We start from the raw sequence: 72089 nt of genomic DNA, 5'->3' as shown, positions 1-72089 counted from the left end.
ATATTCACCAGTGAGGGTGATGGATATGGATCATGTTTATGATCAAGTTTATAACGAGTATAACTCGAGTTGGGGATGCGCGACAGAGGGACAGTCCAATGGTTAGCGACCAGGACTTGTCGGGTTGGCTCTATAACCGACAAGATGATATCATCGGCCACTAGGGACAGGCATTCATCATATGCATACTATGTGAATTGTTTGAGATTGCCTATTTGATTGCATATTACTTGCTAATTGTCTAAATGTCTTAACTGCTCCTATTTGAATATTCTTTGACTGATATAACTGTGTTTGCTATAATACACTCCTGCTGGTGGTTGGGAGGTTTGAAGGAATTGGAAAGGAAAGTATTAGTTAGACTGAAGAATCTTTAGTCAGACGCCCTTATATGGTTTAGCTTGTTTATAAGTTTTGATATTATCTGGAGGAAGTTCTAGGATTGCCTTTGGCTTTCCTCTATTATTATGTATTATATATGTGGAAGCTGTTACCATGCTGGGGACCTCTGGTTCTCACCCATGCGGATTTTGTGGTTTTCAGATGCAGGACGTGAGGTTTCCCGCTGAGGCATGCTGGAGACTTCTAGATTTGCGAAGATCCTTTGTTCTTGGGGTTATGTTTTGGTTTATATGTTTTGCTTAGATACTTTTATCTCCATTAAATAATACAAACTATGATGACTCCTCTTATGGGAGATTTTGGAGAATAGCTTTTATGTATTTGTGTCCCTTTGGGTTTCCTTTGGGGTTTTCCTTATTTTATCACATGTATATATTGCTATGCTCGGACCGGTTATCTTCGCAGCCGGATCTTGAGTCTTGATATTCCTGTTTTTGACACTCCTTTGTATATATATAATCTCGCGTTGGTTTATCCTTGTTCGTTACGTTAACGATCGGAATGTGCGCTCTTGAGTTGCGGTTTTTGTTTACCCCTTTTTCTACAAAGGCTCCTAGTTATAATCGATCATTCATACTACTATAAGTACTAAATTTTTATTTTAGAGGTCGTAATACCTTGCCATCTCTGAATTATGACTTAAGCATAAGACTCTGTATGGTAGGGTGTTACATTATGGTATCAGAGTAGTTCGTTCCTGTAGAGCCTGAGGGATGGACTGACTATGCTTCTGTGCATTCTCTGTGTGTGTGTTATGTGCTATTAGTATATCTGCTTGATATAATTGGCATAAACGTTCATGAGCATGCATTTGGGACTTTGAAGCACTAGACTTCCGATATTGAGACTGATCAACTTAATATCGATTGTTGGGTGTGTATAGGAACCAGATGGCGCCTCGTGGACGCGGTAGAGGTAGTGTGAGAGGTCGTACGAATGCTCGTGCATCGGAGAATAACCCTAATGACCCGGTGAACTTTATGGCTGCGTTGGAGAACATGGCTGCTGCTATGCAAGCCACTGCTGAGGCTCTTGGTCAACAGATGAACAACAATGGTAATGATGGAGGTGGAGTTCAAGGCCCGATGACACTAGCAAACTTTTTGAAAGTTAATCCGCCTAAGTTCAAGGGAACTACTAGCCCGACTGAGGCTGATACATGGTTTCAGGCTATAGAGCGAGCACTGCAAGCACAAGTGGTACCTGAAAGACAGCGTGTCGAGTTTGCCACTTATATGCTCACCGGTGAAGCGTCGCATTGGTGGCAAGGCATCCGACGTCTTCTGCAGTAGGGTGATGACTATATCACCTGGAATGTCTTTCAAGAAGAGTTCTATAAGAAGTACTTTCCGACTTCTGCCAGGACGGTTAAGGAACTTGAATTGTTACAGCTGAAGCAGGGTACTATGTCCATATCAGAGTATACTGACAAGTTTGAGGAGCTGTTCAGGTTCTCTCGTATGTGCCAAGGGACTCCGGTGGAATATGAGGAATGGAAGTGTGTTAAGTATGAAGGAGGACTCCGGAGTGATATCTTCAGTTCAGTAGGGCCAATGGAGATTAGGACTTTCTCCGAATTGGTGAACAAGTGTAGGGTTGCTGAAGAGTGTGTGAAAAGGGCAACCGCTGAGAAAGAGAGTCACAAAGGTTCATTTCCACAGAACCGAGGGAAGGGCTTTGCACCTAGAGGTCCGTCTTTCAAGAGGGGAAGCTCTTTCAGGAGGCCCAACAACAACAACAATTTCCAAGGGAAGAAGTTTGGGAAGCAACCTCAGAATGAACAAGCTTGTGCTAAGTGTGGAAGTCACCATCCGGGAGTACCATGCAAGGCCGGATGGGGTTTGTGCTACAATTGTGGAAAAGCGGGGCATAAGGCCGCCAGTTGTCCGGAGAGGCAGAAACAAGGTGCTGGGAAGGCACAACAGACTGGTCGGGTGTTCACCACTTCAGCTGTAGGAGCTGAGGGATCCGAGACACTTATTCGAGGTAACTGTGAAATGGCTGGTCAAACTTTAAATGCTTTATTTGATTCGGGAGCATCGCATTCATTTATTGCATTTGAGAAAGCCCACGAGTTAGGATTGAAGATCGTAACCTTAGGTTATGATCTAAGAGTGTACAATGCTACCCATGAAGCCACGGTAACTAGGCTAGGATGCCCGGAAGTTTCCTTTAGGTTCAAGCAGCGTGATTTTGTTCATAATTTAGTCTGCTTGCCGATGATCGGTCTTGATCTTATCTTGGGATTGGATTGGTTATCTAAGAACCATGTCTTGCTTGATTGTTCTACAAAGTTGGTGTACTTTATGCCGGAAGATACAGAAGGGCCGGTCGTGGTGAATAATTATTACTTGAACTCGATGATGGTGAACTGTTCTGGAATCGAATGTCAGGGTATCATGTTGTTAACCGCAGGCGTTTCGGGTGATGATCAAAGGTTGGAACAGATTCCGGTTGTGTGTGAGTTTCCGGAAGTGTTTCCCGATGATATTGATGAGTTTCCACCTAACCGAGAGGTTGAATTTGCTATTGAATTGGTACCCGGGGCGGGACCAATCTCAAGTGCTCCTTACAGGATGTCACCGTTAGAGATGAACGAGCTAAAGTCTCAGTTAGAGGATTTGTTGGGAAAGAATTTTATACGACCAAGTGTCTCTCCGTGGGGTGCTCCAGTGTTACTGGTAAAGAAGAAGGATGGGAGTATGCGGCTCTGTGTGGATTACAGGCAGTTGAACAAGGTTACAATAAAGAATAAGTACCCATTGCCGAGAATTGATGATCTCATGGATCAGTTGCAAGGAGCTGGAGTTTTCTCCAAGATCGATTTGCGATCCGGTTATCACCAGATAAGGGTGAGGGGTGAGGATATCCCTAAGACCGCTTTCAGGACTCGTTATGGTCATTACGAGTACACTGTAATGTCCTTTGGGTTGACGAACGCTCCTGCGGTATTCATGGATTACATGAATAGAGTTTTCCGTCCGTTTCTGGATAAATTCGTTGTTGTCTTCATTGATGACATACTAATTTATTCCAAGACTGAAGAAGAGCATGCGGAACACTTGAGGACCGTGTTGCAGATTCTAAAGGAGAAGAAACTTTATGCAAAACTGTCTAAGTGTGAATTTTGGAAGAGTGAGGTGAAGTTTTTGGGTCACGTGGTGAGTAAGAAGGGAATAGCCGTAGACCCAACTAAGGTGGAGGCTGTGATGGATTGGAAACAACCAACCACCGTAACAGAGATAAGGAGTTTTCTGGGTTTAGCTGGCTATTACCGAAGGTTTATCAAGGGCTTTTCACAGATAGCTTTGCCAATGACAAAGTTAACCCGAAAAGACACTCCGTTTGTTTGGACTCCTGAATGCGAGGAGAGCTTTTAGACATTGAAGAAAAAGTTGACTACTGCACCTGTGTTAGTGTTACCCGAGCCGAATGAGCCTTTTGAGGTGTATTGTGACGCCTCATTGAAGGGTCTAGGGTGCGTGCTGATGCAGCACCATAATGTGGTGGCGTATGCCTCACGACAGTTGAGACCTCATGAAGTTAATTACCCTACGCACGATTTGGAACTCGCTGCGGTTGTGTTTGCCTTGAAGGTGTGGAGGCATTATCTCTATGGGGTTAAGTTCCAAGTCTTCTCTGATCATAAGAGCTTGAAGTACCTCTTTGATCAGAAAGAGCTTAATATGAGGCAGAGGAGGTGGATGGAATTATTAAAGGATTACGACTTTGAGTTGCATTACCATCCGGGAAAGGCAAATGTAGTGGCGGATGCGTTAAGTCGGAAGTCATTATATGCGGCTTGGATGATGCTTCAAGAGGAGAAGTTGATCAAGGGATTCGAGAGTCTGAAAATTGGTACTCAAGAAGTATCCGGAACCTTGTGTTTGAGCCGATTAGAAATCTCAAGTGACTTTAAGTCCGAACTCCTAAAGGCTCATCAAAATGATGAAGCGTTATGGAAAGTGTTACCGGCCATTGAGCAAGGAAAACAGTGGAGAGTGTCGGAAGAAAAAGATGGGTTATGGAGATTCAAGGGTAGGATCATTGTGCCGGATGTTGGCACCTTGAGGCATGATATCTTAAAGGAGGCACACAAAAGTGGATTCTCCATTCACCCGGGAAGTACTAAGATGTACCATGATTTAAAGGCGATGTTTTGGTGGCCGTGTATGAAGAATGATGTGGCGGAATATGTTTCAAAGTGCTTAACTTGTCAAAAGGTAAAGATTGAACATCAAAGACCTTCCGGGATGTTGCAACCTTTAGAGATTCCGCAATGGAAGTGGGAAAGTATTGCAATGGACTTTGTGTCAGGATTGCCAAGGACTAGGGCTGGTTTTGATGCTATTTGGGTGATTGTGGACCGACTGACGAAGTCAGCTCACTTTTTACCCATTCGGATGACTTACACCCTTGAGGAGCTAGCACGGTTATACATAAAGGAGATTGTGAGACTTCATGGTGTACCTGCTACTATAATCTCTGATAGAGATCCTCGTTTCACTTCAAGGTTTTGGGGTGCATTTCAGAAGGCTTTTGGAACCCGATTAAGCTTGAGCACGGCTTACCATCCTCAAACAGATGGTCAATCTGAGAGGACGATCCAAACACTAGAGGATATGTTGAGAGCTTGTGTTTTGGACCAACCGGCGAGTTGGGATCGGTATATGCCATTGGTGGAGTTTGCATACAATAATAGTTATCATGCGAGCATCGGAATGGCTCCGTATGAGGCCTTGTATGGGAGGAAATGTCAATCTCCGCTATGTTGGTATGAAGCTGGAGAGAAAAGCTTGTTGGGGCCAGAAATGATAGCTGAGACTACTAAACAAGTCAAGAAAATCCGTGATAGGATGCTTACGGCGCAGAGTCGTCAAAAGAGTTACGCCGATCAAAGGCGAAAGCCCTTAGAATTTGAAGAAGGAGACCATGTTTTCCATAAGGCTACTCCGACTACAGGAGTAGGTAGGGTGATTAAGGCAAATAAGTTGAATCCTCGATACATTGGTCCATTTCAGATCCTAGAGAGGATTGGACCGGTGGCGTATCGGATGGCTCTACCACCTCATCTTTCGAACCTGCACGACGTGTTTCACGTGTCGCAGCTTCGGAAGTACACTCCTGATGCTAGCCATGTGTTAGAACCTGAGTCGGTTCAGTTAAGGGAAGATTTGACGCTTCTAGTGGCTCCAGTCAGAATTGATGATACTAGTATCAAACGGTTGCGTGGAAAAGAGGTATCTTTAGTGAAAGTGGCTTGGAGTCGAGGCGGTGTTGAGGAACACACTTGGGAACTTGAGTCGGAGATGCGAACGGATTATTCGCATTTGTTCTCAGGTAATTGCATTTGAATTTTGTGGGCAAAATTCCCAATTAGGTGGGTAGAATGTAAAACCCGGTTAATTAACGGCTAATTAACCCATAAATGAGAATTTATTCTAGAAAGCCTAAAATGTGATTTTTATGGCTAAATGTGATAGAGGAGACTGAGACGAGAATTTCGGTACCAATTTTATAGAATTCGGACCAAGATTGGACCGAACGGGCCAAACTGGGCCAACCGGACCCAAAGTGGGCCCTTGGCCCAACATAACTAAACCAAAACCCTAGTTTTCAGCACTCTCTCTCCTCATTTGTTACACACACACGCTGAAATTGAAGAGAGGGGAGGAAGAACTCTCTCTCAACTTCTTTCTCTCACTTGATCTTCAAACCACCATAACTTTTGATCTAGAGCTCCGATTGCCGCTCCGTTTGCGGCCACGCGTTCACCGCGGAGAGCTCTACAAAACCCATACAATTAATCTTGAGGTAAGCCACGTGTTTCTGTTCGAAATTCCAGCCCTTAATTTCGAGTTTCATGGGTAAAATGTTGAGATTTTGGGTTCTTTGATGTTATAGGACCCAACTCTCTTGAAGGAGAAGGTTAATCTTGTCTCCTTGGACCTTGGGTGTGGTAAGACTCTCAACCCTAGTGTAATTTGTGATTTTATGATGTTTGGGTTTTGAGATGTTGTGTATGGGTATGATGGTTGTGGCTTAGGTTGTGTATGTGTGGATATTGGAGCTTGATTGGCGACTTTGAAAAGCTTGGAAAAGGTTTGGTGGTGAAAAATCTGTTCTTGGAGGTGTTGAGGCCTTGAGAGCTTGTGGATAAGTGATTTGGAAGTGCTCCGGTGGAGCTTGGGAAATTCGGCTAAGGTATGGTTTCGGTTTCCCGTATCTAATATGTAATGTGGTAGGAAATACTTAGGCTAGAGGCCCTAAGTTAGGCATTGAATTGTTGATGTTGTTGAATGATTGAGATATATGATGTGGTCATATATATGATGATGATTATTGATGCCTTGGTGGTATGATGTATGAGAAATATGCATGTTGTGATATATGCTTGATGATTAGTTATGGTTGAATTGTGGGTTGAACCATGTTGATGGTGAGTATGATGTTGATTGTGTACAATAATGATTTATTGGAATTGGTGTTGTTGAGAATTGGCATGAGGAATAGTATATGATATGTCAATGTGTTTGAGTTTGAGCCACTTGGGTGAAGTGGGGTAAAATAATGAGATAGTGATTTTGGTAAATTGTGGTAAAGTGTCAATGTGTGAGTTGAGGAGGCTTGATGTTGAATTTGATATATTTGATTGATTTCAAAGAAAAGGGATGAAATTGGCATGTTTTGATTGATTTTTGAAAAGAGTTGAAAAATGGCTTGTTTTAAAAATGGCACTTGGTGGTTTTGTATGAAAATATGGTTTTTGGGCATACTTTGGCGGAACATAACTTGGACTACGGATCTCTGTTTTGTACCAAATCTGTTTAGAAATGAAATTGGATCCGGGATGTCCATGCCATTCGAAGAACGGGTGAAAAACGATTTAAAATGAGGAAGTTATGTCCGTTGGAAGATTGGGGTTTAAATCTGTGGATTCTGCAGTTTTTAACTTAGAAAAGTTTTAGCAGAATGACCCCTTGCGCGTGGGCGCACTTGGCGCGTACGCGCCGTTCTTCCGAAAAGTGCCATCCACGCGTGCGCGTGATGTGCGCGGGCGCGCCGATTGTGCTGCACCCAATGCCCAGCCATTTTCCAGAGAGTTATGCCAGAACTGTGCCAGTGTTGTGCCTGGGGCACGAGAACACCCGCGCGTACGCGTGGTTGACGCGTGCGCGTCGATTGGCAAATTTGTAATCCACGCGTTAGCGTGCATGACGCTTGCGCGTCGATGAGTTTTTGAGGCCATCCACGCGTGCGCGTGGAGTGCGCGTACGCGTGGCCCTGTTTTCATCCCAAAGTTGATTTTTGAGTTTTAAAAGCCAAATCTCATACTTCTAAGCCTCCGATCTCACCATTTATGTCTTAAATCATTATGACCTGCCTAGCTATTAAAAAGGGGCTAGTGAATGAGGTAACTTGCGAATGAAGCAAGGGAAAAATGAATGATCAATGAGGATCAAGATGATTATGTGAGATGCGGAGGATGGTGGTGGAAGTGCTTGTTATGCCATGGGCCGAAAGGCTATAATTGTTAATGAAACGGCTGGTTATGGATTTAACCGTGAGCCGGATGGCTGGTTATGGATTTAACCGTGAGCCGGAAAGGCTGTGTATGATATGAATATTGGCTGGTTCTGGACTGAACCGTGAGCCGGATGGCTGATATGGATGTTAATCCATGGATGAGAATTCATGCATGTTTATGCTGAATTATTGATAATTGAGATTTGCACTTCCACTATCAGAGGCACGAGATCCCTGGGAGAAAGCAGTGGCTAGCCACCACGTGCTCCAAGTGGAGGCTCAAGACTCTGTTGACCCTATGTCGTAAGTGTGGCCGGGCACTGTGAAAGACCCGGATGAGCTCGCCCCCGAAATATTCACCAGTGAGGGTGATGGATATGGATCATGTTTATGATCAAGTTTATAACGAGTATAACTCGAGTTGGGGATGCGCGACAGAGGGACAGTCCAATGGTTAGCGACCAGGACTTGTCGGGTTGGCTCTATAACCGACAAGATGATATCATCGGCCACTAGGGACAGGCATTCATCATATGCATACTATGTGAATTGTTTGAGATTGCCTATTTGATTGCATATTACTTGCTAATTGTCTAAATGTCTTAACTGCTCCTATTTGAATATTCTTTGACTGATATAACTGTGTTTGCTATAATATACTCCTGCTGGTGGTTGGGAGGTTTGAAGGAATTGGAAAGGGAAGTATTAGTTAGACTGAAGAATCTTTAGTCAGACGCCCTTATATGGTTTAGCTTGTTTATAAGTTTTGATATTATCTGGAGGAAGTTCTAGGATTGCCTTTGGCTTTCCTCTATTATTATGTATTATATATGTGGAAGCTGTTACCATGCTGGGGACCTCTGGTTCTCACCCATGCGGATTTTGTGGTTTTCAGATGCAGGACGTGAGGTTTCCCGCTGAGGCATGCTGGAGACTTCTAGATTTACGAAGATCCTTTGTTCTCGGGGTTATGTTTTGGTTTATATGTTTTGCTTAGATACTTTTATCTCCATTAAATAATACAAACTATGATGACTCCTCTTATGGGAGATTTTGGAGAATAGCTTTTATGTATTTGTGTCCCTTTGGGTTTCCTTTGGGGTTTTCCTTATTTTATCATATGTATATATTGCTATGCTCGGACCGGTTATCTTCGCAGCCGGATCTTGAGTCTTGATATTCCTGTTTTTGACACTCCTTTGTATATATATAATCTCGCGTTGGTTTATCCTTGTTCGTTACGTTAACGATCGGAGTGTGCGCTCTTGAGTTGCGGTTTTTGTTTACCCCTTTTTCTACAAAGGCTCCTAGTTATAATCGATCATTCATACTACTATAAGTACTAAATTTTTATTTTAGAGGTCGTAATACCTTGCCATCTCTGAATTATGACTTAAGCATAAGACTCTATATGGTAGGGTGTTACACTTCTTTGCTCGATAGCCATTGCTCGTCGTCGTTCGGGTGGCTCGCTGGATTCTGCTTCTGCTTCCATCATTCTTCTTCTTCTTCTTTCATTCTGCTTCTATTATATTTGTTGATTTTTTATTATTGTTATTTCTGGTTGATTCTGATTCTGGTTATTATATTGTTTCATTGTTATTGTTGTTGTTTTCTTCTATTTCTACTTGATTCCATTGTTGATTCATTGGTAATTTATTGTTGTTGTTGTTGTCTTGCTGCTGCTTCTGTTTGATTAATTGTTGTTGTTGCTTTTGGTTCTGTTTCTGTTTGTGCTTCTGCATAATTTTGGGGAAGAAGGGGAAGAAGAGGGGAGGGAGGGAGGGAGGGGTATTTTCGTCTGAAGGATGATTTTAAAACAAACTAAAATATTGGAGACCATTTTGTAGCAAAAAAAAAGTTAGGGACGATTCTAATTTTCGACCCCTACGTTGGGGACCAAAATTGAACTTAACCCTTACTTTTATGTCTTAAAAAAACTATATATAAAAAGAAAATAATTAATTTGTCTAATTTAATAAATAGTTATTTTACTAAAATGAAAGAAACTATTTTTTTAAAATTTTTTAAGAACTAATTAATATTATATATTGTTACACTACATTTAGTTATAAAAAATTTATTTATTTCTAATGCTTATATTAAAAATAAAAAAAATTAAATTAGTGAATCTTAATATATAATATAATAATAATATAGTAATTATTTTATATTATATATATATATATATATATATTTTGATGAATGTGATATATTTTTTATGTAAATAATCTTTTAAAAAAATCTAATAATTAATTTATTATCTTTTTTGTTTTAGTCCAGATTAAATATTTTTTATTGTTTCTGAAAAAAAATCTTTTGAGGAATTTAATAATATGTGATAAGGAACACCGAATAAATTATACAAAAACCAATTAAAACACAACATAAAAATATTTAAAAAAAATATTTTAGACATCTTTATCTAAATAACCTCTTTAATCAAATGTATTACTCCATATCCATCTCATTTAGTAACTAGTCTTTCATCATTCTTCACACTTCTAGAATGCGAATCATGAGGTTAATTCACGTTACAAAATATATTACCCCATTCTCGTCAATAATCGTCATACTTTGTATCTGGACTGCTCCCATATTCAGTCACGTTTATTTCTATATACTACTCTAACAATTTTATATAAATAATTCGGGTATAAAGAATTCTTTTCATAAAGTGTTGGTCTAAGGAGTGATTTTAAATCTTTTATATTTTGTTAGATGTTTAATATCGACCAAGAATATGGTGCCAATAACTTTAATAAATGTGAGATAATTATTAGTTACTTACTTAGGGTTGACTTAATTTAATATACTATATTAAAATTTAGCCTAATAATCTTAAAAAATTTGAGACAATAAAATTAAGATGGAAACTAAAGTATAACCAATTTTATGTTAAAAGTTCATAATTAAAAATTATTAGATAAAAATTTAATTAAATTAGTTAAATTATTTAATCGTTCTCAATTATTAATTTTATATTAAGTTAATTATACCTAAATTTTTACCTAAAATTAATTCTTATTATGATACCAGAAATTTAGTTATAGAGTGACGATAGTTTTTGCACGGAGAGGGGGAGGGGGGGGGGGGGCTAAATAATTAACATTTCCAACCTTAGTGAAAATAAATATATTCTTCCATGAAAAAATATAAAAAATGAAAATAAAATCTTTAAATTAAACGTGCATAATTTTATTTCCTAAATTCAAAGAATGGGACGATTTCCGTGTTGAAGGGTCATAAGTCATTATGCTTGGTGCTGGTCAATCACACACTCCTAGTGAGATTCACCCAATCCACCAAAAAACAAAAAAAAGAGAAAACTAGTTTGCTCCATAAGAGAGCTAGGGACTGTTTTGTCATTGTCAATCATATATAGCAGGAAAAATTTGCATGAAGGAAATAAAGTAAACAACTAAGAGCAGAGGGAGAAAGCAAGTGGCAAGTGGAACACCACACGTTATTTAATATTAGTAGTTTTTGTTTATTTTTATAGTTATTATTTTAATTTTTTTATCAGAAATTAGGCTTTATTTTAATGCATATATCTTTTTAAATTATAGGTAAACGGCCGAAATCCAGAATCAAATAATGTGACACTTTTAATAATATTGCATTCTCTATCTGTTATTATATATTTTTCCTTAAAAGAAAAATGTGAAATAAAGATGTTAGTTGTAGTACAAATTTCGAACCTTTTTGTCACATGAGATCCAATTATAGTCCTCATCAATAATTCCATCTATATATTCAAGACAATTAATAATATAAGTTGCGTTTGCTCGCATCGAAAAATGAAGAGAGAAAACATTGAACAACATTATTTATCGGAAAAAGAATTAAGATATGTGTTGCATTATTGGTTGTATAACATGTGGGGTGTAAAGTTTGCATCACAAAATCAACATTTGTGGTTGCTCCAATAATATGCAAAGGAGGATAACTATGATATTATTTTAGAATTGAATGGAATCAACTCAATTATATTTTATAATTATAAGCGTCTTCATATATAACGTGAAACTCTACTTTAGCATCTTCCATGTATTTCTTTTGTTTGTGCTGCATCTTGCATAATAAACCTCAATTGTTTATGTTAGAAAAACTACTCAACTTTAGATTAGCTTCCATTAACAGCTTTATTTTCATGTTTAACACGTGGAAGCTTGATTTCAAACCCTACACACATGACATGATGATTACCTTTCTCTTAGATTCTCTATCCTTTCATATCTTAAAATATTAGGAAATGAAAACTCGGTTTATTAGTAGACACTGTATTGTACTATGTTATGATCGATTTAATTTAGTTTATTTTTCAACTAAAGAAAATTTTTAAGTTGATAGAAACACAAATCAACTTAGGTATATACTATATTATATTCCACTTTTTCAACTAATGAAAAAATTACATTATATAGTACAGTTTCATCGATTTTTAGTAAATCAATGGTAGTTCGATTCAAGCGAAACCTACTCCTCTTTATAGGTATCAGTTCTTTTAAAAGTGCATCAAAGTGTTTTCTATTAGATAAGTTTTAGGAATAAAAAATTAATTAAACTTTATAAATTGAATAAGAAATAGAGAATAAAAAATCATTTGCATTGAAATTAAAAAGAAAGCAATCAAATGTCTTCGATTAGATCAAAGGACTTCAACATAAAAGATTTAAATGCAGAAGGATAAATTGAACAATGAAAATAAAAAACACTTGGAAAGTAAAATTGTTTGAAATGTTAAATTTACAGAAAAGTAAATTAAAAGAATAAAAAAATGGAAGGAACCCTATAGAAAAGTTACTCGATTGCAGACTCAGGAATTCACTGGGATGTGAGTGTGCTTGAGTATTTATCTGAGTAAAAGTTTCAACCCTTATTCCCTAATGCTTCCTAATATTTATAATCTATCTTTCATAACTGACGATTAATTACAATTAATTACGAAATTACAGCTTTGAATGCAATCCCTCTTGGTAACCGTTCCCGCCTTGATTATAGACGTTTCTCATGATTTCCTCGTGTGATAGAAGCCTCTAACTATTCCACTACCATAACTACTCGACTTACTAATCGAATGTCTTACTCGATTACTTACTTCGAATATCTTATTCGATTAGACCTATCCAATTAATGAGTCAATCGAAATCCAATCTGCGTTAATCACTTTCAACCCCACAGTTACGCGTGCATCTTCTCCAGAAATTGTCTCTGACTTATTTCAAATCAACTTACTTTCATCGAAAATATTTTTCAATCAACAAATTGCCCATTGGATTAATGTGTTCGCCTTCGATAACATTATTAGAAGATAAAACACTTAATCCAAAATTGAAAATGTCAGTTTTCAAATCAGTAATAGTTGTCATTTAAACTCCCCTTTAATACTGACCCACTCGACACGTCTCCCGAAACTTGCGCTTTCTCTCTCTACCACTTCATCTTCTTCACAAAGTTGCTTCTATTCGCATCCCTTCCACAGTAACGGCTACATTCGCATCCCTTCCACAGTAACGGCTACAGTAATATTTTAAACTCATAATTCTCACCTTTATTCAATTCTTCCGAAACTCATTATTCTTTGAATCCTTCTTACATCAAGAATTTCCTCACCAAATCCTCAACCTTTAGCCTTATTTTTCTGTATTCAACAATGGCTGGTTCCTCTTCTTATGCTGCCACCCAAGACAAAGGTAAAGGTCCCGCTGTAGCACCGCCATCTCCACCAGCCCTTCGCATTCTCAATCAAGTCAATGATGAAATTATTGACGATCCCCATTTACAAATTAATGATACCAGAATCTTAATCCCCTTCACAATCGGTGCAGATATGCACTGTTTTCTCGGACCGATTGAATTTCTTGAGAGAGTAAATAAGAAACTCTCTTTCTTCCCTAGTGCTGAAGGAGAAGATTTACTGATAAACCAAACTTTCAACATCTCCCATTTCATCAACCAGAAATCCTTTAGAAATAATCCAAAAATCAACCTCCGAGGATTCGATTTCATAGCTTGGTACAAACGCCTTGAACCCACAAAAAGTGCTGACTGGGGAGCTTTAGGAATATAGGAACTACTAAGGCTCTCTCATTTCTCGCTTACAACATACCCTTGGATGATTGGAGCCGTGACTTGTTTTTGGAACAGGACAACCAAAAACTTCCACCTACCTTGCGCAATGATCGGAATGTCTCTCCTCGATGTAGCTGCTATTACAGGACTCTTAATAAATTCTCCAGATTGTACCCCTAACATGCAACCCAAGCACCAGTATAATGTCGTCTTAACCAACTCCTACAATGACTTCATCGCCCATAACATGGGTGCAGAGAGTACGAAAATCACAGATGATGAACATGTAGCCTTCTTATTTTATTGGCTAAACGCAATCCTGTTCTATTCTCGAAGCATACAAATGTCATAGCTCTTCCTTCCCCTAGCTACTCTCCATCACGAAGGGAAAGTCCTCAACTTGGCCAAGCTTCTTCTAGGGCACATTTTTGAAGAGCTTGGTCAATTTGTTTGTGACCTTCGAGATAATAAAATAATCAGTACAGGAGGCCCTCTGTGGCTCCTTCAATTATGGCTCAATGCCGTTTTTAAAAATTTCATGACAAAACCTGGAGGTGGCGGTACTAACAAGCAACACATCGAAGGTTTTCGATTGTCTAATTACAAACCCAATTTTCTTAACACCCAATCAGACGAAGAAAGATTCTGGGCTGTTTTCTCTCTTTTTCATTCCTGCAAAGATTTTGACAATGATCAACTCAACTTCACTCCTTTTCTGCGTCGCAACTACGGCCCTGCCTGACTTGATCGTTTAATCTTTCCTAATACTAATGAAGAGAGTGAACTTGTAAATCGAAGTTGGGCGAACCTACTGGTTGTTCAAGTAATTTCGATTGTGTTGCCTTTACACAAAAAAGAAAAGTTCAAGATAATCCTATATGCTCCTCACTTAACAGCCAGACAACTGGGATTTTCTCAAGTTATCCCAACACCACAGCCTCAAAATGGTGATCCATTCTGCCACATTGCTCTAACATCTCAAGAAGATTTCAATGCTTGCCTCTTAAAAAGTCAACAACGCAGGGACCGTTTCAACTTCTTGATCTATGATCGCAGCTCATACATCACCAAATCCTGTTTCGAATGGTGGGCTGCTTACTATTCAAGGTACACCTGTACCTTAGAAGAAATTCAACAAACTACTGTTTGAACAGTCCCTGTCGCTGAGAGTTCCCCAAAAAGAACTCACAAAAGGAAAGATGACACCGCTCGACCTCCACCACATAAAAGTAGAAGGACTTCTACTAGAACCTCTCGAAAGGTATCTATTTTTATTCACAACTTTTCCCTTTAACTTGAAATGTTCTACAAATTATATTTTCTTGGCCATGTTCAATTTTGAACTTCTTACCAGTTACTGCTACCATCATCAAGTGAGAGTTCTGATAAAAGTGAGCCAACCAACAAGGATACTCTTGCTGCTTCCTCCCAATCGAAAGACACAGCCGATTCAAATCCTGGTTCTCAACTAATTCGGAAACCAAGATTTCCTCTTGTAACATTTAACATTTCTGTATGTGCCTTATTTAAATTGAAATGGATTTTAACTCATGACTATGTGCCTTTCATACTAGCCTATCACTGCTGCTCATTCAATTACATCTTCTGTGACACCTAACCAACAAATTCTGCAACAACATCATGATCAATAGCACTCTTTCCACCTAACCTGTCTTTCCACCTTCTCATGTAACACCAGTAGTCGATTTGACAAAAGACCCTCCACAGCATTCTCTAACTCAAACTCTCTTACTTGAATCAGTTTCACCTAACAACCAGGCTGCACTTTCTGCGGAGAACCAAGTGGCTCCAGATTCCAATTCTCCCTCCCGAATTGTCGAGACATCAAATTCAGATTCGTCTCGGTCCAGAGTCTTGGAAACCCCTCCAAAACTGCCCAGCTTTCCTCATCGAGTTGACCTTCAAACTCCTCCTAGACCAAAACCTGAAACATCGACTGCTTCCACCACTCCTACAAGTGCTACTTTGGCCAACTTGATCTCTGTTTTAAGCCAAGTTATTCAAGAAAATAAAGTACCTGTGCCAGTGCCCACGCTCTCAAGACCTGCTACATCAAGGCCTTCATTCGAGTTAAATGCTGACATTCGAGAGCAGCTTTGATAACTCATAAAGCTCTTGGATCATCCACCTACCACATGGGTTAATGACACAATTCTTAACCAACTCCTGGCTGATCTTTTGAATTCTTCCTTCAAACTTCCGGCTAACACACCAAATTCTGCCTCAATTCAAGGATTCAAACAACTTCTCAATGAGAGCATAGCATCTCAATTTCAACTCTAAGAAACTGAGACTGAAGAAACCAATATCAAAACTAATATAGAAAGTTATTTGGCAGCCAGTCCAAGCTTCCCGTGAAGAATTTGATATGAGAATCTCCCATGCTATTTCTGTTCAAGCTTTTCATGACCAAGAAGAAGCAAAACTTGAGGCGGAATTAGCTCAAATCAATGAAAAACTTGCCAAAGTACGACAGAATCGAGCTACTGTAGCCAAACCTCTGGTAGCCGCCCAACAAGAACGACAACACCTCATTCAAGAACTTGTTTCCATTGAGACCAAGCAGGAAGAATACGAAAAATAACTTGAGAAAGTCCAATTTGACAAATTCAAACAAATCGAGACACTTTCAATTCTAGAAAGCAAAAGGACAAAGCTACGCTTTGATTTAGCAAAACTAGTAGCACCTTGAATTTCTTTTCATTTCAAGTTTTACTTTATTTTGTAATGGTTTCCATATTTTCTGGACTTATGCATGTTGAACTTCTACTTTTTCCAACAATAGAAATGTTTCAAGTATTTTCCATTAATCGAGTTAATCACCTTTCTTGACTCGATATCCTTAATCCGATAGGCATTTCCAGAATACGTCGCTATTACTTGAAAAGGACCTTCCCAAACATGGGACCATTTGCCTAGAAGTCTCGATTTCTTTTCCATCGGTAAAATGACTTTTAAAAAACTCGCCTATCCTAAAAGATTTTCCTTTGATTCGACGATTATAACTTCGAGCAATACTTTCTTTTTGTCGAATCACATTATCGAGTGCCAGGATTCGTTCTGAGTCTAATTCATTTAACTCATCAAACATTGCATTCCAATAATCATCAACTGGCAAATCATTCTGTCTCGATACTCTCAAAGTATTCAAATTAATTTCTAATGGTAACACTGCATCATGGCCATACACCAATTTATAAGGTGAAGTTCCCGTTGAACCTCTTGGCAAATTTCGATAAGCCCATAACACCTGCCTTAAAGTTTCATGCCATGTTCGAGGCTTATTTCCAATATGCTTTTTAATCAAACTTATCAGAATCTTATTTGCTGCCTCTACTTGCCCATTAGCCTGCACATAATAAGAAGTTAAAGTAACCATATTAAAACTCCTCGAGGCCGCAAAATTTTTAATTCGCTGGCCAGTAAACATAGTTCCTTGATCAGTACTTAACGTCTGAGGAATTCCAAATCAATGGATAATATGTTCCTCGAAAAAGTCTATTCTTTCACTTTGACCAGCTTCTATTAGGGGAACTGCTTCAACCCATTTTGTAAAATAATCAATTGCTACTAAGATAAACTTGTGCTGTTTTGATGAAGGAGGGTGGATCAACCCAATCAAATCTAAAACCCAACCTCTAAACGGCCACGGCTTTATTATTGAATGCAATTCAGCCGCTGGGATCTGTTATATTGACCCATGTTTCTGACACTCTTGACATGCCTTTGCATAATCAATGCAATCTTTTATCATAGATGGCCAATACACATGATTATGATATAACACTTATTTCATCCTTTTCCCTACCTGATGGACACCACATATTCCATTATGGACTTCACCCAAGGCAATGTTCTGATCGTCTTGACCTAAACATCTCAAGAAACTCCCATCAATCCCTTTTTTATACAATTCATCAGCCATTAAGACAAAACTTATTGCTCGTAATTTTACCTTTCTATCAACTGCAACACTGGGATCTTTTACATAATGAGCAATAGGCTTTCTCCAATCATAATCTTCCTATTCATCTATACACAAAACTTCTCTTTTATTCGCTGGCACTAAAATTTGATGAATACTAGATAACTTCCTAATAGTTTCCGGACCAATCCGATACCTCGACACAATTTGGGCCAACTCATTAGCAATTTCATTATGAATTCTAGGGATATGCACCAAAGAAACTTTTTGAAAAGACGTTGACAACTCTTAAGCAGTTACTAAATATTTTTGTAATATCTCATTATTACACTTAAACTCCTTCGATAACTGCTTTAAAACCAACTGTGAATCCCCTAAAATTTGAACCTCTAAAGCTCCTTTGCTGATTAAAATTTCAAGACCCAAAATCAAAGCCTCATATTCAGCTATATTATTGGAACAAAGATACTTTAATTCAAACAAAAATTCTGATGGAATACCTTCTGGCGAAACAACAAGGATTCCAACCCTTGCACCATCTTTATGCTTCGATCCATCAAAATACAATTTTCAATAGTTGACTTTTACATCGATTATATTTGCCCCCTGGTCATGCAGGTTTTTCGAGTTATCCACAAGAAAATCTGCAATGACCTGTCCTTTGACAGCCTTTGCTGGGACATACTATAAATCGAATTCTGTCAACACCAGCATCCATTTCCCTAAACGTCCCCTTAACATAGGGAAACTCAACATGTATTTAATAAGATCAGTTTGTGCTATAACTTTCACTAATTTAGCCACCATATAACACTTTAATTTCATACAAGCATGATATAGAGACAAACACAATTTCTCGATCGGGGAATACCTCGTTTTGATATCAGTTAAAACTCGACTAAGGTAATAAACTGCCCGCTCATGCCCATTTTCATCATCTTGAGCTAACATACACCCTATAGTATTTTCAGATGCTGCAATATATAATTTTAAGGATTTAGATGGACGAATATTCGCCATAATCGGGGCTTTAGACAAATAAGTCTTAATCAAATCGAACGCCAATTGATGTTTCGTTGTCCATTGAAATTGTGAATCATTTTTCAGTTTCACTAGAGGTGCAAACACTCTAGTTCGATCTGAAAGATTCGAAATGAATCTTCGAAGATAATTTAGCTTACCCAAAAAGGTTTGTACCTCTTTTTTCGATTTGGGTTTAGACAACGTCAATATCGCATCTACTTTATTTTTGTCGATGGCAATCCCCTTTTTATGAACAACAAAACCCAAAAAATTTTCAGCCGATACACCAAAAGCAAATTTTAAAGGATTCATTTTCAATCATTTCTTTCTCATAGTAAGGAATACCTTCCTTAAATGATCCATGTGCTGACTCATCGAATCGATTTAACCATAACGTCATCGATATACACTTCCATAAATTTCACGATAAATTCATGAAAAATAGCATTCACTGCCCGCTGATATATTGTACCAGCATTTTCAAACCAAAAGGCATAACTACCCATTCATATGTACCTAATGCCCTAGGACAACGAAAGGCAGTTTTAGCCACATCATCTTCAGGAATGAAAATTTGGTTATATCCAGAATAACCGTCCATGAAACTAAGTATTTCATTTCCTGCTACAAAATCGATTAACATATCTGCGATTGGCATAAAAAATTCATCTTTGGGAGTAGCATTATTCAAATCTCGAAAATCAATGCATACTCTTAACTTCCAATTCTTCTTCATGACAGGGACAATATTCGACACCCACTCAACATAACGTGCGGTTCAAATAAATTTTGCTTTGATCAAGCGTTCTATCTCTTCTTTAATTTTTATATTAATTTCAAGAGCAAAACTTCTTGGAATCTGTTTCACAGGTCGAGCATTAGGCTTCAATGCTAATCGATGTTCCAATAATGAACGATCGAGACCAGGCATCTCATGATAATCCCAAGCAAAACAATCTTTAAACTCATGTAAAAGACTAAAGAGTTCAGTTTGAAAAGAATCAACAAGATCTTTACAAATATATGTAATTCAAACATGCAATCAGAAGTGAAATTAATAAAATCATCAGAAACAAAAGAAACTTGATCATTGATTAAACCATCATCACTTCTATTTTCTATACAATGAGCCTCTACTATTAAATCGGTAGTCCGGCTTGCATCATTATTTTCATTACAAGAAATAGGGAAATCATAACTAAATTCGACTGAAGACGCTGATTTGAACACATTACAACTAATAAGATTACTAACCCTATGTGATTCAACTTCATTAGAAGAATCAACTTTATTCTCTAGTAACTGAAAATTATTTAAATAATTACGTAATGTTACCAGATAGTCGAAAACTTCCTCAACCTGGTCCATAGAGTAGTTTCTCTAAGACCTTCAAGAAAGACAATCCCAACCAGTCAGCTCAAAACCCAATTCTGGTTAACATAATTTTACCGAAAGGCCTTCCGAAGTCAAGTAGCACCCTTCACAATTATAAGGATTCAGTGATTGATCAACATTTAAGGGCTTTAACTTACGGTTATATATCCTGAAATCAACATGCATTTGTTCGACATATAAATTCGAATCTGCTTTGACGATTTCAGGTTTACCCTCCTTAGTCCACAAAAGCACGCTCTGATGCACAGTAGAAGGTACGGCTTCCACACAGTTGATCCAATCTTGCCCCAACAAAGCATTGTAACTGGCCTTTGATGGGACTACCACAAACACAGAATGTCTTTCTGATGACCCAACCTTCACAGTCAAAGTGACCAGCCCTTTTGCTGGTGTAAAAGTCCCACCGAAATCAGTTACAGCAATATTTGTAGGAACCAAATTATCATGATGTTTTTCCATTTTTCCTAACATCCTCTCAGGCAGAAGACTAATTGCTGCCCCACCATCAATCAATACTTTGCTTATCTTAAACCCATTCAGAATGGCAATAATATGAAGTGGGCGTAAATGGGACATTTTCTTTTCAGTAGGCCGAGGAAAGTACCCTGGCTCATCTTCAATTCGGATAAAGGAGAAAGCCCCCTCATCTTCCTAATTATAGTCTTCATCTGGATTACTTTCACATTCCCCAAGGTATTCAGTCGGAATGATCGAAATCGTCCCTATCATGTCATCACCCCCTTCATCAAAATACTATTCATCAACATCGACATCTTTATTTTTATCAACTTCTGAAGACTGAGCTACTGCTTTGCCTTTATCCATCTTTGCAGGTGATGGAATCTCCTTGGGATAAGTCTCTCCATCAAAAGAAAAGACAATTCGAGAATGCACAGAAGGCGTTGCCCCCTTGCTTACCTCTTTACTTGTTTCTATCTGAAGTTTCTTACTCTGATTGAAACTCCTCCTTCCACCTCTTCCTCTCGGATAACCCCTGGCACGACCTGGATAATAGACATATTGATTTCGAGAAGGTGCTCGATGCCCCATTGTGGATTGCGTCGATACAGATGATCACGTCTCTGGAATTCTTGACAATTTCTAATCCACTGAACACCTATAGCCTGGGGTCGGCTTAAAGGTGTAGTCACACTTTGCTGAGGGGTCTTTGAGCTAGAACCCTCTATATGCCGAATCGGCTACCTTTGGCGTGCTTGCTCTTCTCTATGAGCCAGTTCTTTCTTCATCCTTTTCTTTTCAAAGATCGCTGCTGCTTCAGCATCAAAGACAACATTGCATCGTGGACACAGAGATACATCCCGATCTTTAATCTTTTGCTAAACCAAGAAATTCAGCAAACCATCCTCTGTTCTGGGGTATACAGCTCTCACTTGCGACTCAAAATCATCTAGAGCCACATCAAAATCATAAGACATGCCAACCATGTTCACCCCTAAGTAAGGTTTGACATAACTAGCATCAACCTCGAAGGGATCCACATCAACCTTCATCTCTTTCTTGCCATTGTCGAATTTCAACCACCCTTCCATTATTGCTTCTTGAATCAAGTCCCTGAAACGGACACAACTGTTACTCGAATGACTTGTTGCTTGGTGAAATTTACAATAAGACTTTCCTTTTAAATCTTTCATGGAAAGTAAAGTTCTACCCTCAGGCAGAATTAATTGTTTATCTTTAAGCAACACATCGAAAATATGATCAGATTTCAAAATATCAAAACTATACTTCTTTCCACTTTTTAGTTTTGAATCATTCGACTTTTCATTACTTGGTAGTTTCTTCAATAAAGAACAAACATATGGAGGACCTTTCTTAAGTTCAGCCAAATTGACTTCTGTTTCGAAGTCGAATTCCTCCTCTGAGGACTCCATGGTTACATAAGCAACCTTTTCTTTTCGAGTAAAAGATTTACTCTTTGACCTTTGCTCATTTCTATATTTTTCTTTCTTTTTTTTATAAGTTCGGTCTGTCGAACCTTTTCAGTCAAATGGGCCAAATAAGGAATATGCACATTGAGCAGTTTTCTTCGCACATAGAATCCTAACCCCATAGTTGCTATTTTCACTATCTCATTTTCGGGTAATGACACGTAACACCTACTTTTAGCGTTCTTAAAAAGTATCAGATAATCATCAATGGTCTCACCATCTTCACGTTTTAGGACCACTAGATCTGTAACTGCCACATTCATTTTCCCTCGATAAAATTGAGCGTGAAAAGCAGTTTCTAACTGATTCCATGTTGTAATCAAATTTGGTCTAAGATTTGAAAACCAAGTGAATGCATTCTTCGTTAATGTTGAAGGAAAAAATTTCATTTTCAAATTTTCATCATTCGCTAAGTTCCCAATCTCTACCAAATAACGAGCAACATATTCAGTAGTTGATTCACCGACTTCTCCAGCAAACTTTGTGACTATTTTTGGAATTTGTACCCCTCTTGGCACTTCGGCCATTTAAACCACTTGGGAAAAAGTAGACACAAAGTGTGGTTGATTCATAAAACCAACATTCAGACATACTCTATTGAGTACTTCCTCCACAACCCTAGTGACTTGATAACGTTCTCTGCCATGATTGGCAGGTAATCTGGCTAACACGTCATCGGCATTTTGACCTCAGGGAATTATATAAGGATTTTCTTGATTAAAAACATTATTTTCATTTTGGAAGACATTCCCTGCCCCTTCGTTATTTTCCCTGGCATTATGCCCTTCGCCCTCATCATAATCAACAATTCGAGCAATCCTCTCGACTTGTCTAGCAAGACACTCGAATTTTAATTCATGATCAGCCATCATAGGATTCAAGATCGTGGTCATTTGTTGGGTCAATAAATTGACTAAGTCATGATGATTCTCCTCCACTTGTTGTCGATATACTGCCATTGAATTAGCAGCATTCGAAGTGGAGCCCACATTATAATAACGAGAGTACTCGAAATGTTGTTGTGGGTTTTGAATATTATTTACTCCATTTACATTCCCAAAACGGATCGGTGGAATAAAACCACCCACCGGTGGGATATAACCAGGAGAAAGACCATAGGGAGGCCAACTAGTGGTTAATGGAGGCTGATATGGTGGCACAGGGCCACGTGGACGAGTATTACGTCCCATATTTCCAGTCTGAACAGTCGTAACTGCTATATTTTCAATTCCAATTGTAGCCTCTGAACGTGAAGACACATCGGCCTATTGCACAGATACTGGTATGCTATCATTAGTGGATGAACCACCATTCACAATCGATATCTCATCAGCCATGTGAATGATTTTCTCACTCCGTAATCGCATACACTAAGTAATATTGGAAAAGTTATTTGACACACTTCGATTTAAAAACTATCCCACTGGGCGTGCCAATTTGTTTTGTCGATTTTTAACAAATCGATGGTGGTTCGATTCTAATGGTCTGGGAGCGAAACCTACTCCTCTTTGTAGATACCAGTTCTTCTAAAAGTGCATCAAAGTGTCTTCCATTAGATAAGTTTTAGGAATAAAAAATTAATTAAACTTTGTAAATTAAATAAGAAATAGAGAATAAAAAATCATTTGCATTGAAATTAAAAAGAAAGCAATCAAATGCTTTCAATTAGATCAAAGGACCTTCAACATAAAAGATTTAAATGCAGAAGGATAAATTGAACAATGAAAATAAAGAACACTTGGAAAGTAAAATTGCTTGAAATGTTAAATTTACAGAAAAGTAAATTAAAAGAATGAAAAGATGGAAGGAACCTACAAAAAAGTTATTCGATTGCAGATTCAGAAATTCATTGGGATGTGAGTGTACTTGAGTGTTTTTTTGAGTAAAAGTTTCAACTCTTATTCCCTAATGCTTCCTAGTATTTATAATCTATCTTTCATAACTAACGATTAATTACAATTAATTACGAAATTACATCTTTGAATACAATCCCTCGTGATAGAAACCTCTAACTGTTCCACTACCATAACTACTCGACTTACTAATCGAATGTCTTACTCGATTACTTACTTCGAATATCTTATTCGATTAGACCTATCCAATTAATGAGTCAATCGAAAGCCAATCTGCGTCAATCACTTTCAACCCCATGCTTATGCGTGTATCTTCTCGAGAAATTGTGTCTGACTTATTCCAAATCAACTTACTTTCATCAAAAATATTTTTCAATCAACAAGTACAAAGTGTGTTTCTAAAATTCTATCGACCAATGACCATTATTAATGCAATTCACATGGTTCTACTTTTATTGCTGATCATCATTCAGGCAAAGAATTTAGAATCAAAGACAGAAAATTCCATTCAACTATTCTTAAAATGGCCATAGAGGCATTAGATTATGAATTCCAAACAACTCTATGGGAAGAATCAACTACGTAGTGTGTAATTATACAATTGGTATGAATGATATTCGTGTTGTTTTCGAATGGCAAGGTTCTCACACACTTAAAACAGTGGCCATGCCAGTATGTTTAAAATGATATTCATGATCCAGACTCTGTAATATCATATCCAAGTCCACTGCAAGCTTGAGGAGTAAAATGCTGAGTTCAATGTTGCATGAATTGTTATCACATTTGAAGATTATGGAGCAAAAATGCATAGCTCATTGTTGCACAGAATGATCCTAGAAAAGAGGCAAGCTTGGTGGAAAACGCACGAGCATCCATTGTCTCTCATACGTAGCCACATGAGACCATCCCATCTCCTCAATCAAAGACAGCTTTAGTTCATAGAATTTCTTCTTAGCAGGCTCAGCGTCGTCTTGAATTATGTCCGTCAACACCTGAATCAAGCAGATGACAGCACCAGATAAGATCAGAATCCGAAACAGAACCTAAAGTACTAATCATCAATGCAAAGAAAAGAGTAGAATCCTTTAGGAAAACGCAAATACCTTCAATGCTGTCCCAAGCCTCTGCTTACGCTTCTCATTTGTCACCAAGAGGATTCCATATTTTTTGCTCTTCAGATCAACCCATTTCTTCAGTTCATTAAAATTCTCTTCAAACAAGTTCGGACGGGTAGTGCTGTCATCCTTAGACTGCTCGTCAGTTTTATCCACCTCCTTTGACAATATGCACCAAGTCAAGTCAGTATTTGATAGACAATACTGCATGGTATTTCGCTTTCTTATGCAGTGTGGACATCAAAATTGCCTGAAAATGTAAATCATTGCTTTAAAGAAGATAAAAAGCTCTAACCTTCAAAGACTCAAGTTCTGCCAATGAAAGGCCCTTTTGGTAAAGTGCCTCTGCTAATTGATCACGGGTTAATTCCATCTCTTTCTTCTTTTTCTACAAAGAGATTAAAAGTATGATTTTCATTCAACAAGTTGTGAAATGAAAATACCATGTAAGTTGTAATATGATAACATCTTTCCACATGGAATGATCATTCATAATAAATTTGATGGTTTAACATTGGCATATATGCTATCAGTATAAAGATGTTTACTCTACCATATCATTATTATTAATTATGCCAGATTCCTTTTTCATATACGTAGGGAGAGATGACAGAGTAACTAAAAGTACTGGGAACAAGGATGAGCACCTCTGCTTCGTCGTCATCTTGGTCATGTTTTAGGGCCAAAAATTTTGCCAACTCCTCTGTCTCAATACTGTCAATCACTGCATTCGCTGCATCAATTACCTGCAAAGCATATTCACGTTTGTCATACGATCAGCCCTTTATATTCATTTACTATCAAACTGAATAACTAACAACAAAACTTTAGTTCTGCCAATTTTCACCTCTTCATGATGATGTAGTTTATCTTTGATATTACTCCTCGAAACTAAACCTTCCAAAATCTTTGCAAGCAATGGAGTGTACTTTGGGTATTCAGACTGCAAGAAAACATGATAAATTTTGTATCATTCCATTTTAATCTAGAATGCAGAGAACAAACAAGTGTATATAATTTCTTATTACATAAAACAAAATACATCAGTAACCTTGCAAAAGATGATCAAATAACTTTAAACTTATAAAAGAAATCAATGAAGCCAGCAACTACCAAAAAGTGAAAGTTCAAATAAAATTCAATGCTCACTTTGAGAGAGTCAGACAACTTCTTCCATTCCAAAAGCTCTTCATCATTTTCTTGTTTTAGGCCTCCAAGAACTTTCATTTTTGCATCTCTTACCTGGTGGACAAGTCAAGCAAACATAAAGTACAGTAGGACCGAAGAAATACAATATGGAATCTATTATATCTATATCGTGAAAAATAAGAACTAAGGGAATGTTTAATAAAGAGATTTCAGACACACAGATGAAAAAGGTAAACCCTCTGAACTCCAAAGTGTTCACATGGTGTTGTTACAATAGCTTGCTACATACAGGAAGTAGGCATATTTTTGAATTGTGATGGACATAAACAGGGGTAAATACCATCTATCCATTTCAACCAAATCTATCGCTCTATTAATAAATTACTAAGAAGTTATGATAAAATAAAAGTATTCTTAAGAGAGAATAGGAAAGTACAAAAAGGTCATCATGGGTCCTACAGAGCACATAAAAATGAACAAAAACACAAAAGCAATTGAACAAGAAAACAATCAAAATAATCTAAGTCTAAACTATCAACAAAATTTCTATTTTTATTTTGTTAATTGGTACACCTAAACATGCTTAAGTAAAGACAAATGCAAAAGTAGCATGTCTAGTAATGCCCAAAATATGTGTGAAATACATGATAGGATTAAAAATAAGGAAGCACTTCTGCTGAACTATGATTCACATACCTCTTCTTCTAAACGTTCAGAAACTGTCTTCTTGGAAGCTAGGGAAGAATTTTTCCCCTTTTCCTCTTCAATCTTTCAACAAAAGATATAGGAAAACGCAAGTAGATATTAATTCACACCAAATAAGATAGTAGATACCACTTCAGCAGAGTTCGGAGCTAGTTCAAACCTTATTTGGAGGAACTATATAAGAAACCCGATGTGATACAGGAAGCTTCTCCGGATTCTTCTGCTCCCCGAGACCAGCAAACGATAGTTTCCCATATGATATTGCTCCCACTAATACAGATCCTTGAGGAGCATTCTGTTGAAATACTTCAAATGTTGTTACTACTGTCAATAATCCAACGAATTACCTAAGAAGTCAACAAGAATACAAGATACCTTGGGGATTTTGTCCAATGGTGGTGGACCCAGATAAAATCCTTCTTTCATACTGACAATAAGCAAATGTCATCACCACAACACAAGATGGCGCTAAAATCAGAAGCAGGTAGGGACTATAATCCAATAACATACCCTGGAACTAATGTTGAAGACTTAAAGGAACCATTTCCTATAAGTGGACCATCAGGTTGGGAGAAAAAGGGTAGTCGAATAACATCCTGGAAAATATATATAACTTCAGGATTTCTATTTGTAAAATCATATTGTCAACCACATATTTTGGGAAGTTGCACAGTAAAAAACCTTTGTGCATTGAGTAGCCCATTAGCCAGAGAAACACTTGAAATCCATTAAAAAAACTTACCGTCATGTAATGACAAATGCAATTGTAGTAAACACTAAAGATATCAATGTTGGTATAACAAAAGATTGTCTCTAAGAATATGACAAACTAGTGAACTACCTTATCTTCCAAATTTCGCTCGATGAATAACACCAATTGCTTCATCTTCTCTAAAATCTGCAAGTTCTCATGCCTGGGGAAAAAAATAAATCATGAGTATAGGATCATGTTTGATGCACCTTCATGTGTCCGTCTTATGAAAAGCCTAGAAACATTCAACTTACAAAAAGAATTCCAGTTTTCTTATTGCAGGAATTACTAACTAAATCAAGGTTTTAAGTCCAAAAACAACATAAGTTAGTTTATTTATGAAAATTCGCAAAATTGATTTCAAACATGCAAAGATAGATGTATAGTTTTGTAAATTTCAACTCTTCAAATGCCCAGTCTTAGGCGCAAGACAGGGTGCTGAGTCCTACACTAGATAGACCCTTCATAAAAATATTTGGCAATCTTTTATCTTTAGCCAGTCTTAGGGTGAAATTAGACGTCTACTTCAAAGATTATCAACAAGAACAACATAGAGAAAACAAGGATGGGTGATCATCAAATATACATGAGCAGAAAGAATCGTACCTCACATATAGCCTTAAATTGTATTCTCCCTTGGGAAGTTTTTTGGAGTTCGGGTAGGCATCTCCACTTGAATATACACGCTATGATCAGAATTTGCAAAAATGAAAATTAATTGCAATAAGCTTATTTTGCACATGACAAATGGTTTCTGAATGAAAAACAATCAATACCCCTTACTCAGTTACTCTCATCTCTAGGATGAAATTATAATACCTTATTTGAATCAGAAATCATATAAAATTGAGACTCAAATTTAGTGTCATATATCCTGTCATTCAGGACTGGAATTTGAGGTGTTACTTCAGCTCCATCTTCCAATTTGATCTTGTATCTGAAACATCAGAATAATAAGAAAAGACAATCTAAACATTCAAATATAATGAAACACGTAATGGAGTACTCACGTTAGTGTCAGTGCAAGTATCTGCTTTCCAGAGGGAAGTTTGTCACGATCAGTCGTAAGTGCACTAATCTTAGCATCTGTTGGTCTATAAGGGATCCTTATCTGTAAGTTCAACATAAATTAGGAGAAAAGTTAACCTCTTTACTGTCCAACATCACAAGCACAATGGTACAGAACAAGAAGGAAACAAACTTTACAACGAAACCTTGTTTAGTATTGCTAAAGGTGCAAGTCTCTCAGATGCCAGTAATGCTTCAGCATTAATTCTAACTGGTGCTTCACTCCCATCAAGTACAATTTCCTCTTGGTTGACTTTTACACCATGAAACATAACCTAGAATTTTATTAAAATTAGCAAGATTGTATCTTTTGACTACATAATGAGGCTTAGTGGCTTGGCCAATTCAAAAAACTGAGAGATCCAGCTTAATTTGAAGAAAGAGAAAAGAGGGAGGGGGGAGATGGGAAGAGAAAGGAAGATTTATCCAAAACTTTGGACACAGAAAATAAATTCTTCATACAAATATGAATTGTATCACCTTCAGATCCACACTTGTAGTCTCTTGACTCCCTATGCCACTTGACCAAAACTGAGCTATGACTAGTTCCAATGTTTGACCACCTACAACCTTGAAAGCGAAGCTTTTGGCAGCAGGGGAAGAAAAAGTCATCACACTCCTCCATGTCAGCGGTCTATGCAATGGACATATCTGGACACAGCAAGCATGTCAAAGAAATGGTCCAGACAAATCTTTACAGTTTCGAGCTGCAAGTTGTACCTGAACAGCATCCACGAAAAATCTTCTCGTTGTATCAAAACTTGATGTGTTCATGGTTCCCTCAACCCACGATGCACCATGTGGCACTTCTATATATTTCCTTTCTACATGGCCTAACGAAGCAAAAAATTTTAACACAATTATTGCTTTTAAGACAACTAGAGAACAGAAACTCGACCAGAATGACAAATGCCATATGATAAAACAATTTCAAGACAAAGTAAGGTGTCCAATAACACTTTCTTTATTAGAGAAAATAAAAGACAACTGGGAAATAGCCTACACAACATGATCTCAATGCATTATACATAATCTCAAAATTTGAAAACCATTAAGTCACCAGCAGAAAGAAGCATAGAAAGAAACTTAATTGACTAAAGCACACCTGACTGGAATAACATCTTTGAAAATGAAACTTGTGGAGGTCTATTAGTAACAGCCACAGGCTTGGTTATAGTAACTGGAATTCTGAAAAGAGGACCGCGCCATGGTGCTTTGCAGTCAATACCGTAGACCTCATAATAATGCAGACCATCAGCTAAATTAGTAGGATCAACAATTACGCTGAAAGTAGAAGATAACTTGTAAGTTACTAATAAAGCAAAACTGAAAAGTGTCATCAGACAGAAACTTAGTTGAAAAATAAAAATTAAGAAGCATAAAGAGTTGATGGAATAACTGCATTTAAGCAGAATAGTTTAAGGGTGATGGATGCGGAAGTTGGAGATATTAATAAGACAATTTTATGGATGATATATATGCACTTCAAAGTAGCATAGAGAACCCAGTTCTTTTCACCAAATAATTATGTCATTTTCTGAACCCCTAAATCAAATGTTCATGTGACCTAATAATAGTTCAAGAACAACACTATGATATCAGGAAAACAAAGAAAAAAAAATATTCCCCAGAAAAGATGATCTCATGAGCAACACTTGCATTTTAAATAAATGGCCATGTACCCTAAAACTGAAAACATAACGATGAAGGAACACTGACTAACTTGAAGGTACGACCATTATGAGTGAGCAGTAGATAATCAGGGGCTTTCACAACTGAGCTATCTGTAGAATGTAATTCAATGTGCTCCTCAAACACAGCCAATTCTTCAATTTTGTTGGCATCCTCATGAAATTTTGGATCAACTTCCACTGTCCACTGTAAATACAAGTCATAAAGTAAATTGCCATTTGAGCACAAACTAAAATTTACAATTACCTTAGAACAAACTGTGAATAGATTTGGCAAACAACATTGCACTTATCAGCAATTACACCAGCAAAAGAACAATTGTGAGACTGTTATCAAGTTCCATTACATGCCTCATCAACAATTTCTGTTAACAAACTAAATCTAAGCAAACACTACTCTTGTCCTTTTATCACCTCAGAAGGTACACTAATATTGTTCATGAATTCAACAATTTTTTGTTATTTCATCCAAGAGTTTATTAGAATTAGAAAATGCACAGTCATCACTCATCATTTATTAGTTTTCCCACATTCCAATCTTTAATCCATTTTCACATCACAGTTTTCAAATATCTGACCTAAAGATATGCTTTGATCATCAATGGACAACAAGCTGATTATGCTCTCACCTCAGTAGATTGTTGGAAAGCACTAGCCTCCCTCAGGTAGATGCCCCGTGAAGAAGGATCTGCAATCAGCAATCAGCAATCAGCAATCATATGAAGGAATATAATTTTTGAGCTTCGACACATGCTTTTAGTTAGAAATTCACTATAGTCTATAGGTGCAGCAGCATTTGAATATGATTCTAGTCATAGGTTAGAATTCATTAATAACTGAATTTATTTTTCACTAATCAACAGTTTTCCTGCAAATGCTGCAATTCTATTCACATAGGAGAATGGTGATATTCCTTGTCTTTCACCACACTAAAAATGTTGTTGTAAAGCCAATATTCTTTTCTCTAACTTCCAGTTTTTACTTGTGTCTTATCATGACCATTCTAATTTTTAATAAATAACAGAATATCAGAAACACTTCTCCCCGAATGAGTTAGTTATTTATAAGTACAAAACATGCAGCACCATTTGAACAAGCACAAATAAATGCATAAGGGAAGTTAAAAGATATTGAGTTCCTTTCTCTTGTTTCTCATATAGGGAAGAAAGGTGATATGCTCAGGAGAGATTTTTTTTTTTTTGGGTTTAGAAACGGGGTAAAAGAAACCCAGAAAAAGAGAGACCTAGTTACAAACTAAGCGGGGCAAGGCTACCCCTAGTTTATCATCAGACAAAAAAGCTACTACCTCTTTTGGAGGACTATCCCATAAGTGGAACCTGTATCTAATTCTAAACTTTTACACGCCAGGCAATCAGCACATCTATTGCCTTCTCTGAATATATTTACAAAAAGAATGTTAACTCACTTGTTTTTCCAGATTGCTTGATGTTTACTTGATACCAAACACATGGAATATTGTGACATTGCTTAATATATTCGTAACACCTGTCATTCAGTATTTGATTTAGATCAATGCCAAATCTTATAAAATACTATATACTAAAATTTCCATAAAATAGAAGACAAGGAAACATATCGAACTTGTCAACTTGCATAAGCCCTTGCCCAGTGGATAATTTATCCTCAGGTGAATTGCCTATAGGAACAGATGTATTCTCCAGGGCCTTCCTCACACTATATGGACTCACATTAATTCCCTCAGCCTACATGCAGATCATACAAATCAGAATTATAGATAAATGAGCAAAGTATAAAAATCAATTATACAATTTAAATAATATTTCCAATGCTTGAACCTTCATTGCACTAATGAGCAATGCAATTCCCCCACAGGCTGATGGTGATGCCATTGATGTCCCATTCATGAGCATGCGCCGTTGAAGTGTCCACATAGGAACTGGAGCAACAGCAGCACCAGGAGCACTTATACAGACACCAAGGTCTCCATCAGTTGTTGGTCCTCGACTAGACCTGAAAATTATTTCCATCAATCATCCAATGATACAAAGCCAAAAGAACTAAGTTAATTAAAAAGAAAACGGTATAGGAATTCATTCAATTAGAAAATTTCCGGAATAAATATACCAAGTGTATTCAATTCCCTCAGATGGAGATTCAACAACAGAATGAGCACCAGCAGCCATAGCAGGAGAAACATAAGCACCAACACCAATGATACTTGAAGATGTACCACCAGGAGCACCGACTGTGTTCAATGCTGGCCCACTATTACCAGCACTGCTAACAAATATCAGACGGTGCTTGTTTACAGCCTAGATGTAAATGATTCAGAATATCCACAGCTTAGAGAATAGAAATATCAGCAGAAAGATACAACAGGCAATTTAAAATCAAAGTCTCAGAAGATACTTCATTCACAAGGTCGACAAAGCGTCCATAGTCTGGCAGCAACGTTGGCTCACCATAACTCATGTTGATAAGATCACATTTATGCTGCAAAATAAATTGACAGTGGCCTTGCTTTAATGTGTTATTTATATCAAGCAATAGAAAATACAACCACAATATTAGTTGTCAAACACAAATAACAAGGACAAATCTGTTTCAATTGTTCAAATATCCAGTATAATCAGATAATGAGGGAAAAGCGTTTGACAAACCTCCACAGCAGCTATTAATGCCCGAGTCAAACCAGTTCCAGTTTCCATAGAACCCAAGCGAGAGTCCCCGATTTTACAAGATATTAGTTGAGCTCCAGGTGCAACTCCATTCAACAAGGGTTCCTAACCAATATACTATATATCATAATTTACGATATTTAGCATATGAATTGCACTATATGGATAAAATGACATCTGTACCTCTGGGTGGAATGCAGCAGCTATACCAGCAACATGGGTACCATGAGGGGAGCTGTCTGTTACAATACTTACAACTTTTCCATCATTATAGACATTCACAACAAATGTACACGCATCTAATTTGCTGAAGACACCATACTTCCTGTCAATCCTGAAAAATAGGACATAATAACTTGTTGGCATTCGGAACATTTGAAATTTTAATACCCACCTTACTGATAAGAGCTAAAATGGTAATTGGTTCAACAGCCAAACCACATTAATTTCTAGTCCCAATTGACTATTTAATTCAAAAACATCTCATCTACAATAAAGCTGGGTTACCCCTGATCTTCTTGCGTAATTAGTGGGCTGCTGCTTTTGTATAAAATAATAGTTTCCTTCATTTGTATTATTTTTTATGGCATAACTTGTGATAGAAAGCAGAAGAGATAATGAGAGGGATGGGACATTCTTTTGAAGTATGACTAACACAAGAACCAAAATTCATAAATGAAATAACTCAACGGGATATCATGATTAACAAAGCATAAGGTTAATCAATTTGAGAAGTGAAATAGCACAGAGAATTTTTAAGTAGAAAATCATTGTAAACAGATGAGCATCAGCCAATTGCATGAGATGTTTTTGCAAGCAAGCAATCAACTAGGCAAAAAGTTAAGATGAACAAAAACACTAGCAACCAAATGTACCTGTAATTAGTTAAGGGTACAAAGTTAGCAAGCTTCCCACATTCTGGATCATCCTCAATATTTTGTGTGTCAAGAGCAACTCTCCAAACCTCTCCATCATGCCAGACAACAACATCTATGACAGGCCCTTTATCATCATAGCTCTGAAACACAGAACATTTTTGCCTTTTTGTATGAAAATCAATTGAGTATATGCTAAGAAAATAGTGGGCAATTAAACAAGAAGAACACAAAGTAACATGTTTGGCACCCACCTCAGATTGCTTTCTCAGAAGATCAAGCCTATTTTGGAGATCTTCACGAGCCTTTGTAAGTTCAGCATCTTCTATCTTGACATGTTGCTAAAATAACATGTCATATTTTTAGTGATTTGAATTAGAAGATATAATAGAATGCAGAGACACAAATGATATCTACAGAAGGTTTAGAGATAATTAGCTGTGCACAAAATTAGAAGAAACTCTTGCAACTTCATCCCAAAAAAAAAGAGGCAGCCATGTGTACAAAACAGAATACTAAGAAAATAAGTGTTTTAATTTACTAACAGAACACTTGCAGCAGGTTGCCTTTGTAATATGTGATGCCTAACACCTACTAAGCAAAAATATTATTATCAAATCTGAAATGATGTTAGCATATATAAGAATGAAGCAAATTTCCGATTAAACCTGATCAAAATCATCAAGTTGTTTTACAGCGTTAGCAATTTCCTCCTGGTTTTTCTTGTCCCACTTTTTCCTTCTTTCCTTCTGCCAATGAACATTTTAGGAGAAATGGGGATTATAGATCTATTAGTTGTAGTTATGAAGCTCAAAGAGTAATTATTGAGTAGATTAATATTCTACCTTCAAACGAGAAGTCAACTTTTCTGTAAAGAGCTCATAAACAAATTTATAACCCACATGCCATTGACCAGAAGGATTTTTCCACGAATCATTGATAACCAAAGATGTCCCTATATAAATTTTGCATGAACATACCAGCAAAGACAAAAGCTTCAAGTTTAATGGTATACATTCTTCAACTAGGACAAGAGAGAGAGAGAGAGAGAGAGAGAGAGAGAGAGAGAGAGAGAATTCACTTGGTGCAGCTACTTTAAGTTTATTTTAGCCATCCGTTTTTCTTTTCGTTTCTTTTCTCTTTTTATTTTATTTTTTTGCATTAGAAATAAGTGTGAAAAACCCAGAATTATAATTGGATGTGCCTTTCACGAGGAATTTTAGATTGATCTGTGCATGAACAGTCTGAAGTTGTGTTGATCCAATATCCCAAAGTTATTTGCTCATTGCAACTACTACAATATTAAAGAATGTCTGGATACCATTTTAATCCCTAGAACAAACCTGATGCTCCAGAAATACAACCATCAGCATCAGCCTTCACCACCTTTGAGGTATCAACATCTCCACTCCCAGTGCTGAAGACAGAAAAGGTTATGACATATTTATCATTAAATCTGTAAACATTATATGTATTATATGATATAAATATCAAACATCAAGCAGTTCCTATTACCAATCAAGAACATCAAGGATTTTTGGTTTCCCATCAGAGGTAACCTGTAATCCAGCAGCAGCTGGGTCTACACCAGAATCTGAAACAAAATGAAGTGAGTAATGACACTAATCACAGAACCAGTAATGGCAATACCAATCTCAGTAGAGGAATAATTGTATAATACCTATCAGGAATTCAGGATACAAATAAGGTGGACTTTAACCCATGATAGAACTAAATGTGGTAACGATTTAACAATTGCAATTTGCAACCACACAAGAAGGAAAAACAGGGCTAGGAATGAGAAAAACTTAGATATGCTTGCATATCTAATGCTGTAAATATCCCAACCAATGAGATGTTGTCAAGAAATAAGAAACTGACCAGTAATCACTCATATTGTTCAAGAAACTAAAAACTCTAAAGAACTAGATAATCCATTATATTAAGCAACCCTACAAGAAGAAAAACTGACCTAAAGTCAACATACTATCTAAAATTTCAGAACTTTATTCTTATATAACCCTGATACCATGTCGATTACTTGACCAAAATAATTTGGCAATGAATTGAATTAACATTTCAGAAAGGAGAAATATAGCCTCACTCAATGTAACTAAATTAAACATTACTTTCATTCCCCTATTGATTCATTCATTCTCGTGTATTTTTTACATCCGAGACAGTTTACAGGTTCATCCGCATGATAATAATTGTGCAATTTTTTTCTATCGCATAATTTAATTTCCAGTTTCCAGTCTCCACAGACCACAACCATCTTAACAAGCCATTGCAGAGGAACCAACTGAACAACTTTGATCAAATATTCAACAACAAGCAAAACAAGATGTGTATGATTTAACATTCAAATTCCAATCGATTAATCCATCCCCCGAAACGACTTTCAAGTTTTCAATTTTATGCAGCTCAACTATACTAACTTTTCAAGTATTATGCAAAGCTTTTCAACATCAAAATTCTGGGCCACAGTAAAACCTATATCCTCAGTGATCCCACTTATCCACTACTCAAATTGCAAAACCAGCACCAACCCAAGTCCAAAAACAACAAAGTACAAGGTAAAGTTGAGAGCTTTAGGTGAAGGGGGAAGTAGTACCGAAGATAGCGATGAGTGCACCACGGCCATCGTAGCTCGGGTAAGCATGGAGGAAACGGTCGACGCCAATCTCTGTCTTTGGCATCAGTGAAGACAAGAACGTCGATTGGGTCAGCTTCAAGTTTCGAGGAGTAGCACCGTTGGTGTTGTTATCGTGGTTTTCGGTGTTGGTGTTGCTGCTGCTGTCACCACTGGCACAGCAGGAGGTTAAGGAAGAAGAACAAGGCATTGCCTTGTGAACAACCCAGTAATGGGTTCTTCTACTATTGATGATTGAGGAAATGTGAGTGTGACTTGTGGGATGATGATTATGAAGAGTAAAGAGAGAGATTAACGGAGAAGGAGGGAAAGGGAATAGTGTTGGTGCGTGCAAAGGTGACTTAGAGGGCAATTTCGGGAATCTGCATGAGATTGCGTGTTGGATATGCATAACGTGGATGGTGTTTTGGTAATTTTGTATGTGAGGAGAGTGGTGGAGACTTTTGGCTTTGGGGCGGAGGGTTTAAGCCTTTATTAAGGAGTAGTGCTGTTTGGATAGATGGATGGGGTTTGAGTGGTCTGTGCTTTCATCTTTTTAATCTTATTACAAATATGATCATTTATATGAGAAATATGAGAAATAAATGACCGTTGTTTGTAACCAACTTGGGTTGGTCGAGTGGTTAGCTCACTCGTCCGCTTAAGCAAGTGTCGGGAGTTCAAACCCTGCCTTGTGCATGCAGCAACCCATTGATCAACAACAGACCCTTAAATGGAGCTCAGATCTGCGACACTTGCTGCTTAAGTTGAAAACTACGAGTGAAATCCTTGTAAGATAGTATATAAATTATGTATGAGTAGCTGAGGTAGCTTGTCATACTGGTTTTTCATCGTGTTCCAATTGTTGAGTTTTGGTGTATACATAAATTTTGGGATGCAGAGCAAAGTTAAAATGTCCGATTCAGGAAATTTCAAACTTGGTGCTGAATTTGTGACACTAATGAATTTCATTTTACAATCACGTTTGAGTTTTTATAACTTTATGCATTCAAGTTGGAATTAAGAACCGGTACAGTTGTTATAGCTTTACGTATTAGAGGAATAGAGGCTAATGTTATGTATAATGAATCAACTCAAATCCCAGTTTTAAGTTTTAAAAAAAATACATACATTTAGCTTTAATGGAATAAGATAAGATTGTCTCTAGCAAAAGATAACATTCAAAAAATCATGAAAAACATAAAGAATTGAAGGAGAAAGGAGGTTTAAGTCATATACCGTTAATGAGATATTCCCCAGAAAAGATAAGATTCAGTAACCAACCAATTTTGATTAAATAAAAAATATATTTTGATAAATGCAAATAATTGAGAAACAATCATTCAAATGATATGCTATCATGAATTCTTTATCATCCTTTCGTTGTTCCTATTAAAGAATTTTCTATCTGCCTAGCATCTACTGTGTACTTGTGTATCTTCTGTACTTGAAAAAATGGTCCTTAAACCCTTTCTTAGAGAATAGCTTTACTGTGAGAGGCAGGAAAGCTGGTGTAAGAGCTGGAAACTTTTGAATTTAATCTTCTATTGGCCTGCAACATTCCAAATTTTTTATTAGATAAATGGACCTTAAGTCTTCGCGATATCCAAAGCAACTAGTGTACAGAATTTTTAAGAAACAGACATTACCACGAGGATATGGTATAAGATTGTGACAAGTTGTGTCACATGGGTATGGACAGTCTATTTCCTTGCTTCTTGTTCTGCTAAAATACCAATCACCAACTGCTTCTGCAATCGTCTGCAAAATACAGAATTTTAAGTGTGTTACTGACTTAGAAAATTCACTAGTTGTGAGTTTAAAGATCACTATTACTGTTCAGCCTATTTCCTTTGCTTCGAACTCTTGTTTGTCCTATAATACTAAACGCATGCTTGGTTCAATTGATTACCACTAGCCTATTATCGTGTTGAACAATGCAAAGCATAACAAAGTCTCATAGCAATTAATACCTTGTTGTTTATTCTTGGGGAATCATCTTCAAACCACGTATCTTGTGATTCACTTTGGCAGTGAGCAAAACATGAGTTTATGAACATTCCTCCTCTTCCCGAATAGATTGCAAAAGGTCTCAAAGTTGCAAGCATGTCGAGCCTAAAAGCTGAACAAAGTGCACTTAGTATAGTCAGCAAAACCGGTTTTGAACATGTATGAAGTAAAGTTTGTAGTTCTTTGACAAAATAGTGAAAATACTAACACACCGGGGTGATTTCAAAAACTGAATGGTTAATATGACAATTGAAAGAGGAACCTTGCAATATGGCGATTTGGAGTGGTGTGCATGCTGCTGGGTCCAACTTGCACTTGTTCCAGTGTCCATGCATATCAGCAGAAGGTGGCACCAATGTATGATGGAACTGTTGACATGAGAAGTTTTATTCATCCTACATTCTGCCAATGACATTAACTAAGATATGTACAAGTATAGTCTACAAAATATGTCCGGAATTCTTACTTGGAATACATCATAGGCGGAATTCAAGATAAAATAAGGAGTTGATATGTATCTCAACACATATTGTGGAAAGAAGCACTGCATGGAAACACTGGAAAATGTCAAATTCTTGTGTAGTTTTCCTGAGCTAATGATGCAAGTTAATGGGAAAAGAATAAACACACCAAGTCTGGAAAGAACAGCGTACTGGTGCAGTTTCTATTCAGGTTCTTCTCTACCCCCTGTTGCACACAACATACTCTATCAGATAAAGCTTTGCGTTTAAGGGAGTTGATATTGCCACCCAATTTGGGTGATATTACTTCAATACAAGCATATCTTTTTCAAAATTTAATCATATCAGAAGCATTATCAACATTAAATACCGTGCAAACTTTGATATCAAATGTGGTTCACGTTGTTGCTGAACTGCATGAAATATGTTTCCAAGTTGTTGCTTTGAAACCATTTAACTAATGCTGATTGCTTTAAGAATGCAATATGTTGATCATATTTATAGTAATTGGTAGATATATGCTTTATGCTTCGCTACTAGTACTATCTTTTCAGCTTAGAAGATAAAAATCTGATAGCATTGAATCAAATGTGCATAACCTTGAACCATCTATGTTTTTAGTTCTCTTGTCTAACTGACTGATTTGTGAAATTTTCCAGAACATAAGGAAAAATATATGACATGTTTATTGAAGTTTACCTGCAACGTAACAAGACTTTTGACAAAGTATCTCATAGTGTGGTTCAAACTCACATCTCTTCTGCAATAGGAGAAGGGGAAAGGGAAATGGAAATATTACCATTTGAATTTTGAAGAAATAATTACAGCTCAAGTTGGAATGACTAAAAAGCTAGACAAATCATACCCATCAAGAAAAAAACCGGCATCGCTCAAACATTTAACACTGGCATTTGTTGGCAAGTATTTGGCAAAGTTGTCACAATGGTGAAAGGTTGCTAAACCTCCAGCAGAACAGCCTGAAAGCAAAGCCTACACAAGAGACATAGTATATACTTCGTTTATTCTGGTTACTTGAAGTGCAAGTCATTTTTCTTCAATATATTTTGAAAGTAAATAAAAGCATGTGCCATCTCCAATGATGGTGTTGCATACCTTGCGTGCCTTTCCTAGACCTTTTGGTAGCAGATCATGAATGATAGCTTCCCAAATCTTTTGCCCTTTGAAATGAAGCCTTGTTGTCTGATTTTATCCAACCAAATGCCAACAGTTACGTTATTGAGCAAACTTGATCTTATAACGTAAGCAAGAAGACTCATGAAAATTGTTACTGTTAGCACCTTCCTCTTTTTATTTTACTGCAATTTTTGTTTTTCGTTTTCTCATTTAAGAAATCTGATTTTGTTCTGTTTTAACCAGAAATAGAAATGACTCACTTTCATTCCCTCTCATACCACAAATTAACTATCATATTGACACTACATTAGAGATCATTTTCTTCCCTGGTTTGCTGAGATACGATCCGAAGGAGACAGAGTATTAAAGGAAATTTCAAACCATGCCTATAAATAACGAATTTTCCTAGACAAATATTTAATTGACTATATATACATATAGTCAAAATTTTGTAATTCATAGTATTTGCTCACTGATTATCTTTTTAAAAGAAATTATAAGAAGCCATATTCATGTAAATTTGTGGTGAGACAATTACCCCATTATCGAAGATAGCGTCTCCAGTGAATGAAGCTCCATCACAATATCTCAGCTTAACACGGTTCCAATTGTAGAAGTCTGGTACACCAATCCCCAACATAATTAATATTAATTAACAAAAAAGATAAGAAAATCATATTTTATATTTTATCCACTTAAATAGTTAAGATTAGAAGCATGGCATTTCTAGTGCTACCGACAACTGAGGTGAAGCTAATGACTGAAGAATCGTGAAGAGAAGAAAGTATATAAAACAGTGACTTCATCTTTTACTTCCAAATTAACCACTAACGCCAAGAGTACATTGTGAATTATCATAATTTCACAGCCATGGACCACGAAGGCCATAGGCCATAGAAGAGTCCAACATTATTAATTGGATATCTTTTTGCAAGAGAAACCGTACCAATACTCATAGAGCCATGGCTTCAAAGTAAAAAATATAGTAAGAAAACAAACAATTCATGGGTGGCAGCTAGTGTTGTAATGTAGAGCAACAAGAGCACGTGAAAGAGAATGGAGGAACATGAACACTGTTGTTGTTTTGTTTGAGCTCAACTGGACTACTTTTGCATTGGGTTGACCTTGTCAGTGAGTCACAGATTATTATACAACACTATCAAAAATTCAAAATACAGCTGTGTGTACTGTATGTGCCACCAAAAGTATTAGCACTTCTTCTTGTCTGGTTATTAGAATAGTGTTACATGTATTTCCACATGCTTCTAAGTTCTAACCCCTTTTTTTTATCTATTTCCAACTTTTTAATTGAAGTTTTTAAGTTTTTCTTTTCTGAAAAGAGAAAAAAATATGAAATAAAGAGACGGGAGAATGAAAATGACCATCTAGAAGTGGATGCCTTAACGCAGTAAAAATATGATATTTTTTATCTAATAATAAGATGTTTATGATGGACGGTTTTAGTGTTTTACACACACTCTCTCTCTTGAAGATATGATTAGAAAGTAAGCATATTATTAAAGACAGGGGCATATATAAAAACTTGCAGAGAAGATGATAGCATCTAGTCTTAGGTAACTAGGTCTTAGACACATGGATGCATACAGAAGACTTGAATGTGGAGGACTCAATTGAGGTGCACATGATCTTTTATAACTCATATTTATATATGTGGAAAATAACAGACGATTAACTTAAAAAAAAATTGTTGATTAACCTAACTTTTTTTCTTTTTATTCTCTATGTGTAACAAAATATATATATATTCGTGGAGAAGTTGTTCCTTGAAAAGCTTATTAGCCAAGAAATAGAGATTTGATCAAAGAAGAGGTTAAAATAATCATAATAAATAAGAAGTTATAATGATGATGCTTGATTGTAAGAAGTTAAAATAATCATAATAAATAAATAAGTTGATATACCTGGATTTTGGGAGGCATTGCTGCTTAAAATACCAGAGAAGACTTCGAACTTGGTCATGTAACGTGTTGAGCCCCTGCGAGACTGTGCTCTCTCCAAGCATGATGGCAAATCATTGCACCACCCACCTCCCTGCCCCCCGCCATGCACCATATACATACACATAATCATGATTAATTATAAATGCAGAGCCAAAAAAAAATTTCTTTCATCAATTGGGATTAAGGATCCACCAACCCAATTACCTAACAGCAGTTCATTTCATTTCATCATCATTATTTTTTTTCTTTTTTCAGATCTATCTATTTTACTTTAGCTTGCACTCAAAGTTTGCTATTATTATGGAACTTTATTCTCCAAGTGCATGACATTTTGTGGGTCTACTAATGATTTCTAGTTTCTACTAGCTTCACCCTATTGAATCACATTGCTTTCATAACTTCCGAATTCGGCAATTGCAAATTGTCACGCATAGGTGGTAGCTCTTCATTGGCCCTGTATGTTTTCTACATTTAATTTCGCACAAATGAAACTTTTTTATGAGTACATAACTGAGTTTATGTAGAAGTAAACAAAAAAATGTAGGTAAACAAGGTAAGATTCTCCCTACCAAAAGATAAAAAAAAAAGTTGGTACAGCTGGATACATGCATGCTTTGTTCGTAAGAGTGGGTACATCATGTTAACAAAACATTGAGTCTTTCTCTTGTTGCCATGCGGTTTGGTTATTCTCTACTTGATAAACCCGAAAAAATTAAAGAAAAGTTTGATGGTTCCTATTCATGAATATAACTTTGGTTAGTCTCTCTACTATTATTATTTAGGTTTAGATCAAACCGTTCCATGTGAAGCGTTCGGAGGACAGGAATCAATGAATCATTAATAAAAAAACGTGACACCATGTGAGATTCCGAATGTTGGTATGTAAAAAAAAATATTCAACTTTTTATATTTATCATCTAAAAAATTATCAAAGTGACAAATTATATCTGAATGTACATACTTTTAAAACAAATAACATTAATGATATAAATATAAATTAATCACTTTAGGAATTAGGATTCTTTTCACATGACGGCTACGGTATATTTGAATCCAAAGTTTATTTATATACGGTAATAATAGAGAGATAATAATATAATTCAAAATTATTTTGTTTAATTTAATATTTATAATTACATATTTAATTTATTATCCGTAAAAGAATCCATGAAATAAGATAATAAAAATCTATGTCCAATTGAAAAGGAGCAGGTCATCATTCATGAGAATTGTTGGCGCGGGTAACTGAAAGAAAAGAAGTGCGCGCGCAAAACTCTATATAGACGACAGAAAAATCACTGTCGTATAGCTTTTTTTGGTCCTTACTCCTTAGTTGTATAGCATTTCGAAACCAACCATCATCGCCCTTGTTTGATTTCCCCAGAAACTAGAAGTAAAAAATCGCCACCCCTTTTTCAAACTCTACCGGTCTACCACAATTATTAAACCGTAAAACAAAGCAGCCTAGCGTTACTCAAATGAATGCTTTTCCACGTAAAATAACTTTCTATGAATAAATAATTTTTTGTTAGACTAAAAAAGACATAACTTTCATTTTCATTAATTACCTTATTTAAAATACTAAAATGTATTTTTATATGTAATTAATTGGTAGAATCTCATCTTGACTAGAAATATAATTACTATATAAAAATCTATAATCATTATATAATAGAATAATACGTGTCTCAGAGTATTTGAGCAATCTTTTTCCATAAATTAATTCGTTGAGTTTATTTGGACCCGATTTAATTCTAAATTTGGTTATAATAATTAGTATTTTTCTAATTTACAAACTAAACGCGATATGTTAACGATGAATAGTGTAGCATCGAAACTAACACACACGAATTAATCTCATCTAATATCATCTAAAAGCTCTTATGCTTGTAATAAAGCGAGATCTAAAAGTTTTTGGTTTAATAAAACAGTAGTGATAAGAACAGCACATTTAATTATTTATAGTTATTAATTGGTTATTATTAATCTTTTTAATAATGTAAAATTATATATTTTTTAATAGTTAAATATTGACTAAATTTTTACAAAAGTGTTGATTTTTAGATTTTTTAATGGATTATGCTACGTGTACATTAAAATTAGTCACCAAAGTTAATCACTAGTATAAAATACATGCTGAAATATAAATACATTATAAAAATAAATTAAAATACACATGTATTTATACACAAATATTTTGGTGGCTGATTTTAGTGTACAAATAATTTTTTTTTTTTAATAAAAAATGGTAGAAAATAAAGCAAGAGTTTGAAAAGGGGAGAGAGAGTTTGAAAAGGTGCACCTCGAACTGTAGAAGCCAGTTATTGAGTCCAGCTCCAAATCCCCTATGCAAGTGATAAGCCGGTAAACTCCCGTCCAAACAAACTAACGAAAAATAAGTTTTCAACTCTCAACCTCTTTATCAACAACAATACAAAATAAATAAATAAATAAATAAATTACAGAATTTTAGAAGGAAAAAGAAAAAAGCTTACGAGCACCGCCGGCACGAGCGTTCTTAACGAAAGTCATGTTCACCAGAAGCCTGTGTTGTTCTTCATTATCTTCTGAGACAACGCGCCATGGAGCTGCTACTGTCACTACACACAACAACACCAAAGCGACGAAGAAGATGTTCATCTCTCTCTCGCCGCTTGTGTATGTATGTTTATCTGGATTATTCAGTGATGGTGGATTTTAGAAGGAAGCGGAAAAACTGAAATGCACGTAATTGAGATTGAGATGGAGCTCAAGTAAAGTTAAACGTGAATATAGTGGCGTAATTGACAGGAGTAATAATGGATGCTACTTAGTTTAAAAAGCAACGTGGAAAAAGGTGTGAAGCGAGAAAGAAAGGGAATGGTGAAAGGAATGAAAAGAGAGAGTTTGGGTTTGCAGAAAAGAAAGGAGTGAGGGAGATAAGCAAAGCAGGGGAACGTGATCGAAATTAAGGTGCGCGCTGTCCTATTAACACTCCAATAATGCGTGCAAATTGTGGACTTCAATTTATATCATTCTCAACACACCTTTACCCAATTCCTTATTATATTTCACGTCTTAATATAATGCAAATAATTTTTCATTTTACTAATTATTTAAGATAAATTAAATTAGTGATTAATGATAGTTTAGATTACCGGTCAAATGAAGAATTTTTTTTTTTCAAATTATTACCAATAATGTTATGATGGAATATATTCCTATTTAGATATAAAGAACAACATATAGTATGATAGAGGCAGCAAAATAATATTGTGATCTAAATAATTTAATGCAATATTAGCAGCAAGGTAGATAGACATATACCAAACGTCCGCTAAGAAATTAGAAATACAGAATAGATGGAAGAGAAGCTTTTGGCAATGGGTAGTGTGTATGGTGGACCCACTGCATAAACAGAATTTGGACCAATATAGTTGTTGCCGTGGGGTTTTGTTTTTGCCCTTTTGGTAAGAAAGAATCTTCAGAAAATTGTTAGCGACTGACTTAACATTTCCATAAATAAACTTTTTTCTTAACGGCGCACACTCAATACATGCACCTCCACATGGCACAGACATACCTCTTCCAATTTCACATTAAAGACCATCAAGCCATCGCCAGTACATTTTTTATTTTCATCTTATGTAGTATTAATTCTTTAATTGTATACCTAAATTTAAGGATACATACTTCGATTGCATTCTAAAACTGGCCAAAAATTTCGCCTCCCTATTCTAAACTAATCGACTATTTTATAAATAATTTTACAGTATCAAAAATCACTTTGTTCTAATATATATGTGATATAAAAACTAAATATTTATCTTTTCACCTCGGCGACAATTAACTTTAAATTTAGATCCATCTTCAATTCCTCATATATACTATCGGAAGTTATCAATTTATCATTATCTATAAAACACGAATACTTCAATAATTTATAATATTTACTACATTTTGAATATAATACTCATTAATACTTGCACAATATACATATTTTTTGTGTACAACCATATCTTAATTTAAGGATACATAGTTGGATTGTATTCTAAAACTGGCCAAATAATTCGCCATCCTATTCTAAACTAATCGACTTTTTTATAAATAATTTTACAGTATCAGAACTTATTTTGTTTCTAATATATATGTGATATAGAAACTAAATATTTATCTTTTCACTTTGGAGACATTTAAATTTAAATTTAGATCCATCTTCAATTCCTCATATATACTATTTGAATTTATCATTATCTATAAAATATAGACACTTCAATGATTTATAATATTTACGTGTTTGATATATTTTGAATACAACACTCATCGATATTCATACGATACGCATATTTTCTGTATCCAACTATATTTTAATAAAAAATATTTTTTTAAATACACTTAAATACCATTACGTATAAGTGTATCTAATTTTATTTTTAATATATATTTTTTAAATAAATTTAAAAATAATATATATTATTAATTAATAAAATAAAAAATATTTTAATTGCTTTATATGATAAAAAATATTAAAATAATTAAAAAATTAACTTATATTTTAATATCAATAAATATCAAAATACCATTATAATTTATTTAAAAAATATTTTATATTTTACATATATAGTATTTTAGAAGAAGGAAAAGTATAGGAAGTCAAGTATCCACCAGCTAAGAATTGAACATTTCAATTAATAATGATTAATTTTAAATTATTTTTTCAAATTCAAAATTTGATTAATTAACATTAATGACATTTTTGAATCAAAACTTACCGTAATTTATTTTCATTTTTACTCACCATTCACCACACAAAACCACAAATCCTAATCCCTCTTCCCAATGCCCCACGCTACCGCGGTTTCATTCTCGCACTGCTAGCGTCGCCGCAGCACTGTCCTCGCACGTCATCGCTGGTCGTCCTTGCATCCTTCTCCGCCACCTCATATGTCGTTCGCGCAGGAAAGACAGCCACGATCGCACTTCTACTTCACCCTCCTCGTGTCCCATCGCGACTCTTCATCGCTTGCCTGATGCACCTTTGCCGCTCGCGACTCCCCATCGCTCGCCACTCGCACCCTACGACTCTCCATCCGTTGCGACGCAACTACCACCAGGTCCCATTCGCGATACGCGATCAACTACTCCGATCCATGGCGAGTCCTCCACTCGTCGCAACACGCCCCCGCGAGTCCCCCTACTGTCCACGCAATGCCGTCCAAGACATCATCGCTGGCCACCCTGCGGCTCTTCTTCTCCTCCTCCTATTTGGTTTTGAATGATTTTTTTAACTAGTTTTTTATGTTTTTTTTTTTTACATTCCGGATTATTCTTTTTATCAGTTTTGGATGATTCTTTTTCTTATGTTTTGTATGTTTTTTTCTTAGAATTTGGATGATTCTTTTTATTAGTTTTGAATGATTATTTTTCCTATGTTTTGTATGTTTTTCTTAGAATTTGGATAATTCTTTATCTTATGTTTTGGTGCTTTTTGTTTTTTGGAGTTTCGATTTTTTTTTTTAAAAGAGGAATTAGTGTTTGCGTAATAAATAGTAAAAGGTGAATTAGAGTAACAAGAGACAATTAATAATCATTAATTTTGTATCTTTAAAAAAAATAAATAACCACTAATTGATGATAATTAGTATAGAATATAATTAAAAAATTTTTGTTGACTTATTGTTGAAAATTTGTATGTATACGTGTCCTCTGTCTAGCCACTTAGTGGTTTTATAAGAATTTATTAAAAGAGTAACGAGATATACTATTTATATTGTTTGTCTTTTATGGAGTGAAATTCCACCCGGACCCCTAACACATTCACAAAAAAAAATTTTGTCCCTTAACGAAAACATCATCTCATTGCGACTCCTAACGATTAACTCTGTGAGACGTTCTGTCTTCTCCATTAATGTCTCCATCTAGAGTTAACGAATCTTACCTATATAGACCGGTAAGTTAATAATTTAATGGACAAATAGTTCTCTCTTCTTCTTTTTTTTTCCTCCTGTCCTCTATGCGAACCATAACACCGCCAAGCTAACTCTCCTCTCTCCTTCTCCTCAATTTTATTTTTCGGCCACCATCATCACCAACATCCACTACCATTCTCTGTTATCGCTGTACTAATTTACTGTCACCTTCTTTGCACCAACCTATTGCCACCTCCTTTCAATTGAGTAGTTTTATCTGTTTAAATACTTGAATTTGGTTTGAGATATAGTCTTACGAGTTGTCTTTTTCTAAATTTTGATGATTGAGTATAGATATTTATTTAAAGTATCAATTTTTATGTGAAAGAGTGATTTGGTGATTATGGAGTGCGTTGGTATTTTAATTTGTTCGATGTAAAGTTCTCTATTTGAGATGCAGATTTGGAATTTAGTGTGAAACCAAATGGAGACGGCCAAGTTAGTGAGAGAGGAATTGTGAGGATAAAGAGAAGAAAAGGGAGAGAAAGTAGTCATGGCTACACGGGATTGCCGATGGTGAACAAAGAAATAGGAGAAGCTAAGAGATATGATTTTCGGTCAAAAAGAAGAAGAATGATGACAGTAAAGTGGTACAACGAAAACAAAAAATGATGGTGGATGTTGGTGATAATAGTGGCCAAAAATAGTGGAGAAGAGAAAAAAAAATATAGAAAACGGTAGTAGATGTTGGTAATAATTAGAAGCCGAACTAAATTATACTTCTTCTATTAATAGAGACTTTGACAAAAAGGACAAAATATCTTACGGAAATAATGGATAGGGATCACGATAAGATTATACTTTCGTTAATTGAGAGGCGAAAAATAATTTCGTGAAATTATTAGAGAGTGCGATGAGATTTCACTATTCTTTATTTTTCTGTTTTTCATTTAATAATTAAATTAATGACATTTTCTGTTAAAATGAAGTAATGAACTAAGTATATTTACTTGTGTGATATATATTTATATTTGAAATATAATTCTAAAATAAGTTATTAACGAATATTTTTATTTTATATAAAATAATTTCATATATTTTTTTGTTATTTATACTAATGCCAAACAATCTATAAAATAAAAAATTCATAAAGTACTTATATTTAATAAAGAAAAAATATCGTATGCAATAAATAAATAACTCAATACCTATAAAAAAACAAACTAAAAATTTTAAAGTGGATTTTATATGTATTCACTAAATGTTGTTAAATTAATAATAATAATAATAATAATAATAATAATAATAATAATAATAATAATAATAAAATATAGATTTGAATAGTAAAAATTATATTATTAAAAACTATTAATAAATAAATCTCTAATTATTTAAATAAATTTAATAGACAAAAATAAAAATATATTATATTTAAATTATTGTATAAAAAAATCAATGATTATTTAGAAGATATATATAATATTCATAGATATATAAAAATAACTAAGGTAACTATTTAATGCATAACATTTTTTCAAAATATTTAAAAGAACATAAAATAAAATATTAAAATTATTGATTCACAAATATAAAAAAAAAAATCATGATAATTACTAAAAAAATATTAAATAAAATATTATAATTATTAATAGATTTCAACATAATTAATCTTTAAATATTAATTTGTATATAATTGATTACATAGAGAAACATTATAAGGTCAGCAGAATTTATTATTTTTTGTCAACAATTAGCTGGTAATATTTAAAAATATAGGCTAAATATATGTTATTGGATTACTAAACTAAAAAAATTGAATTAATAACTAAAAATACTAGTAAAAAATAATAAATTCTGCTGACTCTTAAACTCTTTTTGATTACATAATACTTTACTCAAAAATAGTTGAGAAAAAAAAACAGTATCCAAATTGGCTTCATAATGGGACACATAAGTATGTTTGGTTTTAAGATATATAATTCATTGTAGAATTAGAATTGTTTAATTAATGATATTGATGATTAATTTATTAAATTATAAGAAAAAATTATGATAATAATTACTAAAAATATATGAAATAAAATAATAAAATTATTGAAAAATATCAATATAAATATTTATTAAATGTTAATTTATATATAATACTTTTTAAAAAAAATATATACAAACTAGTATTATTAATACGTACCACGTCAGTATATTTAATGATAAAATGCAATCCATTATAATATAATATAATACTAATTAATTATTGATGATTGACCGATTAATATAAAAAAATTATGAAATAAAATATTATAATTATTAATAAATTTTAATATAAATAATAATTATTAAATACTAATTTATATATGATTGATTACATAATTTTTTAAAAGCTAATTGAAAAAAAAAATCTATGTTATCTGTCAATAGAATGATTATGATGAGGTGGTGGTTAGAACTTAGAAGAACGAATTTGTCAAGGATTCAAGTTTTGGAAATCAGAAGTCGCGTAAGTTGAAAAAAAAGAATAAATAAGTGGGGGATTATCTTCTGGTGGTTAAGCACTTTCTCTAAAAGTGGACTTATTGGCTGCTCTCATAGGGATAGAAAATGAAGAAAAAGAAAAGAGGCGTGGACTTTCGAGTCTAAGAATGTAATCATGGTAAATGGTAGGTCCATTTTGTTGGCCAACTTGTTCGTAATTGCGTCGCTTATTTTAGAGATAAGTAAGAAGCTGCAAGATTTTATTTTATTTGTTTTTTGGATTTTATATTAGATATCAATCATGTAAATATTAGTGTAATCCACTGAGTATCAAATATATATATAAATAATAAACAGACAAACATGTACAAAATAAAAGAAGTTATTATTGATTGGTGCAATGCATGCAAAGTGTGAGATATATAAGTTTGGTGGATATATATACATGTAGCATTATTTATTGAGTACCCCATATGATAAAATGGGTTACCCGGCCGGTTTAATTTGAATGCTATTTTAGCCATTTTAGAGGGTAGTACAGTAGACAACTTACTACTGTCCTCGTCAATTCAATATCCCTATCAAATTTCTATAACAAGCTGGGATCTAATAATCAATTTTTAAATTAAATAGTACATTTTGTAATAAGTTGTATGACAAACACTATCAACATTTAGAGTTCGAATCTCATCTTATATATGCAATAATTTATTAGTCAGCGACAAATTTTTAAATAAAATTCAGATTCATGACAAATTAGTCTCATTGGCCTGCTGAGTTTGAAAAATATCATGAAAAAAAAAATCTATGATGAGCAGACCGTACCATCAAACACTATTTATTGCACCACACTCATGAAAGTGATCTTTAGTTGCATTAAGTGAATGTTCCTGATTCTCTACTTAAAGCTTTTGCTTGGTTCAGAAGAGATTAGAACTTGTTACCATACAAAATAGAATTTTTGATGAAAACAAAGATCCACATATAGAAGCTAGCTAGCTAGATAGCATAACATAAATTAAAATCATATTACCTTATTTGCAACGAGACAAAATTATATATATGATGTAATGAGCTTTAAAATGGTGCCATCCTGCCATCACTTAATTAATAATATTTAATTCTATCTGGTTAAGAAAATGGAAACACAACTTAAATAATTCACTTATTAATTATAATATATTTGACAAAACGAAATTCAAACAAATATGGTTTATTTATAATCAAACTAACGAAATAAAATTTTATTGAACTGCAACATATAATTTACAAATTAAATTAAACTATATAATCCAATATTATTTCATCAAACAGCTAGTTATACATGTGTGAGAGTGAGAGATCAGAAAAGAGAAAGGGTTGAGAGCGAAATGCAATAGCAACGAAAATGGATCTCTAATAATAACTAATTGATAAGAACAAATATGAAGAATTGCAAGTTGATTGGAAAGGCCAAATCTTAAGTCAAACAACTTGAGAGCATCAACTAATTAAGTTAGCAGAAAGTTATATAGATGTTGTGGAAAGGAAAACATGTGGCAAGTGTAGCTACAGATTATTGGTTGATAACTTGATATACATGGACTATATCTACGTTAATTGGCCAATTTCATTTGAACACGCTAACTAGCTACATGATTAAAGACATAGCATGTAACATCCCGAATTTTTCTTTGAAATATTTTACCTTTGATTTATTTTATTATTATCCTACTCTCTAACTATATCAAAATTTTTACATTACTCTTTATTCCCTTTTTCTAAACCTAACCTTAATTTTATCTATACAAACCCTTTCATAACAAACACACACAGCTGCCCTCTCCTAACACACACATGGCTGAGGATGAAAGAAAGAAAAAGAGGAGAAGAAAGGAAGAAGAGGAGGAAGGAGGATGATGCCGGTGAGGGCCACGCCGTCGTCGCAGTTGGAAGTCACAGAGAGGCACGAAGAAAGAGATGATGCGTGAGAGAGAGAGAGCTTAAGACAGAGAAGGAGACCACAACGGAAAAGAGGGAGGAGGAGCTGTCTTTGCCGCCATCAAGTCGTCGTCATCGTCACTGCCACCAAGGAGCCCAAAGAGAAAGACTTTGTGAAAGGGGTAGGAGAACGCAATGGATCTCGTCGCCGAGAAGGGAGGTGATGGTGGTGGGTGTTGTCACCACCGCTGCCATTGATCGAGGTCGTCGCCGTTCCGGTTGAGGTCATCGTCGTCGCCAAACAGGGCAGAGAAGGAGGGCGCGAACGGGAGAAACAAAGGAGAGCTCTACTGGAGCTCGTCACAGAAATGTTGCTGCCTTCCACCACCCCAACACAGAGCCGGCCTTCTGTTTTTCCTCTTTCATTGCGGTTGCCTCCGTTGTAGGTGGAAGAGGTCACCAGAGAAGGGATTGTTTTGCTCTGCTTCTGCTTTTAGTCTTCCATTGGTTATTAGAGTCTCTAGGGCCATGAATGTTGCCGACTTGCCGCCGGAGTCGTCGAAATTGTTGCCGCCAGTAGCCACCACTGCTATACCTTTATATTGGTAAAACAAACCCCATTCTTCTTGTACTTAACATCTCTTTCTATTCATGTTTCGCTTTTATCTACTTTCTGTCTCGCTCCATTTTTATGCCCTTTTTCTCGATTAATTTGCTTTTGCTGTTGTTCGTTACGGGCTAGAAGTGGTAGCGATGTTGCTGGTGTTGTCGAGATTACATCCGCGACGTAGTCGTTGCTGCTGTTTGAATTGAAGTTGCTGCCATTGGCTCGATCCAAATTCTGTGTCCTTTTGTTCCATTCTATTCCAACGTTTCTCACATTTTAATTTGGCACTTCGGGTTTGGTCTCTTCGGTCCCTTAAGACCAAGTTGTGAGTAGACTTTACATTTATAATTGTTTGAATGTGCATCTATAATTATTTTGATCTATAATTAGTATGATCTTTGAACTATACTCACTATATTTGCCTTGAATGGTTTTAAATTGATTAGTATAATTGATTTATTTAAATAATTTGTTTTTACGAAGTTTATACTTTTGGAACTATACATGAGACTATATATATTTTTGAGGAAGTTTTGTATTATTCTAAAATGTTCGATTTTACTTGAAAATATGTTTTTGAAGCATTGAAGTATTTGTTAGTACTTACTTTAAAGATATTGTTAAATATGTTTGAAATTTCTTATGATTGAAGAAGTATGATTGGAAAGATTTTTGATGAGAAAGTATAATATGATTTGATTTGATTCGATATCTTATATATTTGAAAGATCAATGATTTGTTGTATTTGAAATTATATGTTTTGAATTGATTTGGGAGGCTCGTATTAAAAAAACATAGTTAACGGCGGTTATGAGATTAACTTAGATGCATCTAACTCAGACCCAGCTAGCAGGGGTGTTGCTAGCCTAACGTGTAGGCCACACGTTAGATCTGTTATTCTGTTAGGACACAGGAGAGGAAAGGGTTACCCTTAGAGGTGTAGCCGCCCAAGTGTGGATTTTTTATTTGATTTCTGTATGAGAATTTTCTTATTATTATTATTATTATTATTATTATTATTATTATTATTATTATTTTCTAATTAAAATTATTTTGATAATAATATTTATATGGTCTCATGTGGATTATAGATGTATTGTCTAGTCACTGAATTGCAAAACTCATACCTTTTTCTACAAATATTTTTCAGGAACAAATGCTTGACTATGGGAGATTTTTCTAATCAAGAGTCACGATCTGCAATAAGTATCTATTTTTTTTTGAATTCCTAAATGTGTATGCTCCATATGTCACAAGCAGGATCCAACCATTCTCAATTATTTTAATTTGGAAAAGTATGAGGAGCCAATGAAATATTTATACAATGTGTACAATAGAGGTTTATGGAGTATTAGAGATATAATCATTAATGTTACCTTTTTCTATCAGTTGAAACTTTTGGGATGAGTGGTATCATGACATGGTATTAGAGCGCTAGATCTGAAAGGTCAAGAGTTCGATCCTTGGTGAACCCTAAAATTAATTTAATTTTCCGGGAAGATGTTTATTATCCCTAGTACTCGGATGGTTATTCTAGATAGTATGAGGATGTTCATTTTGTAACTCAATAACCCATTGTACACATTGTACAAATAGTCCATTGTCTCCCTAGCGGGATCCTTTTAATTTTTGTTAAATATGTATAACTATTTATTTTAGAATAATTTGTAAAATATTTGTAATTTTCTTATTTAACTTATATTTGAGTTTATTAGGCTTGCTAGGGATTATTTTTCTAAGCGCCGGTTATGACTCATTTTGGGTCGTGACAAAGTGGTATCAGAGCTTAGGTTTAATCTGTGAATATAGAGCAAGTGTCCTATGATAGGATCACAATTGTATAAATAAAAGCGAGCCTATTTGTACAAATTGTGGCACTATCAAAAGCCCAAAGGAATTTTCTCTTTGTCCTCTATATCATTGTTGTCTTTTGATTATTGTGATCATGTGTCTTCTGCCGTTTCTTACTACTCCTATCCTTTTGTATCCAATCTCGACTTATCCTTACGTAAACTTTTTCGAACGTGTTTTAGTAATGGTTTCAGCTTTGGTTCTGGTTCGTGATTTCTCTTGTAGCTAGTTCTAATTTTTTCCGATTTTGTGGATATATGCCTTAATCTTTTCGTCTTCGTATTCTCAATGATTTCTTATGTCAAGATATCATGTATTATTTAGAAGATTCGATCGATATTTGCGATAAATTGCTACCTAATTTTCTTATAGAACAATATTTGAATTTATGAATTGCATGAATTTGCCGAGTTACTGATCGAAATGCTTTATTTTGAACTTGATAAGTGATATTAGAATTTTTCTTCTTATGTTGATAATCTTCGAAGTTATAACATAATTTTGATTTACTTTTGATTCTTTCTTTTAATTTAATAATTTTAAAAAAAAATGTTATTTAGTTGTTTAAGGAGAATGACTATGTGATAAAACATATAAATGGAGTGTTATTATTGTTTGTTGGATTAGTGATTTTCGCCGCGTAAGTATAGTGAATTATTTGTTGATCAGTTAGCTGGATCGAAGATCTTTTTCAATCTAAAAATTTGGTTGTGCTTTTTTATTTAATAATATGATATGTAAAATCTGATGTGAATCTAGAACTTGCAAATATTATGGAATAAAATATGAAAGTGTATTATTGATAATGTCAGAGTTAAATAAATAAATAAATAAATAAATAAATTTAATAGTTATTTATGTTGGAGCATTATGAAAAATATGCATTAAATAAATACTACATGACATGTGATAGAATTTCTTCATCATCTTGCACAATAAATTATAATAAAAGTATTCCAAAGCAAGTAATGTGAAATCATCTAATTAAACTTGTGAAGTCAATTTTCTTTAGCTAAAAAATGTTTATTTGTGCTGGATGATTCTGGAATAAGAAGATAATTGGATTTGATATCTTAAAACTTCTTATACTAGCATGGAGTTAAGGAAAATAAAATGCTGATGACAACTAGAAATAGAAATGTATTCTGTGATGCAAATTATTTGGTTTGATGAACCTTATTATTTGTCTTGTAAAGATTGTTGATTCTTGTTTTTAAAAACAAACAATTTGTTCTGCCAAAAGTATAGAGAATTCCACTATAAAAAAATTTATTGTGTTAATTCATGTTTGCCTACAGTAATAATACTGGTTTTTAGCACTAGAATTTTCCTTCCTTGTCATATAAGATAATCTTTAGTATATTATAACTACTGACTCACATATAAAAAAAGTTTACAACAGCTATTGTCTTCTCTATTTTTAACATGGTTTTTAAAAGGCTCATATCTCCTTTGGTGTTTTTTTTTCATCTGACATTTGCGAAGTTTTGTTCTTATTTTGGGAAAAAAAAGTCAAATATACGGCTAATTCTCATGTTTATAGATTTAAAGTTAAAATGATTATCTTATTGGTCAACATATTTTGGCAATCATAAGATGATGTGTTTCATTCTTGGTAATGATTCTATTCTCCTTTCAGTTAACTATTTATGAAGGTGAATTCTCTTTTTGGTATTTTATTTTCACAAAAAATATGATCCCATATCAAGTTTTTGAAATTCTTAAATTATTTTGCTGTGTGCTTGGATTATGTTAAAAACAAAACAAAACAAAAAAGTAATTATTATAACTGATCTTAATGTGTTAATTGCTAGAACTTTAAATTTTAGTTTTATTATTATCATTATTTTATATGTGAATTTATTTATAACTTCATACTAAGTCTAAGTGTAGCTGCATGATGGTAGAAAATCATTTGATTGTATTTTTCAATAGTGACCATAATGAGTTAAATACTTAAATGTATATGTATATGTAAATTTTGACATAAAGGACAACAAGGAGATTAATTATATTTTTGCCATATTTCACATAACTTATCTACTATTAGAGTCGGGAGATATTAAATTTTATATTTGCATAATTATTTAATGTCCGAGGTTACGATAATAAAATCAAAGGCACTTATGGAAACATACTTATTTTTGTGGTAGTTACTAGTCTTTATGACTGTTAAGTTGTCTATTTCAATATGTGTTGTTGTATTTTTAATTTATGTTTTGTTTTATTTTCTCTGTTATTGCTCTTCTTTTTTGCTTATGCATATCCTTGCTTGATTATGCACCTAGTTCTTTAAAAAAAAATTGCCCCTGATCCTATTAATCTTAACTTCATGACCTTGCATCTTTTGTTTTGACTTGAATTTTCTTTGACGAGATAGCATTTATGCAATTGTCATTTCTTTTGAAATGTTTGTCTCATATTTTTTCTTTGAGAAGATTGGATGATTTTCTCTTACTTTCATCCATTATCGATGGATGTCCTATTTGAATATATTCCTAATCTTCCTTTTAAATCCTGGTGAACATTGCTATTGACATTAGTTACCACCTTGTACTTCTTTAATCTAGTTTGAAACTTGTTTTGACCTAATACACCATCTTTTCTTTTATTGTTCCTTTTGAAGATTCCACGATTTAGTTTTCCTTTCTTAAAATGTGATTTGCCACTCTTTCTGGCACACTTGATTGTTTCTATGCATCATTGGTTAATTGCAATCATAAGTAAATTTTCATGTTCTTGCGAACACCATCTGTGATGTTTGTTCTTCTCTTCCTAAGTTTTATATCCTTTTGAGTAAAATCGAGCTTGTTTTGGTGTTACGTGCGACTCTTAGATATAGCAAGCGATACGTTAGTTTTTTTTACGTAACTTATCGATGCTGAAGTTTAGAAAATTGTAATTATAAGGCTTGACATGAGATCGGTTGTTATCATGGATATGAACAACAGAACCAAGGAGATTACGAAGTAAGAGTGTATTTTGAGGAGATTGACGAACGAAGTGAAAAGCATTATATGTGCTAGTCTTATCAAAAGAACAAGAGTGTGTGTGAATGTTAACATTTTTTAATACAACCCTACCTTGTAACTTTTGCACCTTCCCCCCATTATACTTCTTTCTCATGTAGTAAAGGGCTAGAACCATGTAACCTTTTTGCAATATATATATCAATTTTCGAGGGCAAAAATTTTTGTAAGAGGCGTAGAATGTAACCTCCCAAATTTTTCTTTGAAACATTTTACATTTGATTTATTTTATTACTATCCTACTCTCTAACTATATCAAAATTCCTACATTACCCTTTATTCCCTTTTCCCAAACCTAACCCTAATTTTATCCATACAAACCCTTTCATAACAAACACATACAGCTGCCCTCTTCTAACACACACATGGCTGAGGATGAAAGAAAGAAAAAGAGAGGGAGAAGAAAGGAAGAAATGGGGAAAGGAGGATGACGCCGGTAAGGGTCATGCCGCCGTCGTAGTTGGAAGTTGCAGAGAGTCACGAGGAAAGAGAGGATGCACGTGAGAGAGAGAGAGACGTCTTAAGACAGAGAGGGAGACCACAACAGAAAAAAGGGAGGAGGAGCTACCTCTACCGCCATTAAATCATCACCGTCGTCACTGCCACCAAGGAGCCCAAAGAGAGAGACTTCGTGAAAGGGGTAGGAGAACGCAACGGATCTCGTCGTTGGGAAGGGAGGTGATGGTGGTGGGTGTTGTCGCCTCCGATGCCGTTGATCACGGTCGTCGCCGTCTCGGTTGAGGTCATCGTTGTCGCCAAGCAGAGCAGAGAAAGAGGGCGCGAACATGAGAGAGAAAGAGGAGCTCTACTGGAGTTTGTCACAGAAATGCTACTGCCTTCCACCACTGCGACACAGAGCCGGCCTTCTGTTCTTCCACTTTCATTGCGGTTGCCTCCGTTGTAGGTGGAAAAGGTCACCAGAGATGGGATTGTCCTGCTCTGCTTCTGCTTTTAGTCTTCCATTGGTTATTAGAGTCTCTAGGGCCATGAGTGTTGCCGCCGAAGTCGTCGGAATTGTTGTTGCCAAGAGCCACCATTGCTATACCTTTATATTGGTAAAACAAACCCCATTCTTCTTGTACTTGACATCTCTTTCTATTCATGTTCCGCTTTTATCTACTTTACTGTCTCACTCCATTTTTGTGCCCTTTTTCTTGATTAATTTGCTTTTGCTATTGTTTGTTACGGGCTAGAAGTGGTAGCGATGCTGCTGGTGTTGTCGAGATTACATCGGCGATGTAGTCGTTGCTGCTGTTTGAATTGAACTTGCTGCCATTGGCTCGGTCCAAATTTTGTGTCCTTTTGTTCCATTCTATTCCAACGTTTCTCACATTTTAATTTGGCACTCCGGGTTTGGTCTCTTCGGTCCCTTAGGACCAAGTTGTGAGTAGACTTTACATTTATAATTGTTTGAATGTGCATCTATAATTATTTTGATCTATAATTAGTATGATCTTTGAACTATACTCACTATATTTGCCTTGAATGGTTTTAAATTGATTAGTATAATTGATTTATTTAAATAATTCGTTTTTATGAAGTTTATACTTTCGGAACTATACATGAGACTATATATATTTTTGAGGAAGTTTTGTATTATTTTAAAATGTTCGATTTTATTTGAAAATCTGTTTTTGAAGCATTGAAGTATTTGTTAGTACTTATTTTAAAGATTGTCAAATATGTTTGAAATTTCTTATGATTGAAGAAGTATGATTGGAAAGATTTCTGATGAGAAAGTATAATATGATTTTATTTGATTCGATATCTTATATATTTGAAAGATCAATGATTTGTTGTATTTGAAATTATATGTTTTGAATTGGTTTGGGAGGCTCATATTAAAAAATCGTAGTTAACGACGGTTATGAGGTTAACTTAGATGCATCTAACTCAGACCCAAATAGCAGGGGTGTTGCTAGCCTAACGTGTAGGCCACACGTTAGATCTATTATTCTGTTAGGACACAGGAGAGGAAAGAGCTACTCTTAGAGGTGTAGCCGCCCAAGTGTGGATTTTTCATTTGATTTCTGTATGAGAATTTCCTTTAGGAACAAATGCTTGACTATGTGAGATTTTCTAATCAAGAGTCACGATCTGCAATGAGTATCTATTTTTTTCGAATTCCTAGATGTGTATGCTCCATATGTCACATGCAGAATCCAACCATTCTCAATTATTTTAATTTTTGTTAAATATGTATAACTATTTATTTTAGAATTTGCAAAATATTTATAATTTTCTTATTTAACTTATATTTGAGTTTGTTAGGTTTGCTAGGGATTATTTTCCTAAGCGTCGGTTATGACTCATTTTGGGCCGTGACATAACATGAACATAGATGTAATTTACAACAATAATATGCACCAGCTAAATGCTGCATGGTGTATTTTGGAGTGGAAAAACTGTTCGGTATATACTTTAATTGAGTTAAGTTAATTTTGAGTGAAATGTTATAGTTAGGACTGCACATGGATCGGATAATATCCGCATATTTACGGTAATTATTCGCATTCAATTCGAATTTTACGGATATTATCCGATTCGTAGAACCATCGGATTGGATCGGATCCGATTTGTACTATGGTTGGATCGGATTGCAGATTTGTCAGTAATATCTGTAGATTTAATTTGCAGATCCGCATATCCGCACATCTCATATAAATAGCATAATTTAATTAAAAAAGTAAATCCTAATATGATATGAATTTTAGTGTGTTGTTTTATGAATTTTATGATATCTTGTTTTTAATTTTTTATATTGTATTTTAATTTAGAATAATTAAACTTAGATTTTGTGTTATTACTTTTTTTATTATTTAAAAGAATTTTTATTCATAATATTTTATGAGTAAATAGATTTAAACAGGTGAAAGTTAGATTTTTTAGAGCCAAAAGAACTTTAAAACAAATTTTTTGAATTACGCGGATATTTTTAATATTCGATTCGATCCGATTCAACTTAAAAAATGTAGATATCACATCCGATTTGATCTAATGAGTATAATATAAATCGAATAAAATTACAAGTTATATCCGATCTGATCCGATTCGTATGCAACCCTAGTTATAATTTGGGTTATAAAAGATAGTTATGTACAAAAATTAAAATAACATACTACAAGTCAACGAAGACTGAACAGCATTATTGTAAGAGGAATGTATTCGTTTTGCAGGCTCATTTTATAATTCATACTTTGAAATTAAAGTATAGGAAAACTTTCAAGTGTGCCATTCACTTTATGGTAATACTGGTATGTCAAGTACGGTCCGGTTAAAATTTAAATTTTTGTTATATTGTGTATGATGAATTACCATAAATATCCTTTGAGTTTTGTTTAAAAGACCAGCGGCGACTGCTGACCAATGAGCACAAAGTTAAAAAATTGTTGAAGCTCCACTTGACATAACTTTAATTAGTTATATATGTGTATTTTTTAATATGGATAGTAATTAATGAATATTATTAAATATTAAAATTATACATACTATTATTTTTAATAAAATTCTCAAGTCATTATATATATATAGTAGAATCGTGTTAAGTTAATTTACTCCAAATCATATTTATGAAATAGAAAAGGTTTTAAATACTAATATATTTTTAAAAAGTTATAATATATACAGCAAAGCAAACTCAATTTAATTTTAAAATTTTATATTTTTATTAAAAATATAAATAATATTAAGTAAGAAAAAAACTAAAATTATTCAAAGTGTATTATTAATTTAATTATGAAAAAAGAATAAACGAATGATATTTTAAAACATGTGAAAAATAAACCTATTAAATATTACCATATAGAAAGTGTCGAGAAACATAAAATAAGAAAAGAAAATAAAATAGAAAAGTACAAAGTTTTTTTGTTATCAAAAAACACAAGAGTTTTAGTTATATAAAATAAATTTATTTTGAATTGTATAATTTTTTGTTGAATAACAATAAAGAAAAACACAAAAATTTTGTTTCATAACACAAAAAGTTATTTTAAATAATGCAAATATATTTTTTTATTTTTTTTCTTCTTCTCTTTTATATGTTTTATTATTGACATAAAAAAATTTATGTATCTTCATATATTTCTCTAAAAAAATAGTAAATTTTATTTAAACAAATTAGTTTTTAAGTTAAATTATATAAAGATATAATAAAAAAAATAACACAATAAAATACATAAATTTATTTGAAAATTACAGAAATTATTTTAAATTGTACAAATTTTAAAAAGAACATAAAAGTAGAGAAAGACAGGAAGAAGAAGATGAAAAAAAAGAAAAAAGACATTTACTTGTATGTGCATGTAACTAGATTTGGTTAAAATTTAATGATTACAAAAATGAAATTTTCAACTAATATTTTTGTAGGTTTTGTTTATTAATATTTTTAAATAAAAATTAAAAATAATAATGAATCCACTATAATAATACGAAAGACAATTAATAAAATAAAACAAGAGTATTGTATTACATTATTACAATAACACCTAAAAGAAAATTAAGGGTTCTAATTTATTTTTCAATTATCTTATTAGTATTTAATAAGTTCAATTTCAATATATATTTAAAAAAACCAAAATGATAAGAAATTTAAAGCTTTTAATTTAAAAATTAAAAAATAATTAAAATAAGTTAAAAATTCAGTATTTTTCAATTGATAAAAGTAGTTCAATTATTATTAAAATAAAAGATAATATTTATTGTGAAATTAAGATGGATAAATAGATAATTTTTTACTAATACTTATGTATTTTTAAAAGGAATAGATAACCTTTTAATTAATGTTCTAATAAGTTATAATGACCCCAACAAAATACATAGGTTATATAATTAATTATTTACCTATTTTGTAGAAAACAATAAATTAAGAATAATATAGTAAATTCGTTTTTAAAATTTTTTGGTCGAAAAGTTTAATTTTCAACAAATTTTAATTATTAAATCAATTACTAAACTTATTACACAAATTAATTTTCATGTTAAATTCTATAACAAATAGACAAATTAACCTTTATTATTATTTAGAAAAATATTAGAAAGTCATCAAATTTTATTATTTTTTTATCATTACTTAGTTCTTGACTCAATTCTTTTAGTTTAATCTTTCTAATCTAATAATCTAAGAACATATTTTATCCCATATTTTTAGATATTAATGACTAAGTAATGACAAAAAATAATAAATTCTAATAATTTTTTAATATTTTTTTTATTAAATAATAAAAATTTGAATATCTATATATAACAAATTAGAAAGCTAACAATATATTTAGAAACTACCTTAAGTTCTCTTTTAATACATTATTAATAAATAGATAAACTAGTGAATTAGTAAGTATAAAAATATTTTTTAATTTTGTTATTTATTAAATATATATAATTATTACAATGCAAGATTAATAAAGATGATGAGTATATGAATATCTTATTCTTTAATTAAGAAATTTTGGGTTTAAATTTTGTAAATGGGAAAAAGAATATGTTTTTTTATCTATATACATATGATGAAGACTATTTTAGAAATAAAATAAAAAATATTATGGGTTATTAGAATTTTTTATTTTTTGTTATTATTTAGTTATTAACTCAATTTTTTAGTTTAATAGTCCAACAATATATTTTATCTCATACTTTTAAATATTTATGACTAATTAATAGCCAAAAATAATAAACTCTAATAATCCTCTAGTATTTTTCATAACAAAATACATTAAATCTATCTTTCTCTAATTTCTTTTATTATATCAGTTAATACTTTTTATATTATTAAAAATATTATTTGGTTAAATCTCACTTTTTTTTTATTTTACCGATATGATAAAGGATTTTTTTTAAATCTCAAAACCAAAAATTTTATTTATAATCTATTATAATACTTGTGTAATACTTGAAATGATAATGATAATTTTAATGGTTAATAACATTAGACTAGTCTAATGACAACTTTGTTTTAATTAGACATATATATTCTAACTATTTTCTTAATTTAAACACTAATATATATATATATATATATATATATATATATATATATATATATATATATATTTCATCACAAAATCTAAATTAAACCACTATACCAGTCTAATGACAAAATTGCATCTCTATTTATCGAGGCTCATTTTTTTTTTAGAAAAGAAATCCATAATAGAGCATTGAACTAAGTCCTAATATAACTAAGCTAGCTGAACTAAAAGTCATTTATAAGCCATCAACGTTACAATAGTACAATCCACTAAGAAGAGGGACATAAAATTTTCCTGCAACATCTATGTACAACCGATAAAACAGGTTTATTACACACATGTTCTAAATATTCTAAAAAGCACTTCAGTTATTTCTTCTAACATCTCAACCGTTTCTATTTTTTTATTAATATTTGGATGGCTATTATTTATTGTATGCAGGTGTACCAGTCAAGTACACTGGTATATGTGAAAGTCTTCCTAAAGTATAATATAGACACTTTTTTCTTTTTTCTTTTGCTATTGGTGAGTAGGACCAATATTTTATTGGTGAATTTTAGTATATAGAGCAAAAAGTCATACAGATTTAAAGATTTGTTTACACCACACTTTTTAAAGCCACACTTTTCACTTTAAACCGTAACTCTTCACAAAGAAAAGCATCACCTAATGAAAAAAAGTAAACTAGAAGATTTAAGAGAAGAAATAATTAAGTTATCAAAATTAATAGATCAAAAATTAATGATTTTAACTAATATTAACTGTAATGACACCGAATTCTTAAAATCAATACAAAATGATTTTTCTCAAAATCTTTATTTTACTATAAGTTTTATTGAAGGACTTCAAAAACCTGAAAAAACTTATTTTTCACACGGAATTTCTAAGAAATGTTACCATGAAAATGATTCCCCACATCTTTATCATACTTTTAACCCACAATTAAATTCTATAGTAGATATGTTTGAAGAAATATTAGTATCCATAAAATTTCAAAGAAATAAGGAAAAAGAGAATCCCAAAGAAGAAAATTTTCAAAATATAATCAACATAACAGATTTAAAAGTAAAACCACCACTAAAATTATGAATATTGAGGAAAAATTAGAAGAAGTTACAATGCTTTTTAAACAATTAAAAATGGCTCAAGAAAATAATATTATGGAACAAGGATTTCAAATAGAAGAAGAATTAGTAAATTTTGAAAATATAAAAAATGAAGAACACATCCTAGATTATTCAAGTGACGAAGAACCAGCAATTCCAATACAAGTAAAAAATGAAGCTGGAACATCTAAAGATAATCAATCTCAATTTAAATGGGAAACAGGCTTTGATAATTATGCTTTTAAAAAAGGGTTTATAAATAAAGATTCAAAATATACAAAAATACCATCAAAATACGTTCCTAAAATTCAGAAAATGAAAGGAGAAAGAATGCTTGATTTAGACTGTAAAAAGAATGAAAAAGAAATTTTCGAAAATTGGTTGAATTCCTTTTTATTAGAAGCTTTTACTAATCCAAAGATTAGTGGTTTGTTTGGAAGAGATATTTGGAATTACATAGGGTTTCATACTAAAGGAACTATAAGAGATTATATGACATCAATAGAAAACCAAATAATAGAAGATTTAGCAACAAAAACAACAGCTTATGATAAGATATTATATATAATGATGATTCTATATAAAGAATTTTTTGGAAAAAATATTATAGATCATAGACAAGAAGTCTATAATAAAGAATATCAAGAAGCAAAAAACCATTTAGCTAATATTCAGATATATGATCTATGTAATGTGGAATCTTATATATGTGAATATAGAATACATTATTACAAATTAAAAGAAGAAGATAAAAATCATTATCTTAGTATGTATATAACAAAACTTCCATATCCTGCTAATGAATTTATAATGGGAAGATTTATAAGAGAAATAAATAGAGGGACAATTGAAAATAATTTTGGTGGAGCAACTTCTGCAATAAGAGAGGAAATAAAAGAACGTTGTATGCAAGAAGCGACTCAAAAAAGATTTGCAAATATAATTAGAATTTACTGTCAGGATAATGAAGAGATACCTCAAAAATATGGTCTTAATAAAAACCTTCAAAGAAAAAGAAAATATCAATTTAGAAAAAGAAAATACTATCCAAACTGGAGAAAAAAGAGGTATTTTAGGAAGGAAAATAACAATAAAAACAAAAGACAAAAAAATAACTATTGCCCAAATAAAAAAGAAAATTGTAAGTGTTGGTATTGCCAAGAAGAAGGACATTATGCAAATGAATGTCCAAAAAAGAAGGATAAAAAGAATCTTACTAAACAAATAGAAATTGCTAAGTCTTGTTTCATGGAACCATTAGAAGAATCTGATGATAACTTAGACTATATTTTTGAATATGTCTTAGAAACAGACTCAGAGATTGAGTAATAATGCCACATTTATTACTATAAAAATAACAGAAAAGTTTATAATTGCTTTCATAGATTCTGGAGCAACACAATGCTTTGTTAGTTCAAATATAAAACTTGATTGGAAAAAATTAAAGAAACCATTAAGAGTTAGAATAGCTGACAAATCAATACATAAAATTGACCAAAAAGCAGAGATGGCTGAAATTTTTATTCAAAATTATAGGTTCATTGTTCCATCTATATATATGTTAGATTCTGGAATGGATTTTATCATAGGAAATAACTTTTTAAAGCTATATCATCCATTCATTCAAGAATTAACATATATAGTTTTAAAAGCTCCACACGATTCTTCAATAAATCAAAAATCGAAACGTATAAAAATACCAACCACTACTATAGATAAGATTCTAAAATTTAAAATATTTTCTATATTAGAGACATGTTATTTAAATTTATACTTTCAGATAAAAATTCCAAAAAATAATCTTGAAACAAAGATAGAAGAACTTCTGGATGAAATTTGTGCTGAAAATCCTTTAGATATTAAAAATACAAATAACGAATTAGTAAGCATTAAATTAAAAGACCCTACAAAAGAGATAAATGTTCCAAATAAAATTCCTTATTCCGCAAGAGATAGAGAAGAGTTCTCATTAGAATGTAGAGATCTTTTGAAAAAAGGAATTATAAGATTAAGTAAAAGTCCTCATGCGCCTCCAGCCTTTTATGTCGAAAACAATAATGAAATTAAAAGGGGAAAACGAAGAATGGTTATTAACTATAAGAAGATGAATGAAGCAACTATTGGTGATGCTCATAAACTTCCAAAAAAAGATTCTATTTTAGAAAAAATCAAAGGAGCAACTTGGTTTTTATCTCTTGATGTAAAATCAGGATATTGGCAACTTCGTTTAGACGAAGAAACAAAGAAATTAACTGCTTTTACTTGCCCAACAAAAGAATCAACAAGTGTGTTGCTCTATGAATGGAATGTATTACCATTCGGATTAAAACAAGCCCCAGGTATTTATCAAAGATTTATGGAAGAAAATCTAAAAGAGTTAAATGAATTTGTTTTAGTGTACATTGATGATATACTAGTTTTTACAAAACAAGATAAAGAAGATCATCTTAAAAAATTATTAATAGTTTTAGAAAGATGTAAAGAAAAAGGATTAGTTCTTAGCAAAAAGAAAGCAAGAATAGCAAAACAAGAAATAGAGTTTCTTGGATTAATTCTATCCACCCAAGGGAAAGCTAAAACTTCAACCAAATGTTCTAGAAAAGGTAAATTTATTTCCTAATAAAATAGAAGATAGAAAACAATTACAAAGATTTTTGGGGTGTATAAATTATATTTCTGATCAAGGATTTTTAAAGAATATAACAGAATACACTAAAAGCTTATTTCCAAAAATAAGTACTAAAAAAGAATGGAAATGGGATGAAAAAGATAGTATGCAAATTCAAAGAATTTAAGAATTATGTGAAAAACTTCCAAAACTTTATATTCCAGAAGAAAATGACTACTTAATAGTAGAAACAGATGCCTCAGACATAACCTGGTTAGGATGTCTAAAAGCTAAGAAAGCTATAAAAAGCTTGGAACAAGAAAAAGAATCACTAGATTCTAAATATTCCCCAAAGGAATTACTTTGTAGGTATATTTCAGGGACTTTTACTCCAACAGAACAGAGATATACCACTCATGAAAAGGAAACTCTAGCAGCAATTAAATCTCTTAAGAAATGAAAAATTGATTTACTACCCAGAGAATTTACATTAAGGACAGATTCAAGTTACCTAACAGGTTTTATACGATATAATTTAAAAGTTGATTATAATCATGGACGATTGGTAAGATGACAATTATTTTTGTTACAATATCCAATAAAAATTGAATATATTAAGGGTGACAAAAATGTTATTGCAGATACATTAACGAGAGAATGGAGTTCGTCTACAACGCATTAGATCAAGAAATTAAAAAATATGAACAAGAACTCGAAAAATGCAAGCATTGTCAGCAAATAAGGACACAGATCCAATCCCTCAAGAAGGCCATTGAAGCAATGAAATCAACACAACAAGCAAAACCATCAGAGTTCAGCCAGCTAAGCGTGGTGGACAAATCAGGTGAAGAAAAAATTTCAGAAAACAAAATAATTGCTGAAATCATTAAAAAATCCACCCAAGATAAAAAATATTATGTAATTTATAATTGCCCCATGAAAGGAGTATATGATGCCTGGGAAAAAGCAGCACCATTCACACATCAATCAATGATAATTCATAAAGGAGGGTTTCTAACACTGGAAGAGGCAAAGGAATCCTTCAGGGAATATGAAGCTCTCCATCCAGAGCAAACCCTAAAAAGAGCAGATAAAGCTCCAATTCAAACCCAGAGAACAGGGATAATAAGAAACATTCCTACAAGGGCTGAAATCAAGGAAAAGAAAAGGGTCTGTAGATCAAATCTCAGAGAAACCCTTAACATAGTCCTGAATTGGACTGAAGAAAAAAGGGCAATTTTGGGATATTATCCTATTGCCAAAGAACAGCTAACAAAACTGGTTATATTTCCAGATGCTTCCCCATCGGACACCTATCAGTTTTTCCAGTATGGATTGATTGATACAATTTTAATTTTTAATGATTTAAAAATTATTAGTGAGTTTTCTGCAGGATTTGTTGATGCAGTAAAGAGATTTAAAAATATGATTGACAATGTAAATCCAAGGGATATATCCCTAAAATTTACAAACAGTCAACCTATTTTTAATGAAGAAGAAGAATGCTTGGTTCCAGCACACCAAGTAATATTCATGTCCGTCTTTTCAGGAAATTTTCAACCAATTGATCAGATTCAAGACTTAACAATTTACACTCATGAAGGAAGACTAGCCAGCACACTAGCAAGGGTCTTCGAAAGAACTCAAAAGATAACAAGGGAATCTCATACAAGAATCAATTATAAAAGCAGAAATACTCTGCTTGTGTCCAGTAAAAGAAATGAAATTGAAGAAAGAGAGATGAGACTCTTGGTAGAGTTTGAATCTGCATTCTACAATCTATCCGGACTCTTAGAAAAACTCCCTGAAGGGATGAAAAGGAATCTCTGCTATTTGATAAAAAACAGAGAAGACCACAAGTGCCAGCTGTGTGTCTCAGAAATATCTGAAGAAAGCAATAATGAAATAGGATCCACCCACATGATAAAAGAAGAAGACAGCTCATCCACCCACATAAAAGAAGAGGACAGCGCATCTGAAGCATCTCTCGACATTATTGCATAATGACGTAAGCGCTTAGGTCATAGAGCACCAACAATGTAGCTGGTGCAAGATAATAAACAATGACGTAAGCAATGACGTCATAAGAAGGGTAAGGATGGGAATTGTCCATCAGACCCAACCATTATAAATAGATTGTTTAGGCAATTGTAGAAAGGATTAGAAAACAGAAAGCAGGAGGCTAAGAGTACTCATATGCTAGGAGAGCAAGGAGGAAGCTGCCGAGGCGATTCTGTAGTCTGAAAAAAGAATTCCCTTAGGAAAAAATAGTTTTAAACTCCCCTCTGGAGTTAATATCTATAATCTCCCCTCTGGAGATAAAAACATCTTATGTAAAATATACTAAATAAAGGAAGTTTTTCTCCAGAAAGGTACGCCTTTATCCTAATCTCTTAGTTATGAATTATTTAGAAAGTTTAGAATTAACGGAAGAATCTGATTATTATAGATTATCTGCCTTATTAGATAATGAAAAACAGGCTGTTCTAAAAGTAGAATTAAATCTCAAATCAAATGAAAATTTTAATAAACAAAATCTTTTAAAAGAAGTTTTTAATAGAAAAAATATAATATACTATGGAAAAATTCAACTTGAAGCCCCTATAAAGATAAAATCCGCCAATGGAGAACTTGAAATAGCTTTGATAAATGATGAAGAATTGAGTAAACAAATTGAGAAAATTAAGGATCAACAAAAAAGATCTAAAATTGGATGGATTCATATTAGTACTATATAAGTCTTAATTAAATCTACATATATAAAAGGAATTAATTCAGCAATAAGCTTAGCAATCTGTGATAAAAGAATTACTGATGACCCAATAGATCAAATAATTGGAATTGTTCATGAAAACTTGGCAAACGTAAATGTTAAATTCAATGCCCATCTTGGATACGCTATACCTTTATCAACTGAAAATCTTGGAAGATCTATAAGCTTAGCTTATAAATTTCACAGAAAGAATCTAATGGAACAAGATGATGAACCATTTTCAATTACATATGCAATAAATTATGCTTTAACAAATAGCCATCATAGTATAATATTTAAAAACAGAGAAAGAATTTATGTTGATGAATTATTTCAGAAAATTGTAAAAACAGAAATACAAAAATATAAAGCTATTGAAAACCCAGTTCTATTATTAAAAGAACCATCAGGCAAATTAGTTTCATCGAATTTTCAAATAAGAGAATCTAAAATTAATAGCCCTTTAAGTTTATCTAAGTTAAAAATTAAAGAAGAAAATTCTGAAATAAAAGAACTAACAAAAAAGGTCAAAAAATTAAATGAAACCCTAAACACTAAATTATGACAATAAATAAAGAAGAAATATATGTAACTTATCAAGACAAGAAACAAGAGCTATTTGAAAGAAAAAATCGTTTGAATTATTTACAGTTTTCTGAAATAAATCAAAGAGCATTTGAAGCCCTAAAAATAATCTATGACAAGTTGAAAAGAGAAGTTGAAGAGCTAGAGAAATTAATAGAATCTTTAGAAAATAATGATGAATCAATGATAGAGTTTGCAGAAATTTTAAAATAAATAATGAAGCATAAAAAGATTGAAAAACCAGAAAATAAAATAAAAAGAAATAGGACGAGAAAATTAAAAGGTAAAATAAAGGAGTATAAAAGGGAATTAAACAATCTTCAGATTGAAATTAATGATCTTATAATAAAAAGGATAGAAATAAGAATAAATATAAACAAGTTGGAATTAAACTTAAAAAATTTATAAATGCCTGGAAAATCATATTATGACTTAAAAGAATTAAAGCTGTTGAAAGAAAAAATAGAGAATGAAATTGAAAAATTAAACAGATATTTAGAAACAGGAGAAAGTGTAGAAATAAAAGAAGTTATTGAAGATTTGAAAAATTATATTAAAGAAAAAGACAAACAGATAAAAAATTTTATATACAATAATCTATGCAAAAAAGAATATTATAAATTAAAACAATATTGAAAAGTTATGAATCAAAACATCAAAGACTAGTAATAACTGCAAAAGAAATAGTAGAAATGGTCAATACTTTTTATCAAAATCCTTTAAATAAAGCACCTATACAAATTATAAATTTATTCAAAGTAAAATATGAAAAATTAATAGAAATTTCGAAAAAGAAATTAAAAGAAAAGTCAGAAATTAAAAATTGGTATCAGAACTAAGTTAACGATTAAGGGTAACACTTTTTCTTTAAGCAACACTTTTAGTGATACACTTTTAAATCAATAAAAAACAAACATTTGTAAATTTG

The 72089-nt window shown here is 33.5% G+C and overlaps 2 protein-coding genes across 2 annotated transcripts; both read right to left on the bottom strand.

Annotated features, from left to right (window-relative positions):
- Positions 1 to 24683: 24683 nt before the first annotated feature.
- Positions 24684 to 37185, bottom strand: LOC130948505 (tripeptidyl-peptidase 2-like). Its single transcript, XM_057877253.1, has 34 exons — positions 36799 to 37185; positions 35700 to 35778; positions 35528 to 35601; positions 35030 to 35139; positions 34853 to 34933; positions 34439 to 34525; positions 34185 to 34327; positions 33493 to 33643; positions 33292 to 33414; positions 33041 to 33124; positions 32756 to 32943; positions 32467 to 32641; positions 32252 to 32373; positions 32076 to 32155; positions 31279 to 31337; positions 30682 to 30836; positions 30064 to 30242; positions 29679 to 29791; positions 29439 to 29609; positions 29105 to 29233; positions 28901 to 29001; positions 28710 to 28827; positions 28497 to 28576; positions 27981 to 28053; positions 27650 to 27735; positions 27515 to 27566; positions 27300 to 27434; positions 27131 to 27202; positions 26435 to 26527; positions 26133 to 26228; positions 25933 to 26031; positions 25581 to 25673; positions 25274 to 25444; positions 24684 to 25162 (listed from the first exon to the last, which is right to left on the bottom strand). Exons 1-34 carry the CDS (start codon positions 37025 to 37027, stop codon positions 25004 to 25006), a joined length of 3960 nt encoding a protein of 1319 aa, XP_057733236.1. The 5' UTR covers positions 37028 to 37185; the 3' UTR covers positions 24684 to 25003.
- An 879-nt stretch (positions 37186 to 38064) lies between these two features.
- LOC130947832 (pectin acetylesterase 9) lies at positions 38065 to 45344 on the bottom strand. Its single transcript, XM_057876553.1, has 13 exons — positions 44878 to 45344; positions 44685 to 44767; positions 42344 to 42473; positions 40960 to 41039; positions 40401 to 40487; positions 40153 to 40277; positions 39987 to 40047; positions 39457 to 39513; positions 39293 to 39370; positions 39089 to 39194; positions 38790 to 38938; positions 38466 to 38577; positions 38065 to 38368 (listed from the first exon to the last, which is right to left on the bottom strand). Exons 1-13 carry the CDS (start codon positions 45020 to 45022, stop codon positions 38361 to 38363), a joined length of 1221 nt encoding a protein of 406 aa, XP_057732536.1. The 5' UTR covers positions 45023 to 45344; the 3' UTR covers positions 38065 to 38360.
- Positions 45345 to 72089: the final 26745 nt, after the last annotated feature.

The sequence above is a fragment of the Arachis stenosperma genome, chromosome 9 (genome assembly GCF_014773155.1).
Source record: "Arachis stenosperma cultivar V10309 chromosome 9, arast.V10309.gnm1.PFL2, whole genome shotgun sequence".
Classification (NCBI taxonomy): Eukaryota; Viridiplantae; Streptophyta; class Magnoliopsida; order Fabales; family Fabaceae; genus Arachis; species Arachis stenosperma.
Note: the sequence above shows the minus strand (reverse complement) of the source record. Positions and strands in the feature narration are given on the sequence as shown.

Excerpts from the sequence above, each read along its gene's own strand:
- LOC130948505 (XM_057877253.1), bottom strand. The coding sequence starts at position 37,027 with ATGCCTTGTTCTTCTTCCTTAACCTCCTGCTGTGCCAGTGGTGACAGC. Across the intron at positions 28,828-28,900 it reads ATACTTGCACTGACACTAAC|ATACAAGATCAAATTGGAAG; the intron begins GTGAGTACTCCA and ends CTGATGTTTCAG. Across the intron at positions 26,528-27,130 it reads CTGAACGTTTAGAAGAAGAG|GTAAGAGATGCAAAAATGAA; the intron begins GTATGTGAATCA and ends CTTGTCCACCAG.
- LOC130947832 (XM_057876553.1), bottom strand. The coding sequence starts at position 45,022 with ATGAACATCTTCTTCGTCGCTTTGGTGTTGTTGTGTGTAGTGACAGTA. Across the intron at positions 40,488-40,959 it reads ACGCTATCTTCGATAATGGG|ACAACAAGGCTTCATTTCAA; the intron begins GTAATTGTCTCA and ends GGATAAAATCAG. Across the intron at positions 39,371-39,456 it reads CGCTGTTCTTTCCAGACTTG|TGCTTCTTTCCACAATATGT; the intron begins GTGTGTTTATTC and ends GTTTCCATGCAG.